Raw genomic sequence first — 68165 nt, forward strand, 5'->3', positions numbered from 1 at the left:
GGTCTCGAGTGTCAAAGTGAGACATGGCGCCAGGGATATTTCTGGAGAACTGGAGGGCAGGTTCAGTACTGGATCTTGAGGCACTAATGTTCTGTCTAATGGCAGTAATTGTGTTATTGAAGAGTGTAGCGACCTGCTCACATATTTGAGTGGACAGCATCTCTGATGGGTTTGGAGATGGTGGATTAATAAGTCGGTCGATAGTGGAGAAAAGCACTTTACTATTGTTAATATTTTCATTAATGAGTTTAGAGAAAAAAGACTGCGTGGCCTGTTTAATTTCTTTGCAGTACTTGTTCGGTCGATCCTTGTAAATTTCATGGTGAACCTGAAGTTTAGTCTTTCTGCCTGGCAACACTCTCTTAAGCTGCCTAACAACCACCCCATTTCTCCCCAATGTTACTTGGCCAATTACCCCACTCTTCCGAGCCGTCCCGGTCTCTGCTCCACCCCCTCTGCTGATCCGGGGAGGGCTGCAGACTACCACATGTCTCCTCCCAAACATGTGGAGTCACCAGCCGCTTCTTTTCACCTGACAGTGAGGAGTTTCACCAGGGGGACGTAGTGCGTGGGAAAATCACGCTATTCCCCCCCTCACCCCAAACAGGCGCCCCAACTGACCAGAGGAGGCGCTAGTGCAGTGACCAGGACACATACCCACATCCGGCTTCTTACCTGCAGACACAGCCAATTGTGTCTGTAGGGACGCCCGACCAAGCTGGAGGTAACACGGGGATTCGAACCAGCGATCCCCGTGTTGGTAGGCAACGGAATAGACCGCTGCGCTACCGGGACATCCCTGATATTTTGTATTTTTGAGTTTTGAAGTTGTTCACAAGATCCTCAGTTTGTGATACCATGAACGGCAACGGCATGTATTATTGTCGATGAAGTGTTTTTTACTATCCGAGTGCTCTTCTGTTGTACAGGAAAAGCAGACACATCAAAAAATATACAACAGGGTACCGTTTTAGTTGTATTCATCGGGCCCTTGCGGTGCCCCGGCCCTTTAAGTGCTTGCTTTTTCCAAACAAGCCCCAACCCCTTCCCCGTTGGTTGTAATGTTTTCTGATATTTTTCAAATGTTTTCTATCCTCCCATTGTAACGCCGTGTGTTTGGACCCAGTTGCAGAGACGAAGCAGAGGCAGTTGTTAAGTACTAAGTCACTTTACTGGACTCCGGAAAGCATACAATAACCAAAAACCACTGCCAAACAGGGCAGGCAAACACTAAACACGGGAAACACTCTCACACAGAGGAGGCAGGCGAGGGCTCAGGAGACGGGCGAGGGTTCAGGAGGCGGGCGAGAGTTCAGGAGGCGGGCGAGGGTTCAGGAGGCGGGCGACGGTTCAGGAGGCGGGCGAGGGTTCAGGAGGCGGGTGAGGGTTAAGGAGGCGGGCAAGGTTTCTGGAGGCGGGCGAGGGTTCAGGAGGCGGGTGAGGGTTCAGGAGGCGGGCAAGGTTTCTGGAGGCGGGCGAGGGTTCAGGAGGCGGGCGAGGGTTCAGGAGGCGGGTGAGGGTTCAGGAGGCGGGCAAGGTTTCTGGAGGCGGGCGAGGGTTCAGGAGGCGGGCGAGGGCTCAGGAGACGGGCGAGGGTTCAGGAGGCGGGCGAGGGTTCAGGAGGCGGGCGAGGGTTCAGGAGGCGGGCGAGGGTTCAGGAGGGTTCAGGAGGCGGGCGAGGGTTCAGGAGGCGGGCGAGGGTTCAGGAGGCGGGCGAGGGTTCAGGAGACAGGCGAGGGTTCAGGAGGGTTCAGGAGACAGGCGAAGGTTCAGGAGGCCGGCGAGGGTTCAGGAGACAGGCGAGGGTTCAGGAGGGTTCAGGAGACAGGCGAAGGTTCAGGAGGCCGGCGAGGGTTCAGGAGGCAGGCGAGGGTTCAGGAGGCAGGCGAGGGTTCAGGAGACAGGCGAGGGTTCAGGAGGCAGGCGAGGGTTCAGGAGACAGGCGAGGGTTCAGGAGACACGGGCATCCGCAGACCGGCGCTAAGCTTTTCCAAGACTCGACGAGGCATGACTGCAAAGCACCCGGTCCAATAGTCCCCAGCACAGGTGCACCTCATCACAGGCCAATCAAGGGCAGGTGCCCCTCGTACTGGCCGACAGGGAGCTGTCACACCTGTTGGCTGCTGATCCTCTGGCCAGTGATCGTGTCACCCATTGGTTGCTGTGCACCGTAACTAGGGGCGTGATGCAGGGCAACGTTGTATTTATTGGCTGTGTGTTTAAGCACATTGGTAGCTGCTGAGTGCGTGACGCATGAAACAGGCTTGTACTGCTGCTATGTATTAGAAGTTTTTTTCCTGCATCTGTGTTGATATTCCGCTTCTCATTAGTTGAGGACTTCCATCCACACCATTGAGGGTTTCGGGAAAAAACCCCGCTATATATATATATATATATATATATATATATACACATACACACACAAAAACTAATGCTAATACCAGATATATAACAACCAGAATATTGCACCAACAAACATCTGTTGTTCTTTGGGGGAGCTTCTGAACGTATTGGAAAGCTTTTGTTTGGGCAAGTATTGCATGAAATGTTTCATGCGCCAAATTCCCAGCCAGAGCCATCTGGACCTGCTGCTTTACATGATGGAAATGTCTAGATTGTTTCTGGAGGCTCTGATTCAGTGAATTCTGAATCAAGGCCATTTTAGAGCAGCTGAAGTGCTGCTCAGTAGCTCAGAAAAGATTGGAATGTATTCACATGTGGCTGTCAGTTTAAAGCAGAATTGTTTTGAAGTATCAGTATCCTCAAGTGTCCAAGTTTTACATGTTCAATTTCATCACAGAATATTTTCATTCCCAGCCTTTGTCATTTGGAAAAGAACTTTTATGAAGAAGGAACGAAAGTAGAATTTTGATGCAGAAACATCCATTCATATAGGGTCCAAGTGCACAGGAAGCCTGCGCCTCTTAACTGTTGAGGAACATGAGGTTGAGGAGGAAGATTTTCTTGAGGGCCCAGGGGCGACCCCCAATCGACGTCAGAGGCGTCTCGAGGAGGACCCAGATTATCAATTACCTTCAAGGTTCTGTTGGGAAACTTTCACTGTTATACTAACTAGTTACCGAAAACATACTCCAAACGATGATTAGTTATCCGTTAAATGGACTAACAGCCCCAGACTAACTTCATTTGAGCTAATATTTGCTACAGCTAATTTTCATAACACAGGCTGTAACCTTTATCGTTTACATAAAGATTCACCCGGACTTACAGAAAATGTACACTTGTGTGCCTTTAGAAACTCGAATGAAAGTTCTAGAAATCCCCAAATTCACAAGTTGACCATGTTAACAGTCAATCTTTACCCTTCTGCTAATTGTCCTGCATTAGATACTGGTCTCCAAAGGTTCAGTCTGAGTTGGTCAAGCAGAGGAAATCTTGGATCAGCACAGAAGAATCGCGGATCAGCACAGAAGACTTGCACCTCACTCTGCGGGTGCGCATACTGGATCCCTCCCAGACCAACATGCTCTCAAACAACGGTACATTTTGGGAATGACATTGCCAAATGGAGAAATCACATTACGCAAGGAATGGAACCCCTAATCTGCACAGCATTAATGCTGAACTCTATCCATCTGAGAATTCTAACTGTCCTTAATCTGGGTGAGCTTTGTCCTTGTGATGAGTTCTTGATTTCAAAGAATTTATTCGTCACATGCTTCACGTACAAGTACCGTGAGCAGTGAAATGAGTTTTGTTAAACTCTGGAAACTGAAACAAGAGAAGTGGAAACAATAAAATAAGAATAAAATACAATAAAATTTAAAAGGTTAAAATTTTAAAAAGTTGAAAAATCTGGTGAGTATACAGAATATACAGTGAGCAGCACGGTGGCTCAGTGGTTAGCTCTGTTGCCTCACAGCAAGAAGGTCCTCGGTTCGAGCCCCAGGCCGTCCCAGATTCTGTATGGAGTTTGCGTGTTCCCCCCATGTCTGCTTGGGTTTCCTCCAGATGCTCCAGTTTCATCTCACCTTGAAAGACATGCATGTTAGGGTTTATACTCCTGTCTGTGCCCCTGACCGAGGCATGGCAAGAAGAGTTGGAGTTGGTCCCCGGGTGCTGCACGTTGGCTGCCCACTGCTCCTAGCTACACGGATGCCCACTTCCTCCAGTGTGTGAGTTGGGATGGGTTAGATGCAAAGGATGAATCTCCCCATTGCGATGAATAAAAATACATCTTAGAAGGTATATCCCGATAGATATCTATATAATATGTGCCGTTACTATACAAATACGAGTGTGCAAATAGTCTATTATTCTTCTGTCAGTTTTTAGGAAATACCCGATGCATGAGCTGAAGTGTCCCCTTCGTCTCCAGGAGGCCGACTTCCTAGTCCTGCTGAAGACCACCTTCCCTCAGCTGGCTGGAGATGATAAACCTTTTGACGTCTTTACAACCGACAGGTCAAGGAGACTACAGCCTCTAAAATTGGAGATGCTGACGCCAGAAAAAATCTTCATGGCTCTCAGATTCACAGGAGCAGGAAAATCAGCCTTGTACATCCGACTGAAGGTAGCTGCCACCAGCAGGAAAAGACACTTAAGCCATTTTCTCATGTGAACTTAGGACAAAGACCGGAGAATCAGGTCTGAGCATTGTCCAATGTTACTCTTTCACACATGTCTAACCCAACAGGGGGGGGGGGGGGTGGCGCCTGGGTAGAGCATGCATATGTTATCTGTATTGTTTATAATCTGTATTGTTCATGTGTGTGACATTCTTGTGTATGTTGTCCTGAAGAGCTGAAATAGACCCCTCTGGCCAGACCCTGATCTGTCGCTGAACCGGGTTGGCAAGTTTCAGGAGTGGCCTGTATGCTGGAATTAGCATAACAGAGATGTGGTCTGAGTTTCCACGGTGGGGGCGAGGAATGCTCTGTATGCATTCTTCTCATTAGTGTAAATTAGGGCCAATTTGTTGTTTTCCCTGGTGGCAAATTTTACATGTTGATCAAATTTAGGAAAAAAGAGAAGGATGCTGAATATGGAGGTGCCAGGGAAGAGGAGAAGAGGAAGGCCAAAGAGGAGGTTTATGGATGTGGTGAGGGAGGACATGCAGGTGGCTGGTGTGACAGAGGAAGATGCAGAGGACAGGAAGAGATGGAAACGGATGATCCGCTGTAGCGCCCCCTAATGGGAGCAGCCGATAAGACCAATGAAGGGAACGAAGTGTCTTTCACTATCAATAGGCGTCACCCCTGCAGTGAAGTTGTCTCTACATACTGTCCTGAGAGTAGAAAGGAATGTAGTTTTTGTGATGTAGAAACTGGGTCCATAAACTGTCCTGTTACTGAGAAAGTCTGGAAAAATTTTGAAGACTATTTATCTGAGAAACTAAATTTTGATATTTACATAGCAGATGTTTATATATTTTGTTTTACTGCCTTCTTAGCAACTGTAAACTTAAACTTGTTCATTTACAAGATGAAATGCCTCAACACGTTTCTCACGGATATGGTAGCTTGTCTTGCCTGTATTAGACATCAGACAATTTAAACAACTGTGAAATGAATGAAAATGTTAACTGAATGTGGGATTTTAACCCCATGACAGTCCAAGATAGACAGTTCAAATAGTCCTCTAAAATGTACTTGAAATACATATCTGGCATTTATTATTACTATTATTATTATCACACAAACAGACATACACATATATATAAAATTACTACACACACATTCATGTATATGTATAAATATATATAATATATATACGTATATATATATATACTATGTAGCGTTTTTCCCCTGGAAACCATCAATGGTGTTGATGAAAGTGCTCAACAAATGAGCGGAATATATATACATATATATATATAGTATGTATATATATGTATATAATTACTATCTTTTAATCCACACACACATATACACACAGAGAATAGGAACAGACTGCAGCAGCCAGTAAGGTCATTAGGGGAAAAAACTCATTGCTGCTCCACTGACCACCCTGCAGGACCTTTACACCTATAGAGCCGGAAAGGGGGGAGGCAGAATCAGCACAGACCCACCACATCCACGACACAACCCTCTACCCTCTGTGTTACGGCCACGGGTGTGTCCGTGTCCGAGGGATGTAACACTCTGGCTCTACAGAGCAATGTGCACCAAAAACACCAGACAAAGAACAGCCCCCCCCACAGGCCATCTCTCCCATGAGCACTTCATAGTATGATGCAATATTGGACACTTATTTTGTGACGCTTTGTAAATAGCTCCCTGTGGTCAAGATGCCTCACCTGCAGGTCTACCATGTGCTGTGTACTACCCCTATAAACCAGATGTGCAATACAATGTACACACACTGCCGTATACTGGTTATACATTATTGTTGTAAGCGGTTATTTTCCTGCCCGGTGCGGGATTCGATACGAGGTGTCCTGCGCCACAAGGCGACGTCACTAACCGCTCGGCTAAAGGGTCAGACCCGTTAACTAGGGGCTAACGTGTCTTATTAGTAGTTTACACTGTTATAATTGTAACAACCTATAGTATGTAATTAATCAATGTAGAATAGATAAACGTGTATTTTATGTTTATTATTATTATATATTAGTATGAAATGTAAACTACTAATAAGACACGTTAGTCCCTCGCTAGCGGTTCTGACCCTTTAGCCGAGCGGTTAGTGGCGTCGTCTTGTGGTGCAGTTCACCCCGTATCGAATCCCGCACCGGGCAAGAAAATAACCGGTTACAGAAATATAATATATGAGCATAAGTTATAAATTATTCAGCCATAACACAAGTCTGTGTAGTTGACATATCTTGTTGTGTATACATATTCAGTCCAGTGTTCCGTTTTTATCCCATGTGTGTCTTCCGCGTTGCCTGTCTGTGGTGACGTGCGTGTGCGTGTGTGCGTGTGCGTGTGTGTGTGTGAGCAGCAGGAGCACAGCTGGCCAACACGTTTTATTCTGGTTTACACACAGAGAAAGCAGGCAGGCAAGACAGTCCCGTCCCCCCCCCCCCGCTATTTGGATCATTCCGAAACGTGTTTTGTGGTGTTTTGTTGCTCGTTTTCTTGACGTTGTCGTGTCGTGTCGTGTCGTGTGATTTGCGGTTGCTTAGCTTTTGGTGTACAGTCGCACTGCGCTGCTGAATCTGTGTTTTATAATTTTGTTGTGTAGTCGGTTCATTCATTGTTCATGCGTTGCAATACCACCACGCCACCAGAGGGCGCAGTAGCCTAATGATTGTTGCTGAGTGTAGTACGGTGCTGAGGGTGATGAAGAAGTGAGATAAAAAGAAAGGAGTTGAAAACGTACGGTGCTCGTCTCTTGCCTCGTTATTATTTTACAGCTATACTAATGTGATAAAGTCTAGTATAGGACAAATTTGTTAATTAAAGAGCAGCTCGGTGGCAAGACGGATCGATTCGAAACCCCGTTTCCGGTCGGACAACATTTACGCACGCACCGAAACCGGAAGTTGTGGGAAGCGCTCCGCCGCACAAAGCCGTCGGGCCGGGTGGAGAATCTGTCCTGAGCGGAGATGAATGGGAACGGGGTGTCGGCAGAAATGTCCAAGCTGGACATCCTGCGGGGCATCGTCAGCGAGCGTCTCAGCACCGCGGCCCAGGAGATCTTCGCGGTTGTGGAAAGAACCGTAAATAACTACGAGGAGGAGGCGTCGCGTCTCAGGCAGGAGCTCGAGCGCCAGCGGAGACACTGCCACGCGCTCCTGCAGCCACGAGTCCAGCTGGACAGCGCAGGTTGGTGACGCGCCGTGGCCTCGCTCCTGCACCACCACCACCACCAGGGCTCTAGTGCGGTGCTGTGCTGTGCTGTGTTGTGTTGTGTTGTGTTGTCTTGTGCTGTCTTGTCTTGTGTTGTGCTGTCTTGTGCTGTGTTGTGTTGTGTTGTGCTGTCTTGTGTTGTGCTGTCTTGTGTTGTGCTGTCTTGTCTTGTGCTGTCTTGTCTTGTGTTGTGCTGTCTTGTGCTGTGTTGTGTTGTGCTGTCTTGTGTTGTGTTGTGTTGTGCTGTCTTGTGTTGTGCTGTCTTGTGTTGTGTTGTGTTGAGCTGTGTTGTGCTGTGCTGTGTTGTGTTGTGTTGTGCTGTGCTGTCTTGTGTTGTGCTGTCTTGTGTTGTGCTGTCTTGTGTTGTCTTGTGTTGTGTTGTCTTGTGTTGTCTTGTGTTGTGCTGTCTTGTGCTGTCTTGTGTTGTGCTGTCTTGTGCTGTCTTGTGTTGTGCTGTCTTGTGCTGTCTTGTGTTGTGCTGTCTTGTGTTGTGTTGTGCTGTCTTGTGTTGTCTTGTGTTGTGCTGTCTTGTGCTGTCTTGTGTTGTGCTGTCTTGTGCTGTCTTGTGTTGTGCTGTCTTGTGTTGTGTTGTGCTGTCTTGTGCTGTCTTGTGTTGTGCTGTCTTGTGCTGTCTTGTGTTGTCTTGTGTTGTGCTGTCTTGTGCTGTCTTGTGTTGTGCTGTCTTGTGTTGTGTTGTGCTGTCTTGTGTTGTCTTGTGTTGTGCTGTCTTGTGTTGTGTTGTGCTGTCTTGTCTTGTGCTGTCTTGTCTTGTGCTGTCTTGTGTTGTGTTGCGCTGTCTTGTGTTGTGTTGTCTTGTGCTGTGCTGTCTTGTGTTGTGTTGTGCTGTGTTGTGCTGTGCTGTGCTGTGTTGTGTTGTGCTGTCTTGTGTTGTGTTGTGTTGTGTTGTGCTGTCTTGTGTTGTGTTGTGTTGTGCTGTCTTGTGTTGTGCTGTGTTGTGCTGTCTTGTGTTGTGTTGTGTTGTCTTGTGCTGTGCTGTCTTGTGTTGTGTTGTGTTGAGCTGTGTTGTGTTGCGTTGTGCTGTGCTGTGTTGTCTTGTGTTGTGTTGTTGTTCTTGCCCTTTTGTGTGTGTTGAAGTGGGCGAGTACTGCTGGCGTCGCGTGTGGCCGCCGCTTCCCCTCTCCTAGCCCCGCCCCTCTCCTAGCCCCGCCCGTCTGTGTTGTGTTGATGTGTTGGCTTGCTTCGCCCCCTTCATTGTAAAGCCACGTTAAGTGGTAGTAAAGCGCTGTGTGAGACTGATGTGTGTTGTTGTTGTTGTTATTATGATTATGATCACTGTGCCCACACCTTGATCGCTGCTGCTGCATCCATTGATCCAGAGACGTGTCCGCTACGCCTTCACACACAACATGACCGCACACACCACAACATGGGGTGGGGTTGGGGGGGTGGGGGGGTTGGGGGTGAACAGGGCCCAACATAGCAGTGACCATGTCCGATGTGAAGCCACGTGTTTCCTTTTGTCCCTGTCCGGTATTAAACCAGCTGGGCTCACTGATCAACACGCCTTCCAGACAAAGGAGGACTCATCAGGGGAACCGGTCGCTGTTCTGTGGGCTTGTGAAAAACACCCGCAGTCACAGGGCTCTGTGGCACACGGCTGAACACAGTAGAGCCCCCGGGGGTGGGGGTGGGGGGCAATCTCTTCTTACCCAGACAGGGCCAGGGGTGGGGTGGGTGCAGGTTTTTGCTCCAGCCAAGCAGTTGCACACCTGTGTCTCCTAACCAGGGTCCTCAGCAGAGACTCTGCTGGCTGATCAGGGGGATCAGCTGTGTAACTGCTTGGTTGGAGCAAAAACCTGCACCCACCCCACCCCACCCCTGGCCCTGTCTGGGTAAGGCTGCCCACCCTGGTCCTGTCTGGGTAAGGCTGCCCACCCCTGGTCCTGTCTGGGTAAGGCTGCCCACCCCTGGCCCTGTCTGGGTAAGGCTGCCCACCCCTGGCCCTGTCTGGGTAAGGCTTCCCACCCCTGGCCCTGTCTGGGTAAGGCTGCCCACCCCTGGCCCTGTCTGGGTAAGGCTGCCCACCCCTGGTCCTGTCTGGGTAAGACTGCCCACCCCTGGCCCTGTCTGGGTAAGGCTGCCCACCCCTGGTCCTGTCTGGGTAAGGCTGCCCACCCCTGGCCCTGTCTGGGTAAGGCTGCCCACCCCTGGCCCTGTCTGGGTAAGGCTTCCCACCCCTGGCCCTGTCTGGGTAAGGCTGCCCACCCCTGGCCCTGTCTGGGTAAGACTGCCCACCCCTGGTCCTGTCTGGGTAAGGCTGCCCACCCCTGGTCCTGTCTGGGTAAGGCTGCCAACCCCTGGTCCTGTCTGGGTAAGGCTGCCCACCCTGGTCCTGTCTGGGTAAGGCTGCCCACCCCTGGCCTGTCTGGGTAAGGCTGCCCACCCCTGGTCCTGTCTGGGTAAGACCGCCCACCCCTGGTCCTGTCTGGGTAAGGCTGCCCACCCCCGGCCCTGTCTGGGTAAGGCTGCCCACCCCTGGTCCTGTCTGGGTAAGGCTGCCCACCCCTGGTCCTGTCTGGGTAAGGCTGCCCACCCTGGTCCTGTCTGGGTAAGACTGCCCACCCCTGGTCCTGTCTGGGTAAGGCTGCCCACCCCTGGTCCTGTCTGGGTAAGACTGCCCACCCCTGGTCCTGTCTGGGTAAGACTGCCCACCCCTGGTCCTGTCTGGGTAAGGCTGCCCACCCCTGGCCCTGTCTGGGTAAGGCTTCCCACCCCTGGTCCTGTCTGGGTAAGGCTGCCCACCCCTGGTCCTGTCTGGGTAAGGCTGCCCACCCCTGGTCCTGTCTGGGTAAGGCTGCCCACCCCTGGTCCTGTCTGGGTAAGACTGCCCACCCCTGGTCCTGTCTGGGTAAGGCTGCCCACCCCTGGTCCTGTCTGGGTAAGGCTGCCCACCCCCGGCCCTGTCTGGGTAAGGCTGCCCACCCCTGGTCCTGTCTGGGTAAGACCGCCCACCCCTGGTCCTGTCTGGGTAAGGCTGCCCACCCCTGCGATAGTGCGTCGGTGGAGCACTGCGGCTTGGTGTGTTGTGTTTAATTACAGCATCCATCCATTACCCAAACCGGGTTTGGTGGAACCGGGTTTGGTGGAAGACGGCCGTACCTCTGCACCAGCCACAGCCATCACGGCATGGTAACACGTGCCTCATCGTGGATAAACCCCCAAAGCCTCGGCCAGAGTGGTTTCCCACCGCACGGAGGACTTAGACAAGTCACCTCGACTTGAGAAGGACTGGCCGCGCCATCTGCACCTTAAATTTCAGCGCGCATCTACTTTACGCTTTACGGTAGCCCGTTTGTCACGCAGCTGTGCAAGAAATGTGAGGAAAACCCGTGGTTACCATGGCAACCTGAGTAAATGAACTTAGTTGTGTGAAGTCAGGTCACATAAAGTCATGTCACATAACTTGACACAAATAAGTCCCTTTACTTACTTCCCCCGAGGTAACGGGTTTCCTAAAAAGCAACAAAACAACATTTTATGTAAACTTCTAGAGTTGACAGTGTAAAAGGAATTCTGTTCACACGTTCAATGCAAGACGGGGGGCGGGTCTACAGGGTGGCAACAGGGGTGGCAGCTGCCACCTCTGGGACACAGTCTTGCCACCCCTTTGCCACCCCAGGAAAAAATCTCTAGATCCACCACTGATGCAAGACCTGTAGAAATCAAGAGAAGTGGCTTCTGTAAATTACACATATTCTGGCCGGGTCTAATTCGCCCAAAACAGTCTGTTTTATACCTTCTGCCAAGGTTTATTGGATAACAAGCTTCACTATATGGAGTAAATTTATCATATCCCGTGTCTTTAAAACGTTTGTAATACCTGCAGACTGGACTATATTGTTGAAGAACAGGTCCCCACATGTTCATGACATGAAATTCAGGCTTTTTTATTGTTTACTGCCCATTCATTTGAATGCATGCTGCCTTTACATGTCTATAATTATACAATTATATCTCATTTTCAGGAAGCTGCTACATTCTTTTTCTTCTTTTTTTTCCCAGTGAACAATTTTATTAACGTTTTTGAAAGAGAAAGACAGGGCAGAAAAAGAAATAATAAAAAAAAATAAAAAAATAAAAATAAAATTACTCCTCAAAATGCAGTCACAATACAATATACAGCATTCAATACACAGTTCCACCTCTAGGGCCTTGTTGGCCGAGCCACAAATGTCGCTCTCTGCTACATTCTTGAACACCAGGTCCCCGTGTGTCCCTGTCAGGAATGTCATGTTTTTTTTACCGGACTTTTTCAGTGGACCGGCCATTTCTGAGGGCAGGCCTTGCTGTTAAGCGACCGGGCTAACTAGCGAGCTCTACCCAGCATGCAGTTCAGTGGTGAAATTTTGTGAATGCACAGTGATTTGTTTTGCAAATTGTGTGTCACAAATTGTGTGCAATAGTGTTTTGCCCTGTTAAGGAGGGTTAGTTGTGGGTTATTAATTGTTGTGTTATAATCCTTGGTAAGAAGGCTACGCAGTTTATAGTGGCACCCTTTCAATTCGCTCCACATAGCTTGCCCCGACCGCAGCACTCTTGACGGTGGATGATATTATACATTTTGCTAACTATTGGAGAGTTTTAGCAAGTGTTTCAACTGTGCAGTGGTATGGTGGTATGTGACAAATGCATATCGTATGGGAAAGTAAAACCGGTATATCAGATGAACCGGTATACCGCCCAGCTCTAGATGTGATGTTCAGGTGTCCACATAGTTTTGGTCATGTAGTGTATTTAAATGCTCTCAAGCTTGTGTAATTTCAGTGCTGGCATTTTATTTCACATTTTACACTGTTTTCATGTTGCTCACCTTCCATTTTCTTTACAAAATATAGTTGAGTCCGGTTCGAATCCCTGTGTTACCTCCGGCCTGGTCGGGCGTCCCTACAGACACAATTGTCCATATCTGCGGGTGGGAAGCCGGATGTGGGTATGTGTCCTGGTCGCTAGACTAGCGCCTCCTCTGGTCGGTTGGGGCACCTGTTCAAGGGGGAGGGGGAACTGGGGGGAATAGCGTGATCCTCCCACGCGCTACGTCCCCCTGGTGAAACTCCTCACTGTCAGGTGAAAAGGAGCGGCTGGTGACTCCACATGTATGGGAGGAGGCATGTGGTAGTCTGCAGCCCTCCCCAGATCAGCAGAGGGGGTGGAGCAGAGACCGGGACGGCTCGGAAGAGTGGGGTGATTGGCCAAGTACAATTGGGGAGAAAAAGGGGGGAAAAGTGTAAAAAAAATATATATATATATATATATATATATATATATATATATATATATATATATACACATATATAGTTGAGTCAAGTTTGGTGACTGATTGACATCAGTTCCCTCAACTTTACATTTCTAAGAATCAAGTGACGCTGCACTTCTTCAAAGTGCTCTCTCAGGATGCAACTTCTCTTAAGGGTTAATTAGTCACTGGAGACAGTAGATTGACTTGAATCTGCGAAAACTAATAATATTCATTTCACCCAGGTATCGACACAGAAAGCCTGCACATGTTCTCACCTATTGAGGACGACGAGGATGTTGAGGAAGAACTCCAAGAGACAACCCCCAGTCAACAGCAGACAAGTCTGAAGGAAACGGACAGTCAAGTATCTCCAAGGTTCTGTTACATTAACTGTTTAACCTGACATTTTAACAGTCGTACAGCGACTTACAAACATAAACTAACACACACAAACATTTAGACTGTGGTGCTAATCCAGAACACTGAAGTCACTGTTGGTCCTTCTTGAAGTGTGGTGGGCCAAACCATACAGCACAGCATGGAGCAAAGGTGTACACATGATATGACCTGTGACCCCCATGACCTGCCAACAGACACAGCCTAACAGCTGGTTTAGCAAGTTTAGTAAATGATGCCGGTTAAGGTAGTTTAGTAAATGATTCCGGTTAAGGTAGTTTAGTAAATGATGCCGGTTAAGGTAGTTTAGTAAATGATGCCGGCTCAGGTAGTTTAGTAAATGATGCCGGTTAAGGTAGTTTAGTAAATGATGCCAATCAAGGTAGTTTAGTAAATGATGCCGGTTAAGGTAGTTTAGTAAATGATGCCAATCAAGGTAGTTTAGTAAATGATGCCGGTTAAGGTAGTTTAGTAAATGATGCCAATCAAGGTAGTTTAGTAAATGATGCCTGTTAAGGTAGTTTAGTAAATGATGCCAATCAAGGTAGTTTAGTAAATGATGCCGGCTCAGGTAGTTTAGTAAATGATGCCAATCAAGGTAGTTTAGTAAATGATGCCGGTTAAGGTAGTTTAGTAAATGATGCCGGTCAAGGTAGTTTAGTAAATGATGCCGGTTAAGGTAGTTTAGTAAATGATGCCAATCAAGGTAGTTTAGTAAATGATGCCGGCTCAGGTAGTTTAGTAAATGATGCCGGTTTAGGTAGTTTAGTAAATGATGCTGGTTTAGGTAGTTTAGTAAATGCTGCTGGTTTAGGTAGTTTAGTAAATGATGCCGGTTTAGGTAGTTTAGTAAATGATGCCGGCTCAGGTAGTTTAGTAAATGATGCCGGTTAAGGTAGTTTAGTAAATGATGCCGGTTTAGGTAGTTTAGTAAATGATGCCGGCTCAGGTAGTTTAGTAAATGATTCCGGTTAAGGTAGTTTAGTAAATGATGCCGGTTTAGGTAGTTTAGTAAATGATGCCGGCTCAGGTAGTTTAGTAAATGATGCCGGCTCAGGTAGTTTAGTAAATGATGCCGGCTCCGGTAGTTTAGTAAATGATGCCGGCTCCGGTAGTTTAGTAAATGATGCCGGTTTAGGTAGTTTAGTAAATGATGCCGGTTTAGGTAGTTTAGTAAATGATGCCGGCTCAGGTAGTTTAGTAAATGATGCCGGCTCAGGTAGTTTAGTAAATGATGCCGGCTCAGGTAGTTTAGTAAATGATGCCAATCAAGGTAGTTTAGTAAATGATGCCAATCAAGGTAGTTTAGTAAATGATGCTGGCTCAGGTAGTTTAGTAAATGTTGCCGGTTAAGGTAGTTTAGTAAATGATGCCGGTTAAGGTAGTTTAGTAAATGATGCCGGCTCAGGTAGTTTAGTAAATGATGCCGGCTCAGGTAGTTTAGTAAATGATGCCGGTTTAGGTAGTTTAGTAAATGATGCCGGCTCAGGTAGTTTAGTAAATGATGCCGGCTCAGGTAGTTTAGTAAATGATGCCGGCTCAGGTAGTTTAGTAAATGATGCCGGTTAAGGTAGTTTAGTAAATGATGCCGGCTCAGGTAGTTTAGTAAATGATGCCGGCTCAGGTAGTTTAGTAAATGATTCCAATCAAGGTAGTTTAGTAAATGATGCCGGTTTAGGTTGTTTAGTAAATGATGCCGATTAAGATAGTTTGGTAAATGATGACAATCAAGGTAGTTTAGTAAATGATGCCGGCTCAGGTAGTTTAGTAAATGTTGCCGGTTAAGGTAGTTTAGTAAATGTTGCCGGTTAAGGTAGTTTAGTAAATGATGCCGGTTAAGGTAGTTTAGTAAATGATTCCGGTTAAGGTAGTTTAGTAAATGATGCCGGTTAAGGTAGTTTAGTAAATGATGCCGGCTCAGGTAGTTTAGTAAATGATGCCGGTTAAGGTAGTTTAGTAAATGATGCCGGCTCAGGTAGTTTAGTAAATGATGCCGGTTAAGGTAGTTTAGTAAATGATGCCGGCTCAGGTAGTTTAGTAAATGATGCCGGTTAAGGTAGTTTAGTAAATGATGCCAGTTAAGGTAGTTTAGTAAATGATGCCGGCTCAGGTAGTTTAGTAAATCATTCCAATCAAGGTAGTTTAGTAAATGATGCCGGTTTAGGTTATTTAGTAAATGATGCCGGTTAAGGTAGTTTAGTAAATGATGCCGGTTAAGGTAGTTTAGTAAATGATGCCGGTTAAGGTAGTTTAGTAAATGATGCCGGTTTAGTAAATGATTCCAATCAAGGTAGTTTAGTAAATGATGCTGGCTCAGGTAGTTTAATAAATGATGCCGGTTAAGGTAGTTTAGTAAATGATGCCGGTTCAGGTAGTTTAGTGAACTACACTGGGTCAGATAGTTAAGCAAATGACACTGGGTTAACTAGTATAGTAAATGTTGTTGGTCTGGGTAGTTTATACTGGCTTAGGTAGTTAAATAAACGAGGATGGGTTAGCTAGTATAGTAAATGTTGTTGGTCTGGGTAGTTTATACTGGCTTAGGTAGTTAAATAAACGAGGATGGGTTAGCTAGTATAGTAAATGTTGTGGGTCTGGGTAGTTTATACTGGCTTAGGTAGTTAAATAAACGAGGATGGTTTAGCTAGTATAGTAAATGATGCTGGTCTGGGTAGTTTTGTAAATGATGCCAACTGTGAGATTGATTGTGGCATGGTGGCCCAGTGGTTAGCATTGTTGCCTCACAGCAAGAAAGTCGTGGGTTCGAACCCCAGGCCGTCCCAGGTCCTTTCTGTGTGGAGTTTGCATGTTCTCCCTGTGTCTGTGTGGGTTTCCTCCGGGTGCTCCGGTTTCCTCCCACCATCAAACAGACATGCGTGTTAGTGTTAATAGTCCTGTCTGTGCCCCTGAGCAAGGCAGTGGAAAGAAGAACTGGAGTTGGTTCCTGGGCGCTGCAGCTGCCCACTGCTGCTACACAGTAGCATGGTTACATGCAGAGAACACATTCATCATAAGAATACAATGTCAAATAAAGGGGTTTTCATTTCATCTCTTTCATTGGTAGATTTTATGATGGCATATTTTGATGTCCTCGATGACAGCCACTGGCAGGTCAATACTTTGGATCAGGACATGGATCAGCACATCAGATTGTTGTATAAATTGGTCTTTTGTGTTAATGCACACACACCCTCATTCAATTCAATTCAATTTATTGTCATTAAAAACAATGTGCAGGCACATGTTAAAAATGAAATGAGGGCTGTGGCTTCAACAAACAGTGCAAGACAGATACAGACAAACACAGCAAACACAATATAAGATATACACACATGAAGACCAAAAGCTAAAAATAAGCTAAAACAAGAGCTGGAGTACAAAATATTTAAAATATCTACAGACATTCAGTGGGTAGCCAGGTAAGTGTGATTAAAAGATCTCTTACATGATAAACTCTGAACTGGCTTCATAATCTGATGTTCCAGGGTTCAGTCTGACAGGATCAAGATGAGGAAATCTTGGGCTGGCGTCGATGAGTCCTACCTCAGTCTGCGGGTGCGCATACTGGATCCCTCCCAGACCAACGTACTCTCCAACAACGGTACATTTTAGGAACCTCATTGCTAAATAGATTCAGAAAGCTCATCCCCAGGCAGATTGTTCCTGTCACAGTTGCTCAGAAGTCCACAAGTTACGAAGGAAAACAATGGTAAACCAAGGCAGCAAAAATAAGACAAACTCACAGAGCAGAACACAAGAGAAACCGATCAGAACACAATAGAAACCCATCAGAACACAAGAGAAACAGATCAGAACACAAGACAAACCGATCAGGACACAAGAGAAACCGATCAGAACACAAGACGAACAGATCAGAACACAAGAGAAACAGATCAGAACACAAGAGAAACCAATCAGAACACAAGAGAAACAGAGCAGAACACAAGAGAAACCGATCAGAACACAAGAGAAACCGATCAGAACACAAGAGAAACCGATCAGAACACAAGAGAAACCGATCAGAACACAAGAGAAACAGATCAGAACACAAGAGAAACAGATCAGAACACAAGAGAAACAGTTCAGAACACAAGAGAAACAGTTCAGAACACAAGAGAAACAGATCAGAACACAAGAGAAACCGATCAGAACACAAGAGAAACCGATCAGAACACAAGAGAAACCGATCAGAACACAAGAGAAACCGATCAGAACACAAGAGAAACAGATCAGAACACAAGAGAAACCGATCAGAACACAAGAGAAACGGCTACATATTAAAATCATGAAGCAGTTTAAGTGTAAAAGTAGTGGAATATTCAAGTCAGTAGTGCTGCATGGTGACAAAGCTGTAAAAACTACAGATAAGGTGGGGTGGCCGGGTAGCGTAGCGGTCTATTCCGTTGCCTACCTACACAGGGATCGCTGGTTCGATTCCCCGTGTTACCTCCGGCTTGGTCGGGCGTCCCTACAGACACAATTGGTCGTGTATGTGGGTGGGAAGCCGGATGTGGGTTTGTGTCCTGGTTGCTGCACTAGTGCCTCCTCTGGTTGGTCGGGGCACCTGCTCAGGGGGGGGAATAGCGTGATCCTCCCACGCGCTACATCCTCCTGGTGAATCTCCTGACTGTCAGGTGAAAAGAAGCGGCTGGTGACTCCGCATGAATGGGAGGAGGCAAGTGGTAGTTTTTAACCTTCCCCGGATCAGCAGAGGGGGGGTGGAGCAGTGACCAGGACGGCTCGCGAAAGTGGGGTAATTGGCCAAGTACAATTGGGGAGGAAACCCCCCCCCCCCCCCATAAAACTGAAGTGTGGAGAGAACACCCCGGCGGGCGTTCTTTGAATTTATTGATGCAGCTGTGACTTTTCCAACACTTGTTACTCTTGTGACTCTTCACACGGTTGGGAATAATTTAAACAGGTCTTTAATATCAAGTTCATTCAGAAAACAAGAAGTGGTTGAACAACAGCAAGATTTATCACTCCAAAAAGATGCAATGATGAAAACATCCATCCATTATCCAAACTGTTGATCCTACTCTCAGGGTCATGGGGATGCTGGAGCCCATCCCAGCAGTCATTGGGCGGAAGGCGGGGAGACACCCTGGACAGGCCGCCAGGCCATCAGAGATTGAAAACAGTACAAATGAAAACTACATTTCCTTTTTAAATAGGAGACTGCACAGCTGATGGAAACTGGTTGATTTGTTGGCTGGTTGATTAGGTGATGAGGAGCACCTGGCAGATACCTAAATGTAGAGTCAGAGTGAGGGTTCGATACAGGAGGCAACACAAAACAACTATACGGACACACCTGTGGCCGTAACACCCCCACCCATAAAAACAAGCCCCTACAGGCTTGTTACAGGCCCCCCCCCCAATTGTATCCGGCCAATTACCCCCCTCTTCTGAGCCGTCCTGGTCGCTGCCCCGCCCCTTCTGCCGATCCGGGGAGGGCTGCACACTACCACGTGCCTCCTCCGATACATGTGGAGTCACCAGCCGCTTCTTTTCACCTGACAGTGAGGAGTTTCACCAGGGGGAGGTAGCATGTGGGAGGATCACGCTATTCCCCCTCCCCCCTGAACAGGCGCCCCGACTGACCAGAGGAGGCGCTAGTGCAGCAACCAGGACACGTACCCACATCCAGCTTCCCACCCACAGACACGGACAAATTGTCAAGTCAGTTTTATTTGTATAGCCCAATATCACAAATTACAAATTTGCCTCAGTGGGCTTTGCAGCAACACAACATCCTGTCCTTAGACCCTCTCATCTGATAAGGAAGAACTCCCTAAAAACCTTTAACAGGCAGAAAAAATAGAAAAAATCCTCAGGGAGAGCAACAGAGGAGGATCTCTCTCTCCCAAGATGGACAACATGCAATGGATTTGTGTTTACACAATTTACACAATACAACATTGAAAGAGGATAAACAGAATTATAATGGACTTATACAATATATGAAGAATATGATGCATAGGATGCCAAGCGGTGTCCAGATGCCAAAGGAACAGTCCAGGACCCAAGCCACACGACCAGCATCATCATGGTAAATTATATGGATTTATAAGATATATAAAAAGAAAATGTGATGAGGGGAATGCCAGGCAGCGTCCAAGGGGCGACCACCATCACCACGGAGACCTGGGAGGAGAACCGACTGCACGTGCACACAAGGGAGACTCGCATGACACCATTCACACACACAAAAAGAGAGAGGAGAAGACGTCATTCAAAGAGAGAGAAGAGAACAGTTTGCAATAGTCATTAGTCATAATCAGTTAAGTCATCAAATTAGTCATAATCTATATGCTATAATCTCGTCGGCAGAACAGTGGTTGGTAAATTCATTGAGACAGAAAACCAACCCGCCATGCAGTACAGGTTGTGAAGCACTCAACTTAAAGGAAACTCATTTTAGGCTAAGGCAAAAAAGATGAGTTTTAATTTTGGATTTAAAGGAGTCAACAGGCTCTGATGGTCTGATGGCAGCAGGAAGGTTATTCCACAAGCACGGCGCCCGATAGGAAAAGGCCCTGCTGCCGCCAGCTGACTTCTTTTTAACTTTGGGTACACACAGGAACCCTGTATTTTGAGAACGAAGAGCTCGAGGTGGCATGTAGGGTTTAAGGAGATCAGACAGGTAGGATGGGGCAAGCCCATTTAGTATTTTATAAGTCAGCAGGAGGACCTCGTATTCTGATCTAACATGGATAGGAAGCCAATGAAGGGAGGCAAGAATTGGTGTAATATGGTCAAATTTCCTAGTTTTAGTTAGGATTCTAGCAGCAGCATTCTGAACCATCTGAAGACTTTTAGTACTAGAATGTGGCAGACCTGAAAACAGAACATTACAGTAATCAAGTCTGGATGAAACAAATGCATGTATTAGAGTCTCTGCATCAGCCTTGGAGAGAAAATACCAAATTTTAGCTATGTATGTAAGTGAAAAAGGGCAGTCTTGGTGATTTCTTTAATGTGCTTATCAAAGGAAAGGCTGGGATCAAACGTCACACCAAGATTTTTGGCTGCCACACTTTGTGAAACCACAGAGTTGTCGATTGTTATCGTTACTTGATCAAATTGGTGTCTGTGTCTAGCAGGGCCAATGACCAGCATCTCAGTTTTATCCGAATTTAAAAGCAGAAAGTTAAGTGACATCCAGTTTTTCACAGCAGCCAAGCAGGCCTCTAAGTTAGTCATTTGAGTATGATCATCAGGCCTTAGAGGCACATAGAGCTGAGTATCATCAGCACAGCCATGGAAATGTATTCCATAACTGCGTATAATTTGGCCAAGAGGTGAAATGTAAAGAGAGAAAAGTAGAGAGCCAAGAAATGAGCCCTGAGGCACACCATATTTAACGTCAAAGAATTTGGATAAAATATTACTATAGCAGACATGGTGTGTTCTTCCAGATAAGTAGGACTTAAGCCAAGAGCGAGCTAAGCCAGAGACACCAAAATTACAATTTAATCTATCTAATAGTATACAGTTATCAGTGGTGTCAAAGGCTGCACTGAGGCCCAGTAGTAGAAGCACAGAAGTGGAATCAGAGTCCATAGCAAGTAAAAGATCGTTCACCACTCTGGTCAGAGCAGTTTCATTGGAGTGACAGGGCCTGAAAGCCGGCTGAAAAGGTTCATATAGATGGTTTTCTTTTATATGGGTCGAAAGTTGTTGATACACAACTCTCTCTAGTACTTGAGAGAAGAATGGAAGATTAAAGACTGGTTGATAGTTATTAAAAGACCCTGGATCAAGGTGCGGTTTTTTAAGTAGAGGTTTAACCACAGCTGTCTTAAAACGGCTGGGAACAATGCCAGTAGTAGTTATTAAAAGACCCTGGATCAAGGTGCGGTTTTTTAAGTAGAGGTTTAACCACAGCTGTCTTAAAACTGCTGGGAACAATGCCAGTAGTAAGAGATAAATTAACGATGTCTAGCATTGTAGGTCCAAGAAAAGGCCAGAGGTTTTTAAAAGGTTTTGCTGGTAAGGAGTCAAGCAGGCAAGCAGTTGGTTTAGAAGCTGACACGAACTTAGTCAAAGTATCAAGAGAGATAGTCCCAAAAGCTGTAATAACTGGGACTGTCAGTGACTCATTATATAGATATGAATTAGGTAAGACAGGATCTGCAGGAGTAGCTGGAGTTGAAGAACTAATTTTGTTTAAGATCTCATCAACCTTATTACAGAAACAAATCTAGAAGTTCATGGGCCGTGAATGGTGAGCAGCTAATAGACGGCGGCTTTTTAGTAAGTTTAGATACAGTGTCAAAGAGAAATCTGGGGTTATGTTTATTAATATTGATTAAGTGAGAGAGATGCGCTGTTTTTGCAGCAGATAAAGCACACTTGTATTTCAATAAACACTCGTGCCACGATAGGTAATATCTTCCAATTTTGATTTTCGCCATTTACGATCCAGTCTCCTGCAGGTCCGCTTAAGAGCAGGTGTCTCATCTTTAAACCAGGGCAGAGGCCTCTTTAGTCGCCTAGCTCTGGTAGTGAGAGGTGCAACCGAATCGAGGAGACTAGAGAGGGCCACATTTAAGTCACGAGTGAGATTTTCAACAGTCAGTTACCACAGTGAAAGGAGCCAAGACTTAAGGCAACTGCTGGCCAAATGCAGCTACAGTGGAGGGACCAATGTGGCGAGTAGCAATTACATCTGTGCTGACATTAACTGGACAGGCCAATGATGCTTCAGATTTGATGAGAACATAATCTGACACAGCAGATGTAGTTGGCAAGACATTCAGATCAAAAACAGCTATCCTTTTAGATAATTGTGTCTGTAAGGACGCCCGACCAAGCTGGAGGTAACACAGGGATTTGAACCAGCGAGCCCCGTGATGGTAGGCAACGGAATAGACCATCACGTGACCCGGACTTCCTAAATTAAAGCAACTTAATTTAATTTTAAACCCCAAATCTATTTTGCAGGAAGAAACCAGCTGTCATTCCTCACAAACTATGGGACTATCTGGGTTTTCCCTCTTCACAGTGTGGAAAGACTGCATTTAATCAGTGGACACCCCTCGTTTTTATAGGGTCAAACATGACCCTAAGACAGTCTTAGTACCCTAGTGGTGTACAGCTGTCGTGGAAATATGAACAAAAACAGTGTTTCACTGTTTCTAATGTTGGGGTCACTCTAAGAAAAGTCATCACATAGAGTCTTTTCTCTGCTGTTAAACACTGTTCTAGGTCATTTTGACCTATAAGACAACAGAAGGGTTAAGTTGAAAATGGTCCAAAACTTTGGACATTTGCTGCTGTTTTTTGGCTCCTGTCTCATCCTTTTTTTCATCTTCACTTTCCTCCATTTTCATGGCTTAAATAATCCGTTGCAACATCTACGTTCAAGTAATGATGGAGTGTTTTGCTGCCCCAACCGGTTGCTCTGCATGACCAGCCATGTTTAGACATGCAGAGATTAAACAATGCTGAGAGGAAGTGACTTTCAATTGAGTATTTTTTGTAGTCTTGTTACATCATAACTCATGACAGCCCTGAAGTGTTTACATGTTTAATTTAGTAGGGAACTTTATCCAATAAACCATGGGTAATCTGGCAGCACAGTGGCCCAGTGGTTAGCGCTGTTGCCTCACAGCAAAAAGGTCCTGGGTTCGAACCCCCGGGGTTGTCCAACCTTGGGGGTCATCCCAGGTCATTCTCTGTGTGGAGTTTGCATGTGTAGCGAATTCGGGGGGCAGCCTGGGAACCACCGCAGCCAGGACTTGAACCCAGGGCTCCCGCACTACAGGCGACTACGTTACCCAGTCGACTAAAGGGTCCGACCCGTTAGCCAAGGGCTAGCGAGTCTACTTATCTGTGCACGTTACACTACCCCCCTCCTTCGGAAGCGTGTCCCCTGTGCTTCAGCATTTCAGTTCCCTCATGCTTCTGGGCGCACGCGCTTCCAATGGCCCACTCCTTCCCTCCCAAAGGAGGGCGGTAGTGTAACGTGCACGGATAAATAGACCCACTAGCCCTTGGCTAACGGGTTGGACCCTTTAGTCAACTGGTTAACATAGTCACCCGTGGTGCAGGAGACCTGGGTTCGCATCCTGGCTGCGGCAGTTCCGAGGCTGTCCCCTGATTCCACTACACATGTCTGTGGTGGATTTTCTCCGGATGCTCTGGTTTCCCCCACCATCAAAAAGACATACATGTTAGGGTTAATACTCCTGTCTGTGCCCCTGAGCAAGGCATGGCAAGACGAGCTTGAGTTGATCCCTGGGTGCTGCACAGCGGCTGCTCACTGCTCCTAGCTACACAGCTAGGATGGGTTAAATACAGAGAAGCATTTCCCCACGGGGATTGATAAAGTCTATCAAAATCAAAATGAAAACATTTATGTCATGAAATATCCCTGTGGCAGAGGCAGTGCCTTCCTCTACAAATGCAATGGAACCCTTAACCCTCACCATGTGTTTTAACGCTTGTATCTCAGAGTCCCAACAGTTGTTTATCTCAAACATTTCTAACATTGGTGCATTCTTCTCTGTACCAGTTTTTAAGAAGTACCCACTCTGTGAGGTGAAGTGTCCCATGGGTCTCCAGGAAGCCGACTTCCTGGTCCTGCTGAAGACCACCTTCCCTCAGCTGGCTGGAGAAGACGGACCTTTAGATATTTTCACAACCGACTGGTCCAGGAGACTACAGCCGCTGTTACTGGAGACGCTGACGCCAGAAAACATCTGCAAGGCTCTGAAGTCCAGAGGAGCAGGACATTCAGCCCTCTACATCCGACTGAAAGTAATTTGGCTTTTCAGAAAACTTTATTTGGCTGTGGTCTGTTATCATAAGAAAATGCCCTGTCCCAACTGCTGCAAGTCCCTATTACTTGGGGCAGCAATCCACTTCTTGTACTTATATTGAAAAACATCTCATCCAACATATTTACATTTTCTCATTTAGAAGACATTTTTATCCAAAGGCTTACAAACACTTTGTATGTAAAATAACCAGTGGGAATAACTTCCCCTTTCTAGGGCACACTACACTTACACGTCAAGATATTAGATATTTATTTCAAATATATTTATCAAATCAATTATCTCAAGGTCTTGTTCACAAGTGAGGGTAGGATGGAGCGGGAGATTGACAGGTGGATTGGTGCAGCATCAGCAGTAATGCGGACGGTGTACCAGACCGTTGTGGGGAAGAGGGAGCTGAACCAGAAGGCAAAGCTCTCAATTTACCAGTCAATCTTCATTCCAACCCTCACCTATGGTCATGAGCTTTGGGTAGTGACCAAAAGGGTGAGATCGTGGATACAAGTGGCTGAAAGGAGTTTCCTCCGTAGGGTGTCTGGGCTCAGCCTTAGAGATAGGGTGAGGAGCTCGGACATCCGGAGGGAGCTCGGAGTAGAGCCACTGCTTCTTCGCGTTGAAAGGAGCCAGTTGAGGTGGTTCGGGCATCTGATTAGGATGCCTCCTGGGCGCCTTCCTTTGGAGGTTTACCGGGCACGGCCAACTGGGAGGAGACCCCGGGGTAGACCCAGAACTCACTGGAGGGACTACATGTCCAATCTGGCCTGGGAACACCTTGGGAGGAGCTGGAGGGCGTTGCTGGGGAGAGGGATGTCTGGAGTGCCCTACTTAGCTTGCTGCCACCGTGACCCGACCCCGGAGAAGTGGCTGATGATGAATGAATGAATGAAATTAATTATCAAATAAAACCAGAAAATCATCTTTTGCAAACATAATGCAGAAATGGGGTGTCTGGGTGGTGTGGCAGTCTATTCTGTTGCCTACCAATACGGGGATCGCCGGTTCGAATCCCCGTGTTACCTCCGGCTTGGTCGGGCATCCCTACAGACACAATTGGCTGTGTCTGCGGGTGGGAAGCTGATTGCTGCACTAGCGGCTGAGATGGCAGTGAAGCTCGACTTGACTTGACTGCAGCATCAGCCTGCCTGTCGCTGCACATGGGAGAGCATGCCGTCTCCACCCAAGTCGGCAGAGTTCAGTGATTGTGGCATGCCACAGCCAAGAACCAGTCAGATAGAGTAGAGCATGGGCATGCTGATCAGTTGGCTGAAGTGTCGTAATGGAGAAGCTGGTTTTCATAGCATCTGAAAATCCCAAACTTAATGGCACAACCTTCGCTCAGTATATAGATGGAAATTTAAAAAAGGGCTTGGACAAAACATAACCTTGGAAATCCTAGTGAATACCAATGATAATGTAATTATACCAGATCAATATGCTATGCTGACTGGCTCCTTTTGCTACTTAGGGTTTATTTAAATGGCAAAGCGTCGTCATTCATTACCAGTCACCACAGTAGCAGTGTACTGTGCTGTCAGGAAATGGCCGGCCCATTTGAACAATAATGTCCACCGCTGCGTTCTGCACAGCAGCAGGTTACTCAAGTTGCAGGCGTTATAGTCCACAATTCACCAGGTTTTGTCTGAACCTTCCAGAAGTGTTTTTTTAAGAGCAATAATATAATGTAAGATTCACTTCAGCCTTTATAACCACTTGTACTGTCATATCGCCCTCTGGTCTGCCCTTTTATTTCTGGTCCATGTTCTTATGTTGTATCTGTATTTTTTTAGTGTATCAATCAAATAAAATTATAAATTTGTTGGTAGGATGCTTTCTTCCCTGTTCTTATAAAGAAATTTTATTTAGGAAACTTCTTTTTAATTTCTTCTAGGCAGGAGAGGAGGATCTTGGTCCTGTAAAGGAAAACAGCAATGTTACCTGTGTCTTCGACTCACCCTGCTCACTCTCAAGGTAATGAAAAGATGGAGGGAAGGTCACGTGTCTCTACATGTGCTGAGTGTTGATAATATGTGTGAGACATGCATATGAGGCAATAACAGTAAAAGCAGTCTAAGTTCTCCCAGTATACCCAGCATCTCTCCTCCACACATATCCAAACCATCTCAATCTTGTCTCTCTTGCTTTGCCTCCAACCCGTCCAACCTGAGCTGTCCCTCTAATATACTCGTTCCTAATCCTGTCCTTCTTCATCACTCCCAATGAAAATCTTATCATCTTCAACTCTGCCACCTCCAGCTCCACCTCCTGTCTTTTCATCAGTGCCACTGTCTCCAAACCATATAACACTATGTTATATGGTTCTATATGGTTCTATATGGTTATATGGTTAGGAAGGTCATCCGGTGTAAAATCTTTGTCAAATCAAATATGCGGCCCATACAGAAAGATGACCATCAATCTCCTTATCCTTAACTTACAGAATGATATACATATTCATTCATTTATTTCTGTGCTCGGGGGGGTCGTGACCAGTCTGCCTTAGATATTGGTGGATACAGTTAGTTAATTTTTCATGTCCCAATATGTGTTCATGTTTGACATCCCACAAAAACAAACTCGTAGTATGTTTAAACTTAGGGGATTAACACTAGAACGACTGGGATTTCACTCCTACCTAAAACAACCATGGGCAGTCAGAACGACCGCTGGTTTTTAAACTCGGTATTGTGTCAAGTTAAATACCCAGTAGAGATATTAATGCGTGACATATGTTAGTGTGTCAGTTATGACACTAACAGACACCAAAATTAACATTTACTATTTTTCAAACAATTTAAAATGTCCGCTGTCCAACGCCTGTAAATACCGCAATGCCTCGGTGGTAGTCATGGTGCGTCTGTAACGGCCTCTGTAACCAGACATGTTGGCAATAATCAAAAATCTAGTTTAGACTATTTGTCTGCGCTGGAGGGCGCTAGTGTGTTTCTAGGACAGAGCAATGAGCTTCACGCAGGAAGTGATGCAACAACACACGTCATAAATACTGACATGACACGCACCATCACCCGCAAATTACGAGCGGTGATGTTGACGGCTCATGGTCGTTTTAGGTAGATCTTATCGTAACTTTTTTTTGTACAATTGATCTAAAACCCATTTTAATGCAAATATATGCAGTTTTAGGAGCATTCAGGGAGCGGTAGGTCTGTATCTTTCCCCCCCCCCACAAAGTTAGTAAACTTTGAAAATCCAAAACCATCAAAAGGACCGCCATGAGCGTTCTAGTGTTGATGATAAAGTTTGACCTTGATCCCATGATGTTGAATGGTCCCTAGCCCTGGCAGTGTTGCACTGTCCCCTTCCATATGCTTGCATTTGCAAACTTTACGGTTTGATTTCATGATGCTTCCTTAGGTTGTCCTTTATGTGATGATCAGTTATGAAGGTGGAGAACAGCCTGCGGAGGTTGGAGGCATTAGAATTCTCCTGCTTGTGGGGCGTCCAGGTAGCGTGGCGGTCTATTCCATTGCCCACCAACACGCGGATCGCCAGTTCGAATCTCCATGTTACCTCCGGCTTGATCGGGCGTCCCTACAGACACAAATGGCCGTGTCTGCGGGACGGAAGCCGGGTGTGGGTATGTGTCCTGGTCGCTGCACTAGCGCCTCCTCTGGTCAGGGCGTCTGTTCAGGGGGGAGGGGAAACTGGGGGAATGCGTGATCCTCCAACGCGCTACGTCCCCCTGGTGAAACTCTTCACTGTCAGGTGAAACGAAGCGGCTGGTGACTCCACATGTACTGGAGGAGACATGTGGTAGTCTGCAGCACTCCCCAGATCAGCAGAGGGGGTGGAGCAGAGACTGGGATGGCTCGGAAGAGGGGGGTAATTGGCAAGGTACAATTGGGGAGAAAAAGTGTGTGTGTGAGGGGGGGGGGGGTTGGTAGGCAACGGAATAGACCGCTATGTTATCTGGACGCCCTGTCAAGTGACATTTATATGGAGTCATACAATTATGAAATCTTTTATATTTCTGCTCTCAGGTCAGAAACCACTGTGTTTCAGAAAGGAGGAAGTGACATCACAGTTCCTCTTACCAGCGACTCAGCGAGTACACAACAGATAGAATCAGAAGATAAGTCAGGTTTGTTTTAATATTCTTCATATACTTTATTAATCTAAGATGGGGGAACAGTGTTTATTCTCTGTCCGGTTGGGGTCAGGGGTCAGTCGGTTAGTGCGGTTGTCCTGGAACAGGTAGGAGGTGAATTATCTTGCTCAAAGGTTCTTAGGCAGGTATGACTGGATAAAGGGATCAGTCCCAGGCCCTCCGGTTGGGCACAGCCTTATGAAGCATCAGGACATCAGAGATGAAGGTTTCCTCAGCAGCTCAGCGAAAGTAATTGTTTCCCAGACAGAAAGAGAGAAAGAACAGAGAAGAGAAAGACCGCAAAAGGAGAAAAAGCCAAACACAACAAAAGACGAGTTGCCAGATGCGCACTTCTTAGTGAAGGCCGTGAACTAAATACAGTGGCTATAAGAAGTCTACACACCCCTGTTAAAACGGCAGGTTTCTGTGATGTAAAAAAATTAAACCAAGACAAATCGTGTCAGAGCGTTTTCCACTTCTAATGTGAGCTTGCAACCGATAAAAATAAAGTGGAAAACATTTTAGGGAAAAAACTTGTGCACAAGTGTGCACGCATAATTGGGGATGTTGCTGTTTTCCGAATGAACCAATCACATTCAAGCTCATGTGAAATAGTAGTCAGTCAACACCTGTCATCAACTGAAGTGACTGTGATGAACCCCAAATGAAGTTCAGCTGTTCCTGTAGCATTTTCCCGACATCTTCTGGGCTGCATTCAGCCGCAAAAGCCATGGTCCACAAAGAGCTTACAAAGCATGAACGGGATCTCGTTGTTGGAGGGTGTCGATCAGGAGAGGGGTAGAAAAGAATTTCCAGGGCATTAGATAGACCATGCAACACAGTGAAGACAACCATCAGCAAGTGGAGAAAATATCGCACAATAGGGACATTACTAAGAACAGGACGTCCCTCCAAAACTGATGAGAAGACAAGGAGAAAACTGGTCAGGGAGGCTGCCAAGAGGCCTACAGCAACATTAAAGGAGGAGCTGCGGGAGGCATCCGAGTAGCGTAGCGGTCTATTCCGCTGCCTACCAACACGTGGATCATCGGTTTGAATCCCCGTGTTACCTCCGGCTTGGTCGGGCGTCCCTACAGACACAATTGGCCGTGTCTGTGGGTGGGAAGCTGGATGTGGGTATGTGTCCTGATCACTACACTAGCGCCTCCTCTGGTTGGTGGGGGCACCTGTTTGGGTGGAGGGGGAACGGGGGGGGGGGAATAGCGTGATCCTCCCACGCGCTACGTCCCCCTGGTGAAACTCCTCACTGTCAGGTGAAAAGAAGTGGCTGGTGACTCCACATGTATGGGAGGAGGTAGGTGGTAGTCTTTAACCCTCCCCGGATCAGCAGAGGGGGTGGAGCAGTGACCGGTACGGCTCATCAGAAGAGTGGGGTAATTGGCCAGATACAATTGGGGAGAAAATCCAAAAAAACTAAAATAAACTTTCACGTTTTGTTGTCAGTTTAACACAGATTTTTCTTGAGCAGCTTATTTCACCCATTTTCTTCATTTTCACCCAGAAATGGTTCCATTCTGCGTCTTATGATCTGGCCAAGATATTTATGAAGAAAGGATTTTAATGCAGAATCGTCCATTTACACTCAGGGTGCACGAACACAGAAAGCCTGCACCTCTTACCTGTCTGTAAAGAGGAGAAGGAAGAGAAAGAGTTCCCTGAGGGCCCGGCACCGACCCCCAGTCAATGTCAGAAGAGTCTGGAGGAGGACCCAGATTATCAAATACCTTCCAGGTTTAAAACTTTCATTGTTTTATCAATTAACTAGATGTTTAGAATAGATGGTGTCTTCAAAGTGATGAAGTTATCTGTTAAACGATCTCATGACCAGACTAACGTAAACCAACATTTACTGGTTAGCTCACAGCCATAACACAGACTGTAACCTTGATGTCATTTATCACCCAGACTTTCAGGATATGTACACTTGTGTGTAGATATCCTATCGATATTTGGAGCCTTTACAGCCCCCAAATAAAGTTTTAGAGTTTATCAAATTTACAAATTAACTACCATAAAATCCATTCTCTACCCTCCTGCTGATTGTCCTCAATTAGATACTGGTCTCCAAAGGTTGAGTCTGAATCGATCACGCCGAGGAGATCTTGGATCAGCGCAGATGAATCCCACCTTACCCTGCGGATGGGCATACTGGATCCCTCATCGAAAAACAGACTCTCAAAAAATGGTAATTTTTAGGAGCTTTATTGTCATATATGTCATATGTCTGATACAACAGAAGGTTTGAAGTTAACACAAAAATCCCGTTTCCTGTACCATCGCCAGTAGTGCACCTTCTTTCTACCCACACCTGGCGATGGTAGTACCTGCGCCCACCAATACAACCAATGGAATGCATTTAATGTAGTAATTGCATAAATGTCATCATCGTCATAAATATGTAAATATTTCACCTTCATATAGCCATACCTTGGAACTGTACAGTGCGTCCCGTTGCCTACCAACACATGGATCGTCAGATCGAATCCCTGTGTTACCTCCGGCGTGGTTGGGCCTCCTACAGACACAATTGGCTGTGTCTGCGGGTGGGAAGCCGGATTTGGGTGTGTGTTCTGGTCGCTGCACTAGCGCCTCCTCTGGTCGGTCGGGGTGCCTGTTCAGGGGGGAGGGGGAACTGGGGGGAATAGCGTGATCCTCCCACGCACTACGTCCCCCTGGCAAGACTCCTCACTGTCAGGTGAAAAGAAGTGGCTGGCGACTCCACATGTATGGGAGGAGGCATGTGATAGTCAGGATCGCCAGAGGGGCTGGAGCAGTGACCGGGACAGCTCGGAAGAGTGGGGTAATTGGCCAAATACAATTGGGGAGGAAAAGGGGGGGGGGCATTAAAAAAAAAAAATGTTTTCAAAGTCAGCCCAAGCCTGACAGGGCGTGACGCAATGGAGCCAAGTAGGGCCAGAATTAATTATACAAGGAATTGTGCTGAGCCTCGTGACACAAATTAGCCTAAGTTTTGTTTTTATCTATTTTATGTTTTTCACATCCCCACTCCCCTCAGAGTACCTACATATACAGGTAATAATAATAATTATGATGGATTACATATATATATAGAACTTGATCTAGACACCCAAAGTGCTTCACATTGAAGGGGGAAACTTACCTCAAACACCGCCAATGTGCAGCACCACCTGGGTCATGCACAGCAGCCATTGTGCGCCAGAACGCTCACCACACATCAGCCTGAGGTTGAGAGGAAGGGATCATGAGTGAATTACATGGGGGGTTGATAAGGTGGCCAGATGGAGAGAGCCAGGTTGGGAATTCTGCCAGGACACTGGGGAACCTCCTACTTTGGGATCTTTAATGACCACAGTGAGTCGGGACCTCAGTTTAACGTCTCACCTGAAGGACGGCATCTCCTACAGCACAGTGTCCCCGTCATTGCACTGAGGCATTGGCTTTTTTTCTTTTTCTTTATTAGGACCAGAGGGAGGACTGCCCCCTACTGGTCCACCAACACCACTTCCAGCAGCAAGTCATTTTCCCAGGAGGTCTCCCATCCAAGTACTAGCCAAGCTCATACCTGCTTAGCTTCCATCATTCGGCAGAGCCAGGGTACACATTGGTATGGCTGCTGGCAAAAGTACTCTGTGAGGAGTCATCGGTCTATCAGCTGTTCTGTTTTTGAATAGTTGCCTAGAAACATTATGCAGGTTGGCAAGCTAGCTAGTGCTCAATAAAGAATCTTACCTGTGGAATTGGCTGTACTCATAGAGGGGGCGCTAAAACAGTTATTACAAATCAAATTATACTTCTGAAGCTGAAAAAATGACACTCCTAACATTGTAACACTTTAAAACTGAGTCTGACTGAATTAAAAACATGTACTGAATGTTTAAAGATATTATGGCTGATGTCATACTTTTAGGCAGTTTACGTAACTGCTGTTTTAATCTAGATGACCTCTAACCTTGTTTTGAATTCTTCTTTGTGTCAGTGTTACAGAAATTTCCAGTGTTCGAGGTGAAGTGTCCCCTTGGTCTCCAGGAGCCCGACTTCCTGATCCTGCTGAAGACCACCTTTCCTCAGCTGGCTGGAGATGACAAACCTTTTGGCATCTTCACAATCAACAAGTTCAGGAAACTAGAACCTTTAAAACTGGAGACACTGACGCCAGAGAATATCTTTAAAGCTCTTGGGCCCAGGGGAGGAGGAAATACAGCCGTGTACATCCGACTGAAGGTAAATAGTCCAACTGAGGCATCCGGATAGCATGGCGGTCTATTCTGTTGCCTACCAACATGGGGATCGCTGGTTTGAATCCCCGTGTTACCTCCGGCTTGGTCGGGCATCCCCACAGACACAATTGGCCGTGTCTGCGGGTGGGAAGCCAGATGTGGGTATGTGTCCTGGTTGTTGCACTAGCGCCTCCTCTAGTCAGTTGAGGCGCCTGTTCAGGGGGGAGGGGAAACTGGGGGGAATAGCGTGATCCTCCCACGTGCTACCTCCCCCTGGTGAAACTCCTCACTGTCAGGTGAAAAGAAGCGGCTGGCGACTCCACGTGTATCAGAGGAGGCATGTGGTGGTCTGCAGCCCTCCCTGGATCAGCACACGGCAAAATCAGAAGTGTTAGATTTTCAGTGTAGAGTTGAGAGTAAAAATATAGTCATTTCAACTCATGTTTAGTGTAATTCAACTACAAGAGAGTTATTCTTCAAAAAGAGTTGGTGTTGATACAGGGAGTCAAAGTCACATTCTGCAAACAACTCTACAGTGTTGCTTTCACAAGACAGCTAGTGTTACTCCAGAAGTCAAAGCCGTTTGTGTTTGTCTGAAAGAGGCGGGAGACTTGCCAGATGCTCTCTCTTCTTGGGACTGGACATGATCAGACGTCACTCAAACTGTGACTAGGAACATACATGTGTAAGTAAATCTAAGCAGATATGTTTATTTAATTAATTTTTCTACCCAGTAGTGTATTTAAGGTTAACTATCCTTGTTGATTAGCTAACATTAGCTAACAAAACTAATGCTTGGCTAACAAAGCAGGATAAACCTAATATACGTATGTGTAGCTAAGTGGGATGAATACAGTGATAATTTTCTTTTTTTTTCTCATTTAAGTTTTTATTAAGTTTTCAAAAAGATATAAACAGAATAGTACAACAACATCAACACAACAAAGAATACAGTAAAATATACTTACAGATAAAAATAATTAAAAATAACAAATAGTTGTCTGGACTCTTCACATAAATATTTTAATTGGGTATTTGTTTAGTCTGTCATTTCCCATATAAATGTTCAATTTTTCCAGTTCTTTTTAAATATATTCTCTTGGACTCTCAAAATGTATGTCCGCATTTCCATAACAAAAATGTCTTGGACAATTTCCCTCCACTGTTGCTGTTTTGGAGAGTTAACATTAAGCCAGTTTGTGGTAACGGCTTTCTTACTTGCTGCAAGTAAAACTTTAGTCAAGTAGAGATCTTCTCCCATCACAACATCATCAGTGTTACCAAGATACATTGCAGGGCAGGTGTTTGGGATTTCATATCACAAAATATTGTTGATACCTACATTTACATTCTCCCAATATAACTTTATTTTTGTCTATTTCCAGAAAATATGCGAGTGGTCAGCCTCCATGCTCCCACACAGCCTCCAGCACTGTTGTTGTGCAGCAAGTTGCTGCTTTTTATTTTGGGTGTTATGAAAAAGCGAGTTAAATTCTTCCAGCAGAATTCCCTCCATATTTGTGAGTTTGTGGATGTACATTGTGTCTCACACTTTTGGTACCATTCTTCCTCTGTTATCTGAATCTTTAACGCTGCTCCCCATTTTGCTTTTACGTAGAGCGTTGAGTCCCCCCTGCTTCCCCCCAAAGCTTGGTATAAAGCAGGGATGACCCTAAGCCCCTTCTGTTTGTATGCATCCACAATCACCTCAATCACATTATTTGAAGTTTCATCTGGTTCCGACCTATCTGTTCTGTAAAGTAGTCTCTTAGCTGCATGTATCTAAAAAAAATCTTTGTTTCCGAGACCATATTTTGCCTTTAAATCTTGGAAGCTCATAAATTCACCATTTTCTAGAACTGTACACATTGCTGTAATGCCTTTTTGTGCCCATTCTTTGAATATTGCATCAGTCACCCCTGGCTTAAACTTTGAGTCATATGCAAACCACCTCAGTGTGCGAACCCCTCCCTTGAATTTATATTTTTTCACTATAAAATTCCATATTTTGAACGTAAATGCTACTATTGGATTCATAACATGTTTCATTGCCTCTATTAAATATTTGTCTCCCACCAAAATCTGGGTCTGGTAACCCTTTCCATTGCTTTCCATCGAGATTCATAGTCAGGTCTACACCAACAGGTCAGAGGTCTAAGTTGGGCTGCATAAAAATATTCCCTAAGATTTGGTAAAGCCATTCGCCCTTTACTTTTAGGCAGTTGGAGTGTCGTAAATTTTATTCTTGGCTTTTTGCTGTTCCAAATGAATCTAGAGATCATCTTATCCCAGGCTATGAATTTGTTTTGGGGAACATTAATTGGGAGAGATTGGAATAAATACAGTAGTGAGGGTAGACCACCTTTCAATGTCCTTTTGGATGTTTTCATCAATTTTGTTATAATTGGTTTCAAACATGTTGGAAAGTGTTTTGGTTATAGTCACACCAAGGTACTTCATTCAGAGTTCCATTTCAGATTATATGCATCTCTGATTTGTTGGGATGGAGAATAATTAAATAAAAGAATTTGTGTTTTTGTTATATTCAATTTATACCCTGAGTATTGTCCATCTATTTCAAGCAGGTTCATTAGGTTTGGGAAAGATACATCGGGTTGTTCGAGAGAAATGATAACATCATCTGCGAAAAGACTAATGATATGTTGTTTCCTCCCTATATTAACACCCTGCAGGTCTTCACTCTTGCCTTGCTGCTTGTGCTAAGGGTTCGGCATATAAAGCAAAGAGAGTAGGAGAAAGACAACAGCCTTGTCTTGAACCTCTCTCCAGTTGAATCCTATTAGACAGGCTTCCGTTTACCTTAATCCTAGCTGTAGGCTCATGATAAATAGTTTTAATACACCGAATTGCATTTGCATTGAAGCCAAACCTCTTCAGTACTTCATATAAAAATACATAAATAACAGCCAGCTATTCACACCCTCCCCCGGTTGGCAGAGGGGGTGGAGCAGAAAAAAAACAAAACTTTTTCTGCATCCAAACTAACCAGAGCTGTACTTGTACCCTTTTTTTAGCTTTGTCTACAATGTGGAGGTTCTTCTAATATTGTCCTGTGTTTGTTACCCTCTAATGAATCCAGTTCGATCTTCACTGATTAGGTCTGCTACACAAGTCTCAAATCTTTTGCAAATGATTGAGGTGAATAACTTGTAGTCTACGTTTAAAAGTGAGATCGGCCTAAAAGTTTTACATCATTCTTTGCCTTCCTTAGGTAAAATGGTAATAATTGCTTCCTTCCAAGACGGGGTAATAATTTTCTCATGAAGAAATTAGAATAAGCAGCACACTGGACCGTCATGGCTACCGACGCTAAGTCAGAATGGGCGCAACACTGTTATTTTCAGAGCGACGACTCGTTAGCTGCATGTTTGCAACTTCGTGCTGTATTAGGATAGGTAAATATATGTTGATGTCTCTGTTGTACAGAAATATCTATTAATATGCATATATGCTTGATATAGGTTTGCACATTTGTAATTTCAAGGTCGGAGGAATGCAATAGAGATGTAAACAGATGAAGCACGTTTTCTGTGAAGGTTTCAGATCAATACATCACAGGTGCACGTGTTCTTAGCTGCATGCTGTAATTGGGTGGGCAAATATGTATTTTTTGTCGTCATTGTGCGGAAATATTGTTCATACATTGCGCGGTATGCATTTTCCAATATTGGACGTTTTTACATAAAAATAGTAACCTATATGTTGGACGTTTTTAGATTGTTCATGGAGGTTCACTCACTTCCGTTACCTCAAACCACTTAACTATAACTGTATGACTGATCACTTAACTGTCCTCAACTGCAAGTTTAATGTAGCAATGTGATGTTGTTGCACTATATTATGAACCGGGATTGTACATTTTGGAAGAATTCTGTATTCTGGAAGCTCAGGCTTTTATTTTGAAGGATGCAGGTTAGCATTTCCGCTATCATGTTGCCTATGTCCGTGAAGTGTTGCTGGTGTCTCCCGGGTGTTTTTATTAAATTGTTTAAGTAAGTATATTGGGGTTCATGTTAAGGTTAGCCACTTTTACATGGAGGGAAATGTTGGGGGGTTATCACCGGAAGTCTAGCGAGCATCTCATTTTACGAACTGCACTTGCCGCCCTTCCATTAGCTTTACTTCCTCTGTGTGTCAGGATTTTTCACCGTACGCTGCGTATTCACTCTGCTCTCTGCACTTTTGCTGTTTTTGTTGAAAATGTGAAGTTAAGTCACTTAAAAACACATGGAAGTCAGTGTAGTAGCATTTTTACGTTACGGAGTTGCAATTTTATTTCCCTTCATGTATAAATCTGATCGGAGAAGCCGTGCGTGGAGGAGTGTGAGCAGGGCTGCCATGTAGCTCGGCAGGCTACAGTGTGCAGCTGAGACTGTGTTTGCTAGCATGGGGCATTTAGTGACTTAAACATGGTGTCACCCAAGCACAATGAAAATGTGATTTGATTTATTAAGTTGTAGACTGCTGGCGCCTCGGTGGCTCACCTGGTTGAAGTGCATGCCATGAAGACTCAGTCCTTACCGTACTGTACCGTACTGGTCCAGGTTCGGGTCCGACCCGGGGCCATTTGCTGCATGTCATCCCCTCTCTCTCTCCCCAACTTTCCCGTCTCTCTCACTACAGTTATGATAAAGGTAAAAACAAAACCATAAGATAACTTAAAAAAGCTTGTAGACTGTTCATGAGGGTACTTTGTTTTCTTTATAGCACATTGTGTTGGTCAAGGTGAGATTTGGTGAAAGTCAGAAGTATGTTCAAGTGGCAGACACCGAAGGAGGCTATGAAGACTACAATACATTTCTTCAGAAAGGTTGGTGTTACTTTTTTCACACGGCCCGATTGTTGCAGTAAACTAATTAGTTGCTACGATGTCAGTTCATGTTATAATGTGATTTTAATATGGTTATATTGCCCCCCATCCAGTTGTGTTATTATGTTGACCAATTGTAGTCATGTCTTGTGAGCAAGTCAGAATGCACAGTTGGTATATTATCTAAAATGTAGAAAAAGAGAAACTGCACACAGCTCAGAATGCTGCCGCTGAAGAAAACAAAGTGTCAATAACAGAAGCATACAAAGGACCACTTTTCTGAATGTAATATTCTGTCAGCCATAGAAACGTTAGGTCTTCCACTACAGACGGAGCTGCGCTTGACAGATGAGTCAGGGACAGAGGTGGATGCAGATGTGTTTGAGGAGCTTGTACAAGCAGGGGACCTTACCATCCATGTGTCCACAGAAGAGTGTACAGGTAAGACTTCGCCTTGTCAGGGACACATGAGGATCATCAACCAGAAGTACTGTGATGCTGACAAGTATAGTGGAGGGGTGAAGGGGTGGTAGTTTCTCTGTCAGTGGGGGCGAACCTGTTGTGCCTTTCTGTGATGGACAGTTTGGCTGACAAGTCATGAAAGTTGTTAGGGGGCCTTGAGCAGTAATATTTTTTCAGCTGTGTGTGTGTTTCTTTTAAGTGTGTTGCAGTTGTGCTTCATCAAGATGTATTGTACGTTTCAGTGGAGTCGCATGTGTCAGACACGTCATCCTCTGTGCCGTCTGATTCCTCTGATGCAACAGGGGTTCTTGAGACGAACCGTGGAGTGAAAAGAAGCCACGCTGATCGGGAATCAGCAAAAGCAGTATATATAGCTACCTCAATTTCTTAAATGGATGAAATTAGTCGTTAATCCTCAAACACACAGATATTGTGCAGATGAGCTGTGGCCTCGCTGCAGGAAAGGCTAACACGATGACTCATCTTCTGACTCTTCTTCATCTTCAGATGGTGAGAGAGGTTCTCCAGTCTAAGCCAGGGGGAGAAAAAGTCTTGAGTGAATATGACAAGATGAAGACATTGATGGATGGTGCACGGCGACAGATGGTAAAGCTACTGGTGGCGGACATGACCGAAGTTCATGGGTAAGCATTTCATGTCCCCCTGGTGCTCATCCTCTCTCTACAGATGATGTGTGTCCATTTTGAAAACAACTGAGGAATAAGGTGCTTGTCACAGAGCCTTGTTCTATATTTAAAAGCTATTTAATTATTGTGGTCTCCTATTGCAGTAATATAATAAAAAGGGGCTTTTATATGGAAACAGATTTGTGTTAGTCTAATAAGACAAAATGTAATTAAATATCTAACAAAAATAAGAATTTGAGAGAGAATAAAACTCATCATCATCATCATCAGTTCTGTAACCCATGGAGGTGGTAGGAGCACAGCTGACGCCTCAACAGGTTGAGCCATCATTGTGTGTCAGTAGGGGGAGTACCTGGTGGTCCCTATCTCCTCTCCAGGTATGGACGGCTGTTGGTTCACAGAGGAACTCATCCGCCCTTTGACAGGTTTTGTTTTTAGTCCTGCTGGGTGTCCACACACCCTCCTCACAACAACCCAAGGGCTGAAGTGGGGGTGCCGGTTTAGCCGCCGCCGAACTGACGGTTGCAGGTTAACGTCGTACACAGGACCAATAAAACTGGAAAAAAAAGTCATCTCTAAAGTAAAACTTATTAAGTTACAAAAGTTCATTAGCCAATGGGGCACACCTCTGAAAAAAACCTGCATGTGAGAGGTGTGTGTGCGAGGGTGTGAATAGCTGGCAGTGTAATCGCAAAACTGACAGGGGCAAAAGTATGACCAGTGAGTGAGTAGCAGAGGGAACTGTACACAGAAGGACATGGTATCAAAAAAGTAAAGGACCAGTATTTTACACGATTACATGAATTATGGGCGCCCGGGTGGCGTAGTGGTCTATTCTGTTGCCTACCAACATGGGGATCTTCGAAGATCCCCATGTTGGTCGGGCGACCCTAGACACAATTGGCCGTGTCTGTGGGTGGGAAGCCAGATGTGGGTATGTGTCCTGGTTGCTGCACTAGCGCCTCCTCTGGTCAGTTGGGGCGCCTGTTCGGGGTGAGGGGGGGAATAGCGTGATTCTCCCACGCACTACGTCCTCCTCACTGTCAGGTGAAAAGAAGCGGCTGGTGACTCCACATGTATCAGAGGAGGCATGTTATAGTCTGCAGCCCTCCCCGGATCAGCAGAGGGGCTGGAGCAGAGACCGGGACGGCTCGGAAGAGTGGGGTAATTGGCCAGATAGAATTTGGGTGAAAAAGGGGGGAAATCCAACAAAAAAAAAGATTACACATTATTTGTTTGCATTAGTAAGGTTTACTTTTGAGATGACCAATTTTTTGTGCTTTAGTGAGTTTTATTCTCTCTCAAATTCTTATTGTAGTTTGACATCTAAGGAGTGTTGTTTAATTATAATGGCACCAAACGGATTCCATACTTTTATAATATTTTACAGCTTGAAAAATAATATGTTTTCTACTTTTAAAGGAGGATCCCACCAACCGATGTGCGAACAAAATATGCTCTTGGCATCATCACTCTATTTCCCAACCTCAGAGATCCTTACTCAAAAAATGGATATGTACGTTTGCACATGAATGGTTATATTACAGTTTATGAAGGGAGGTTATTCTGAAGTTGCCCTGTAATGCTGTGACCCCTCAGTTCTGTTTAGTGTTGTTCTTTTTGGATTGTACAGGAGCACTACTATGATGCAGACAGTGGATCTGGCTATTTGGCCTGGAGGATAAAGACAGTCCAGCGCAGCACTGCAGTTCAGTCCCGGAGATGCTCAACCAGCACTGCCTATCGAGACGGTCCAAAGAGCAAGAGGGATTTTCTCCTAACTGACAAGCAACTGTTTGGCGAGGAATGCTGCGAGGCAGCGTCCTTATTGAAGCATACAACTGATGCATCAGTTGGCAAAGAGAAGACCAGGGCAACATTTCAACACCGTCAGACACTGCTTCAAGTCCAGCAAAACTCGTCAACAGTCCTGGATGTGTTCCCACGTTTCCTCAATACCCCTGGCTTGGTAGGAAAGACATACCATTGTTTGATTAACTTATTTTTAAAAAGAAAAATGATTACTCAAAGTATACACTTTCAGTTACGCAAGCGTGAAAATACTGGAATTTCATTTGTGGATGGTCTTATCTGTCTGTGAGGGGTTGCAAGGACTCAAGGTGTTTCTCCTGTAGATTGACCAAGACTTCACCATGAAGTTTGGGGAGGAGGTTTCTGGCAGACTTTTGGCAAAATGGCCCACTTACTTCAAACCTAGGATCCTGGCAGAGTGCAAGAACCTGATTTCTAATGAGTATGTTGAAGAGCTCTTGTCTGTGCATCAAAACTCAGATGAGTCTGGTAAGCATGGCTCATGAGCTCTTTAAAACATTTCGTTACTAACCTGATCCTGAAAGCTTCAAATCTTGTCTGTGGCATAATCTGGATTTATTTAAGGTTACTTTCAGATGTAAATCTTTCTGGCAATCTTATACTTTCTTCCGCTTTTCCCCTAGGCTGGGACAGTGAGCTGTCAAGCATTCTACTGTTAGTTCACCTACTTCCCCCTACCGCAAAAGGACACAAGAAGAGTCCTAGAATTAGTGCATATCAAGCTGTCAGACATGTTGTGAGATATCTGAGGGTATGCCATGTTTTCATGTGCTTTTATGTAGTTCTTCTGACAATGGCACTTCTTGTAGTGGGGGCACATTTGTTTTTAGTAGTGCAGTCAGCCATTAAAATGTTTCCTCACGGTTCCTCTCTGTTTTTGTTGCAGACTGAAGCCAGTGTTGAGACCTTCCTTGGGAGTTTGGAACCAGGACAGCCCTTCCTCCTGTGTGTCGGTGAACAGAAGAACAACATCCAAAGGTTCTATGTCATTGTTGACCGCAAGGCCATCCCTTGCAAGGCGCAGACATCCCTGGCAGCTTTTGATGAACTCTTCAAGGCACACTTCATCTTCAGTGTTGACTACCATGAATCCCTCAACAGCTTCTATACATTCATCCAAACCACTGTGTTCAACATTGATGTGGGAAGTGCCAAGGAAAGTCCCCGTGTGAAGGAGCTCAGAGCAAGACTGTTGAACACAGACATTTGAGGTGATACACATCCTTGGATGCAAATATGTTGATTTGTTTTCTCACCACAGAAGTTCTGCATTGCTTTGTCAGCGTTTGAGATGTCACCATGGTTTATATCCAGGAAAGACATTAGGTTTGAAATGTGGACAGCCGGGATGTTCTTATTCAGCGTTCAAAAAACACCTTATTTGTTTGCACCAGGACGACACTGTTTCAACAAATACTATCGACAATATGGACACTCAAATGGAAGACAATGAGCCTTCAAATTCTCAGGCGGTCTGTACAGACACTCCAGTAACCATCCAGGTCTCTGTTGACGAGCATCATTTGTTAAACATGTGTGGTTCTGTTGTAGCACGGTTCCAAGCATCAGGTGTTGCTGAGAGCACTGTCCAAGCAGTGGTAGGGTCAGTGGAAGAGCTGGTAGATGATATTCACAGGCAAGCGAGAGACGCAGTTCTCAACCGTACTTCTTCAGAGATTCAAGGCACAGACTTTGAAAAGAAGGTGGAAAGTTGTTTTGAACAACTAGAAAATCTTTTCTCAGTCTTAAGTACAGGAGCCAAACGACAAGCTCTTTGAGGAAAAGTGGGAAACAGTTGAGCCTGTTGAGTATGTTCTTGGGGTGTGATTTGATGTACGTAGAGATCGAACAACCGAAGTTTACAATCAGATCCCTGTACCAGATAAATGTGTGTATGTACCCATCTTGGGAACCATGAAGTCTATCTTCAAGAGCAGTGAATTATGTGAAAGTTTCCTGCAGGCCGATCAACAGGAAGAAGGTATTGTTAAAGATGTATGTGATGGTTCATACTTTAAAAAAATGATTTTTTTTTAACAGATTCAGCTGTATTATGATAATTTTGAGACCGTAAACCCCTTAGGGTCAAAGAAGGAGGTATACGAAGTTGGTTGTATTTACTTTATATTGGGGAACGTACCCTCAAAATGCAATTCTGTGTTGATGGAATGTTCATGTTGTGGCACTCTTTCACTCACAAGACCTGAAAAAGTATGGATGTGACGAAATACTAAAGCCTCCCCTTAATGATGTTAAAAAACTAGAAAATGAAGGAGTAGAAGTGCCTTTCTCTGACTCACCATTGCTAGGGTCTGTTATTCAAGTGTGACATCCTAGGTTTACACGGGCTGTTTGGTTATGTTGAGCCCTTCGCTGCATCATCTTGTAGGTTTTGTTTAACCACTAAGGAAGAGTTTCAGTCTGTCTTCACTGAAGGTCACCCTGGCTTGATTTTTCGTACAGAAGAAATCCATACAGAACATTGTGCAGCGCCACAGGAAAATCCTATGTTGGCATCAACATTTGGTGTCAAGAAGACGTGCTCGCTCCATACATGACTTTTTTTTTCACACCTCGGATAACTACGCAGTTGACATCATGCACGACTTGCTTGAAGGTGTGGTGCAGTATGAACTGAAACTGTCTTTCAACACCTTGTTAATGAGAAACCTCTATCTGTGGAATGGTCACAGAGGGTTCAAAGTTTCAACTATGGTTCTGTTGGGAGAAGAAACGGGCCAAGTGGGTTGAAAATGGGTGAGGGTAGCAAAGATCTTGGGTTGAATGCTATTCAGTCATGGTGTCTTGTGCGAAACACTCCCCTTATTTTTGGTGATGTAGTTGAAAGAAATAACAGTTATTGGAACCTGCTCCTCCTCTTGATTCAGATAGTGAATATAGTTTTTTCACCAGTTGTTACTGACGGTATGACGTATTATCTGATCACCACAACTTGTTCAGATCTTTGTTCCCCGAGAGAAGACTTATGATACATTATCCAAGGTGTATTTGTAAAATAGGCCCACTCCTTCATGTATGGTGCATGAAGTTTGAAGCCAAACATAATTTTTTAAAAAGATCTGTTAAGAATTTCAAAAATATCATAAGAGCGTTGGTAAAACAAGACCGGAGACAGCTAGCCTAGCACTGGGAGAATTTTAACTTTCAGAGGTTTGAGTTTGGTCCAGTGAGGAAGGAAATGATTGATAGCGTGCAGGGTGGTGGGACTTTAAGTGCAGTGTTTAATGTGAACGCATACTCGGATGTGTCGACTACTAATTGGGTGAAGAACTATGGAACTGAGTATCAAGTTGGCATGTTTGTTTGTGTTAGAACAAATATGGAAATTCCTGTTTCTGGAAAGATCAACAGTATCATAAATGGACCTATCGCTCAGTCCCGCCCCTCGAACGCAGACAAGCCAATGGCAGTGTAGTACCAGATGCAGGCGGGAGCTCACTCGGACAGCTAGAGCAGCCTTTCCCAACCCAGTCCTCAAGGAACCCCTATCCTGCAGATTTTCATTGTAACCCTGCATAGGTAGCCCTGCTTGTACTTACTCAACCAATCATCTCACAGCACTTAATTATGCAAGGTGTGCAACATCTGACACATTTCATTGCTGATTGGTTGAATAACTACAGACAGGTACCTATTCAGGGTTGCAAAGAAAATCTGCAGGATAGGGGTTCCTTGAGGACCGGGTTGAGAAACACTGATCTAGAGCTAACGACTCCATTAAGCAGCACCAGAGTTGCATCAGGAGTTGTGGTTTTTGTGATGTTTTATGGATATAAGTTGAACAAAAATGGTCAAACAATGTGCATGGGGTACATGCAACACTGATGCGAGGTATCCTGAGAGGATGGGCAGTGGGGTATATTTTATCCCATTTCCCAAACCAGAACAAGACAGCCAAATGTCTGTGTCGGATTAAGCCGTGTGGCAGACCACACGGTCAACTCAACGTAACGAAGATAAACAAGGATGTCTACATTTGTTCCCGCAGGTACAGGGTAATGCTAGCTAGTTAATAAACTAATGCACGTACATCTCAGCGCCTCTCCAGGATTAACGTTGGTTAATTGAAGGTAAATTAATTTATCTTACCCTGTGGTGCACAAACAATGCTGGTCCTGGATGATGTTATCTGCAGTCGTGATGACCGTGAGATGAGGCTTTTCCCTCTTGCATTGTGTTCTGTGAACTCTCGCCTCCAATTTAAGCTTGTCACCCACCATATCTAGTTGTAGATGTTGTGCATATCCCTCCATGGCATAGTGAAGTCCTTTTTGATGGCTTCTAGACAAAATCGGGTCCTTCTGTCTCCATAAGGTATGGATAGCCTCTTGGGATATAGTTTTGACCCCAAGAGCTGCCATTGTAACTCTAGTCAGCCTGGGTAGCTTGTCCAAGTTAGCAACAGTAACTAAGGGTGGGGGGGGGGGGGCTTAGCGATGGGTCCATTGCAGAGTTGACACTCTTTATTCTGATGAGCGCTTAAGTGCCTACTGTGTCGAGGAGAGAAGTGATTGGTTTTGTGTTATTTCTACTGATGAGTTGACTCACTACAGACCCTATGATAAACAGCTTTCTCATGAGATGGATGAAGAAACACATTGTGCCACATCGCCATATTGTGACCCGTGCTGTTGAGGACCGGCTGTCAGTTGTTAGGACGTCATGTCATTTTAAAGCCAATGCTGTGTTACATGTGGTGTGCTTGGAAATACAGTTTCACTTGAACTACAAACTTTTTTGTACTGATGTTTTTTTTCTTCTTTGTAATAATATTGTAATAGTAATGTACTGTAGGAATATAGTATACTTTAGTAGTAATATTGTACCGTGTGGAAGTAGAATTGGGGATTATAAATTTGACTCCCAACAGTGTTTTTGAAACACAAATCAACTCTGCACGAGTTAAATTTTGCATCCTCTATAGTGTTAATATGGCAGCAACTCTATTTAGTGTTAAAAAAGAACACACAGATGGTGTTTCATTCATTTTTCTTTTTTCATTCTTGAGTAATCTTTTTTTTTTTGAAGTATTGAACCATCACATATATTTTTAAAAATACCTTCTTCCTGTTGATCGGCCTGCTGGGAACTTTAACATAATTCACTGATCTTGAACATAGACTTCAGGGTTCCCAAGATGGGTACATACACACATTTATCTGGTACAGGGATCTGATTGTAAACTCCGGTTGTTCGATCTCTACGTACATCAAATCACACCCCAAGAACATACTCAACAGGCTCAACTGTTTCCCACTTTTCCTCAAAGAGCTTGTCGTTTGGCTCCTGTACTTAAGACTGAGAAAGGATTTTCCAGTTGTTCAAAACAACTTTCCACCTTCTTTTCAAAGTCTGTGCCTTGAATCTCTGAAGAAGTACGGTTGAGAACTGCGTCTCTCGCTTGCCTGTGAATATCATCTACCAGCTCTTCCACTGACCCTACCACTGCTTGGACAGTGCTCTCAGCAACACCTGATGCTTGGAACCGTGCTACAACAGAACCACACATGTTTAACAAATGATGCTCGTCAACAGAGACCTGGGTGGTTACTGGAGTGTCTGTACAGACCGCCTGAGAATTTGAAGGCTCATTGTCTTCCATTTGAGTGTCCATATTGTCGATAGTATTTGTTGAAACAGTGTCGTCCTGGTGCAAACCAATAAGGTGTTTTTTGAACGCTGAATAAGAACATCCCGGCTGTCCACATTTCAAACCTAATGTCTTTCCTGGATATAAACCATGGTGACATCTCAAACGCTGACAAAGCAATGCAGAACTTCTGTGGTGAGAAAACAAATCAACATATTTGCATCCAAGGATGTGTATCACCTCAAATGTCTGTGTTCAACAGTCTTGCTCTGAGCTCCTTCACACGGGGACTTTCCTTGGCACTTCCCACATCAATGTTGAACACAGTGGTTTGGATGAATGTATAGAAGCTGTTGAGGGATTCATGGTAGTCAACACTGAAGATGAAGTGTGCCTTGAAGAGTTCATCAAAAGCTGCCAGGGATGTCTGCGCCTTGCAAGGGATGGCCTTGCGGTCAACAATGACATAGAACCTTTGGATGTTGTTCTTCTGTTCACCGACACACAGGAGGAAGGGCTGTCCTGGTTCCAAACTCCCAAGGAAGGTCTCAACACTGGCTTCAGTCTGCAACAAAAACAGAGAGGAACCGTGAGGAAACATTTTAATGGCTGACTGCACTACTAAAAACAAATGTGCCCCCACTACAAGAAGTGCCATTGTCAGAAGAACTACATAAAAGCACATGAAAACATGGCATACCCTCAGATATCTCACAACATGTCTGACAGCTTGATATGCACTAATTCTAGGACTCTTCTTGTGTCCTTTTGCGGTAGGGGGAAGTAGGTGAACTAACAGTAGAATGCTTGACAGCTCACTGTCCCAGCCTAGGGGAAAAGCGGAAGAAAGTATAAGATTGCCAGAAAGATTTACATCTGAAAGTAACCTTAAATAAATCCAGATTATGCCACAGACAAGATTTGAAGCTTTCAGGATCAGGTTAGTAACGACATGTTTTAAAGAGCTCATGAGCCATGCTTACCAGACTCATCTGAGTTTTGATGCACAGACAAGAGCTCTTCAACATACTCATTAGAAATCAGGTTCTTGCACTCTGCCAGGATCCTAGGTTTGAAGTAAGTGGGCCATTTTGCCAAAAGTCTGCCAGAAACCTCCTCCCCAAACTTCATGGTGAAGTCTTGGTCAATCTACAGAAGAAACACCTTGAGTCCTTGCAACCCCTCACAGACAGATAAGACCATCCACAAATGAAATTCCAGTATTTTCACGCTTGCGTAACTGAAAGTGTATACTTTGAGTAATCATTTTTCTTTTTAAAAATAAGTTAATCAAACAACGGTATGTCTTTCCTACCAAGCCAGGGGTATTGAGGAAACGTGGGAACACATCCAGGACTGTTGACGAGTTTTGCTGGACTTGAAGCAGTGTCTGACGGTGTTGAAATGTTGCCCTGGTCTTCTCTTTGCCAACCGATGCATCAGTTGTATGCTTCAATAAGGACGCTGCCTCGCAGCATTCCTCGCCAAACAGTCGCTTGTCAGTTAGGAGAAAATCCCTCTTGCTCTTTGGACCGTCTCGATAGGCAGTGCTGGTTGAGCATCTCCGGGACTGAACTGCAGTGCTGCGCTGGACTGTCTTTATCCTCCAGGCCAAATAGCCAGATCCACTGTCTGCATCATAGTAGTGCTCCTGTACAATCCAAAAAGAACAACACTAAACAGAACTGAGGGGTCACAGCATTACAGGGCAACTTCAGAATAACCTCCCTTCATAAACTGTAATATAACCATTCATGTGCAAACGTACATATCCATTTTTTGAGTAAGGATCTCTGAGGTTGGGAAATAGAGTGATGATGCCAAGAGCATATTTTGTCCGCACATCGGTTGGTGGGATCCTCCTTTAAAAGTAGAAAACATATTATTTTTCAAGCTGTAAAATATTATAAAAGTATGGAATCCGTTTGGTGCCATTATAATTAAACAACACTCCTTAGATGTCAAACTACAATAAGAATTTGAGAGAGAATAAAACTCACTAAACCAAAAAAAATGGTCATCTCAAAAGTAAACCTTACTAATGCAAACAAATAATGTGTAATCTTTTTTTTTGTTGGATTTCCCCCCTTTTTCTCCCCAATTGTATCCGGCCAATTACCCCACTCTTGTGAGCCGTCCCGGTCTCTGCTCCACCCCCTCTGCTGATCCGGGGAGGGCTGCAGACTACCACATGCCTCCTCCCATACATGTGGAGTCACCAGCCGCTTCTTTTCACCTGACAGTGGGGAGGTTCACCAGGGGGACGTAGTGCGTAGGAGAATCACGCTATTCCCCCCCTCACCCCAAACAGGCGCCCCAACTGACCAGAGGAGGCGCTAGTGCAGTGACCAGGACACATACCCACATCTGGCTACCCACCCACAGACACGGCCAATTGTGTCTAGGGTCGCCCGACCAACATGGGGATCTTCGAAGATCCCCATGTTGGTAGGCAACAGAATAGACCACTACGCCACCCGGGCGCCCATAATTCATGTAATCGTGTAAAATACTGGTCCTTTACTTTTTTGATACCATGTCCTTCTGTATACAGTTCCCTCTGCTACTCACTCACTGGTCATACTTTTGCCCCTGTCAGTTTTGCGATTACACTGCCAGCTATTCACACCCTCGCACACACACCTCTCACATGCAGGTTTTTTTTAGGGGTGTGCCCCATTGGCTAATGAACTTTTGTAAGTTAATAAGTTTTACTTTAGAGATGACTTTTTTTCCAGTTTTATTTGGTCCTGTGTACGACGTTAACCTGCAACCGTCAGTTCGGCGGCGGCTAAACCGGCACCCCCACTTCAGCCCTTGGGTTGTTGTGAGGAGGGTGTGTGGACACCCAGCAGGACTAAAAACAAAACTTGTCAAAGGGCGGATGAGTTCCTCTGTGAACCAACAGCCATCCATACCTGGAGAGGAGATAGGGACCACCAGGTACTCCCCCTACTGACACACAATGATGGCTCAACCTGTTGAGGCATCAGCTGTGCTCCTACCACCTCCATGGGTTACAGAACTGATGATGATGATAACGAGTTTTATTCTCTCTCAAATTCTTATTTTTGTTAGATATTTAATTACATTTTGTCTTATTAGACTAACACAAATCTGTTTCCATATAAAAGCCCCTTTTATTATATTACTGCAATAGGAGACCACAATAATGAAATAGCTTTTAAATATAGAACAAGGCTCTGTGACAAGCACCTTATTCCTCAGTTGTTTTCAAAATGGACACACATCATTTGTAGAGAGAGGATGAGCACCAGGGGGACATGAAATGCTTACCCATGAACTTCGGTCATGTCCGCCACCAGTAGCTTTACCATCTGTCGCCGTGCACCATCCATCAGTGTCTTCATCTTGTCATATTCACACAAGACTTTTTCTCCCCCTGGCTTAGACTGGAGAACCTCTCTCACCATCTAAAGATGAAGAAGAGTCAGAAGATGAGTCATCGTGTTAGCCTTTCCTGCAGCGAGGCCACAGTTCATCTGCACAATATCTGTGTGTTTGAGGATTAATGACTAATTTAATTCATTAAAGAAATTGAGGTAGCTATATATACTGCTTTTGCTGATTCCCGATCAGCGTGGCTTCTTTTCACTCCACGGTTCGTCTCAAGAACCACTGTTGCATCAGAGGAATCAGACGGCACAGAGGATGACGTGTCTGACACATGCGACTCCACTGAAACGTACAATACATCTTGATGAAGCACAACTGCAACACACTTAAAAGAAACACACACACAGCTGAAAAAATATTACTGCTCAAGGCCCCCTAACAACTTTCATGACTTGTCAGCCAAACTGTCCATCACAGAAAGGCACAACAGGTTCGCCCCCACTGACAGAGAAACTACCACCCCTTCACCCCTCCACTATACTTGTCAGCATCACAGTACTTCTGGTTGATGATCCTCATGTGTCCCTGACAAGGCGAAGTCTTACCTGTACACTCTTCTGTGGACACATGGATGGTAAGGTCCCCTGCTTGTACAAGCTCCTCAAACACATCTGCATCCACCTCTGTCCCTGACTCATCTGTCAAGCGCAGCTCCGTCTGTAGTGGAAGACCTAACGTTTCTATGGCTGACAGAATATTACATTCAGAAAAGTGGTCCTTTGTATGCTTCTGTTATTGACACTTTGTTTTCTTCAGCGGCAGCATTCTGAGCTGTGTGCAGTTTCTCTTTTTCTACATTTTAGATAATATACCAACTGTGCATTCTGACTTGCTCACAAGACATGACTACAATTGGTCAACATAATAACACAACCGGATTGGGGGCAATATAACCATATTAAAATCACATTATAACATGAACTGACATCGTAGCAGCTAATTAGTTTACTGCAACAATCGGGCCGTGTGAAAAAAGTAACACCAACCTTTCTGAAGAAATGTATTGTAGTCTTCATAGCCTCCTTCGGTCTCTGCCACTTGAACATACTTCTGACTTTCACCAAATCTCACCTTGACCAACACAATGTGCTATAAAGACTTTCCATGTGTTTTTAAGTAACTTCACGTTTCCCTTTATGTAAAAGTGTCTAACCAATATTAGAAAATGCATACCGCACAATGTATGAACAATATTCCCGTACAATAATGACAAAAAATACATATTTACCCACCCAAATACAGTATACAGTTAAGAACACGTGCACCTGTGATGTATTGCTCTAGCTAGCTTTAAAGTCTTGAAACCTTAACAGAAAACGTGCTTCATCTGTTTACATCTCTACTGCATTCCTGCGACACTGGAATTACAAATGTGCAAACCTATATCACGCATAAATATGCATATTAATAGATATTGCTGTACAACAGAGACATCAATATACGTATATTTACCCATCCTAATACAGTATGGAAAGAGCCAGTTGAGGTGGTTAGGGCCCCTGATCAGGATGCCTCCTGGGCACCTTCCTTTGGAGGTTTACCGGGCATGGCCAACTGGGAGGAGACCCCGGGGTAGACCCAGAACTCGCTGGAGGGACTACATGTCCAGTCTGGCCTGGGAACTCCTTGGGATCCCCCAGGAGGAGCTGGAGGGCGTTGCTGGGGAGAGGGACGTCTGGAGTGCCCTCCTTAGCTTGCTGCCACCGCCACCCGACCCCGGAGAAGCGGCTGGTGATGAATGAGTACAGCATGAAGGTGCAAACATGCAGCTAACGAGTCGTCGCTCTGAAAATAACTGTGTTGTGCTCATTCTGATTTAGCTTCGTTAGCCATGAGCCACGTGAAAATTATAACTGTATTCATCTCACTTAGCTACACATATATTAGGTTTATACTGCTTTGTTAGCTAAGCATGGTGAGCTGGTTGGCTAATGTAACCAACAAGGGCAGTTAACTTTAGCTACCTGCAGAAATACACTACTGGGTAGAATCTTTAATTAAATAGACATATCTGCTTCGATCTACTTAGACATGAATGTTCCTAGTCACAGTTTGAGTGATGTCTGATCATGTCCAGTCCCAAGAAAAGAGAGTGTCTGGCTAGTGTCCCGCCTCTTTCAGACAAACGCGAACAGCTTTAACTTCTGGAGTAACACTAGCTGTCTTGTGAAATCAGCACTGTAGAGTTGTTCGCAGAATGACATTTGACTCCCTGTATCAACACCAACTCTTTTTGAAGAACAACTCTTGTAGTTGAATTACACTGAACATGAGTATTTTTACTCTCAACCCGTAACACTGAAAATCTAACGCTTTCGATTTTGCTGTGTATTTCTGCAGTGGTTGTCCAGCCATCTGGCAACTCTTCACTACCACCCACTGCCTGTCTTAACTCCTCCCTGAACTCCACAGGCCGTCTTCCTTCTTCAACTTCCACCATTGGATCCTTTATTCTGCCGTCACTCTCTTCCTCTTCTTGGTCTCCAAAGTCATCCTCCAGACCACCATCCGATGCTGCCTAGCTATGTTCTCCCCTGTCACCACCTTGCAGTCTCCAATCCCTTTCAGATTGCGCCTCCTACATAAGATATAGTCCACCTGTGTGCACTCTCCTCCACTCTTGTACGTCACCCTGTGTTCCTCCCTCTTCTTGAAATATGTATTCACCACAGCCATTTCCATCCTTTTCACAAAATCCACCACCATCTGTCCTTCCACATTCCTCTCCTTGACACCATCGCTACCCATCACCTCCTCATCACCTCTGTTCCCTTCACCAACATGTCCATTGAAGTTCGCTCCAATCACCACTCTCTCCTCCTTGGGTTCCCTCTCCACCACGTCGTCCAACTCACTCCAGAATTCTTCTTTCTCTTCCATCTCACACCCACCTTGCGGGGCTTATGCGCTGATAACATTCATCAAAATGGAAAACATACCTGCGATTTCCAGCTTCCTACTCATCACTCTGACACTCTCTTCACCTCCAGCACGCTCTTGACATACTCTTCCTTCAGAATTACCCCTACCCCATTACTCCTCCCATTCGCACCATGGTAGAAGAGTTTGAACCCACCTCCGATACTCCTGGCCTTACTCCCCTTCCACCTGGTCTCTTGCACACACAGTACGCCTACCTTTCTTCTCTCCATCATGTCAGCCAGCTCTCTCCCTTTACCAGTCATAGTGCCAACATTCAAAGTTCTGACTCTCACCTCCACACTCCTACCCTTCCTCCTCTCCCGCTGCCTCTGGACATGCCTTCTCCCTCTCCTTCTCCTTCACCCAACAGTAGCACAGTTTTCATTGGCACCCTGCTGGCCAACAGTACCGGTGGTGGTCATTGGTAACCCGGGCCTCGACTGATCTGGTATGGAAGTCTGATTCATGATCCGCATATTTGATTTGGCAGATTTTAACGCTGGATGCCCTTCCTGATGTGACCCTCCCCATTTATCCGGGTGCGGTCGGGGCACTAAGAATGCACTGGCTGCATCCTCGGTGGCTGGGTTTTTGGTTCAAATTGCTATAATAAACATTTGATAACGCCAAATGATAATAACTGACAACTTCAGCTATCTATAATCCTTGAAAAGTACCATCCTTTGCTCTAATGTTATGCTATTCATCATTTGAAAGAGTAGGAGTCACTTTTCTCACACAGAAATTTCATTTAAGATTGTTTTTCCAATTCTTTTCTAGGCAGGAGAGGAAGATCCTCATCATTTACAGCTAAACAGCAACTATAGCTTTGACACCACCCCTGCTTCTGCCACACCCAGTTTACATGCAAGGTAATGAAAAGAGGGAATGGCGTTTCAATCAATGAATCTTACTTTTTATCTTAGAAATTATTCAGATGGGCATCCGAGTGGCATGGTGGTCTATTCCGTTGCCTACCAACACGAGGATCGCCGGTTCAAATCCCCGTGTTGCCTTGGTCAGCCGTCCCTACAGACACAATTGGCCGTGTCTGTGGGCGGGTGGGAAGCCGGATGTGGGTACGTGTCCTGGTCGCTGAACTAGCGCCTCCTCTGGTTGGTCGGGGCGCCTGTTCGGGGGGCAGGGGGAACTGGGGGGAATAGCGTGATCCTCCCACGTGCTACGTCCCCCTGGTGAAACTCCTCAATGTCAGGTGAAAAGAAGCGACTGGCGACTCCACATGTATGGGAGGAGGCATGTGGTAGTCTGCAGCCCTCCCCGGATCAGCAGAGGGGGTGGAGCAGAGACCGGGACGGCTCGGGAGAGTGGGGTGATTGGCCAAGTACAACTGGGGGAAAAGGGGGGGGGTTAGCTGTCCCGATTAAGATTGGAGAATCATCCCCACTAATTGGTTATTACTGTTCAGGTGGGAGGTGGAGTTTGCTGTTGTTAATAAGCTCTTTTTCTTAGGTTGGATTTCAAATAACTTCAGCACAGACCAGCTTCTTAAAGTATTTTGCTAAAAACCATCATTTAGAGGTCTGTAGTTGTGATGAAAATCTGAATCCCGTGTACATTTTTTTTTCAGAAGTTAGCACAAAATAAAAGTTTGGCGAGGAAAAGGAAAAGATCCTGTCTGCAGGGAAGGAGGGTTGACGGAACTTAAAACTTTCAGATAGGCAAATACTTTTCTGAAAAAACTGATGGTGATGGGTGGGTTAAATGAAAGGTCCACTTTTTTGAAAACAGACGTCATTCAAATGTTATCGGACATGATTTAGAGTCATACGAAAACTTCACTGACTACTTTATTGTTGAGAAACTTGGACACTTTATTTAGTCAGATAGGGCAAACCCCAGAAAGTAGAATCAGTTCGTTTTTTGGCTTTATTCCCCCTTTTTCTCCCCAATTGTACTTGGCCAATTACCCCACTCTTCCAAGCCATCCCGGTCTCTGCTCCACCCCTTCTGCCGATCCGGGGAGGGCTGCAGACTACCACATGCCTCCTCCCATACATGTGGAGTCGCCCGTGTTGGTAGGCAACGGAGTAGACCGCCACGCTACCTGGAGACACCTTTGGACACCACGTTTAGTGGGAGAAACGTTACATCAATCATCTAAGTGACTTTGTCTGTGTCAGCTGACTGCAGGTATCCCCAACCTCATAAACAGCACAGTTGTGTCACAACCAAAACCAGCGATCAGTTTCATACGCATGACATTTAGAGTTAAAATGGCCACATGTATTTTCATAGAGGATTGGGCAATAGTTGCGATAGCGGCATTGTAAGATGGCAACAGAGGGAGTTGTTCCTTATCCGATGTGAGGGTCTGAGGACAGGATGTTGTGTTGCTGTAAAGTCCCTTGAGGCAAATTTGTAATTTGTGATATTGGGCTATACAAATAAAAATGGCTTGACTTGACAGATGTGCCCTTAGGCCCCCCCCCCCCCTCGGTTCAGGGATGGTCGTTCCCTCTTCACATAGATGGCCTCTTTGACTCCCTGTTCAAACCAGCGTTCCTCCCTATCAAGGATGAATCAGAATCAGAATACTTGATTCATCCCCGAGGGGAAATTGAGTTCTTTACAGACACTCGCGCTCTAATAACTAAAAACCAACAAGATACAAGATAAGAAAATAGAAGCAGAAACAAATAGAAATAAAAGATAAATAAGAAATAGAAATAAGAACAACATATATCAACAAGCATGGTGCACATAACACCTTATCTATACTGCACTACCGCAGCACACAACAAGCAACACAAACAAAACTTGACAGGGCCAGTCCAATGACCGTTAACTCAAGAGTGTCTGACAGTCTGAGTCTGAGGGAGGAGTTGTAAAGTTTGATGGCCACAGGCAGGAATGACCTCCTGTGGCACTCTGGTGCTTTTCGGCAGAATGAGTCTATTACTAAAGACGTGCACATCCTCATTGTTGAAAGAGTGGCCACTGGCCTGTAGATGGGTGTAAACCACGGAGTCCTCGCCTGACAAGGTAGCTCTTCTCTATTAGCAGCTGTCTTATCACTAAGATGAGTGATGAAACCTTTCTCCCACTAAACTTTGTCCAGATGAACTGACTCAACTTTCTGGAATTTCCTTACCTGGATTATCAAGCATGCATTGAGACAAATAGGGCAATCATTTAAGATTTCAAAAGTCAGGATTTATCTTGCTTAGTTTAAAAACATTAATGTTCATTCTCCACCCTGATGCAAATACAAAGAAGAACAGAATCAGAATCATGACATTCTTTATTTGTCCTCTCAGGTCAGTGACCAACCAGTTTAAGAATGAAGAAAGCCCCAGCAGAGACCTCCAAGACAGAAACGCTGTACAACCACAACAACAACAACAACAGATAAACTACGAAGAAGAAGATGATAACATAGATGGAGTGCCAGATCCAGCCGACAGTGAACAGAATGGTGGAGAAGATCAGAGACAGGATGACAGTGATGAGCCAGGTGACAAAGGAGATGACGACTGGAAACCGAATGAGAGTGATGAGGACTTGAAGGAGAACGATTATGAATTGTGGTCACCCAAAACAACAAGGAAACGTCGTATCAAGCATCGTGGGCAAGTTGTCAAGAGAAGGAAATCAGTAGAAATGTCTCAAGAGGAGTCTGTTAAGAAAAATAACCCTACTCAGGCTTGCAGAGTCTGCGGAACTCTGCATGGGTCAGAAACCATTTTGATCAAACACGCCTGGAGTCACCTGGAAGATCCTGGACATCTTTGCGGGGCGTGTGGAGAACCTGCAGAATCTGCGAAGGCTTTGGAGGATCATCTTCAGAGTCACCAGAAAACTCACAGTTGTCACATTTGTGGGAAGTTGTACCTCAGCATTATTCCATTCAGAAGCCACGTAGCAGCTCACGAAGGGATTAAACCATATAAATGTGGCGTTTGCTGCAAGGAATTTACTCTGAAGTCGTCTTTCAAGTGTCATGAGAGGCTCCACGTGATGAATAAACCCCACAAATGTGATGTTTGCCATAGAGCATTTGTTTTAAAGAGAGAGGTCGAATCTCACCGCAGGATCCACATGGGCAGCAAGTCTTTCAGCTGCAGTGTGTGCGGTAAATCTCTCAGCAACTTGAGGTCATTTTCCCACCACATGCTGCTCCACAGGGGGGAAAGGCGCCATAGCTGTCAGGTTTGTGGGAAGCGTTTCATCCAACTTAGAGGATTGCAGCAGCACGAGAAAATTCACACAAAATAAAACGTACCCCCGCCATGTTTGCTGCAAAGCATTACTTACAAATGAGCGCACACGTGAGAATGCACACTGAGGAGTCTGTATCGTTGCAGCGAATGTGGCAAAGACCTTGTGTACAAGGGGCCGCTAATCATTAGGGGTTGGGACGATTCACAGATCTCACTTTGTGGAAGAAAAGGTACAGACCTGCCGCTCCCTGAATGCTCCTAAAACTTCATATATTCCCATACAAATTAGTTTTAGATCAACTGCACGAAAAGGTTATGATAAGGTCTGTCTAAAACGACCATGGGCAGTCATGACCGCATGTTATTTGTGTGTCACGTCACTATTTATGATGTGTGTTGTTCACGTCATTTCCTTCGCAACGTTCACGTTTTATAGGCCTCGTTACATTTGTTAGATTAGCAATATGTGATTTCCATCTTGTTTTTCTGGTAATTTTTCCAACATGTCTGGGTACAGCCGCCGTTTCAGACGCACCATGACTACCACCGAGGCGTTACAGTATTTACAGGCGTTGGGACAGCGGCCATTTTAAATTGTTTGAAAACTAGTATTGTAATGATCACAGATGCGCTAGCCCGTCGACTAACGGGTCCAACCCGTTAGTCAACGGGTTAGCGCAGTCGCCTGTGGTCCGAGCAACCCAGGTTCGCATCCCGGCTGCAGCGGATTCCCAGCTGCCTCCTGAATTCGCTACGTATTCAAGTTGTTAAAATGCTGTAGTCGTTTCCTAACAGACATACTAACATATGTAATGCATTAATACCTCAACTGGGTATTTATCCTGACAGAATATAGAGTTTAAAAACCGGCGGTCATTTTGACCGCCCATGGTCGTTTTAGCTAGGAGTGAAATCCCGGTCGTTCTAGTGTTAATAACTCACGATTTCATGAAATGGGGAGCGTCTTGAACCATGAAGACCGTATCGAACGAGTCAGAATTAGATCCAGTATCGTCCAAACCTTACTAATCATTCACATGAGGAGCCACACTGGAGACATGCCATACAGCTGCCAACAATGTGGAGTATGTGCCTCTGCCTCAAAGCCCACCATAAGATTCACCAGGCAGGAGAGAGTTCAGCATCAGCAGGCTCCATGTCCTGAAGCAGTGGCTCCAATCATCCATCCATTACCCGAACTGCTTATCCTGCTCTCGGGGTCACAGGGATGCTGGAGCCTATCCCAACAGTCACTGGGCGGCAGGCGGGGGGACACCCTGGACAGGCTGCCAGGCCATCACACACACACACACACACACACACACACACACGTACACGTTCATACCTAGGAGTAATTTAGTACAGCCGATTCACCTGACCTACATGTCTTTGGACTGTGGGAGGAAACCGGAGCACCTGGGAAAACCCTCGCAGACACGGGGGAGAACATACAAACTCCACACAGAGGACGACCCCCAAGGTCGGGCTACCCCGGGGCTCGGACCCGGGACCTTCTTGCTGTGAGGCGACTGCGCTAACCACTGCGCCACCGTGCTGCCCTGGCTCCAATCAATGTCAAGTCAAGTGCCACCGTCTCCAAGCCATACAACATAGCTGGTCTCCACTGCCATCTTGTAAACCTTCCCTTTAACTCTTGCTGGTACCCTTCTGTCACACATCACTCCTGACACTCTTCTCCACCCACTCCACCCTGCCTGCCCTCTCTTCTTCACCTCTCTACTGTACTCCCCGTTACTTTCCAAGTGAAAGTGTGCTTATCAAACCTGCAGTAAAACCCGTTTAGGTCGTCAGCCAGTTGATGGTTCCCTGCAGTGTGGGGGGATGGTCTCCTCTAGTTGGTATAATGTCCTTCAGACCGCTCCAGACTGATGATGGGTCGTTGACAGAAAACCTGTTTTTCAACTTTTCAGAGTAGCACCTTTTTGCCACTCTGATCTCCTTTGTGAGTGTATTTTTGGCTTTGTTATACCAGATCCTGTCTCCTGAGTTTTGCTGTGAACCAGGGTTTATCGCTGTTGAAGGTACAGAAGGTTTTGGTGGACACACACATGTCCTCACAAAAGCTGGTGTAAGATGTCACAGTGTCAGTAAGTTCGTCCAGGTCTGCAGATGCAGCCTCAACAACGCTCCAGTCGAGGCAGGCCTGCAGCTCCAGTTTTGACTCATTGGTCCATTTCCTCACAGTTTTAACCAGAGGCCTTGCTTTTAGTTTCTGCTTGTAGGTTGGATAAGATGGATCAGACAGTGGTCAGAGAGGCCCAGGGCTGCATGGGAGACAGAGTGATAGGTGTCCTTTAATATTGTGTAGCAATATTAAAGAGTTTACATTTTGTCCCACGACAACGTGCCTGTTGATCTGATGTGGCCACTTGAGTATGAGCACGTTTTTCTGCCAGATTTGTGTTGTCTCTCATAAAAACCATGGTCACAACTAATGTGAAAGATATGTTTGAATCATACTTTTGGAACATTTATAATGAACATAGAAATAAAATGGCTAAATTTTAAACTCGGAGTTGAATCTTTGAAAACAAGGCTTTGTTGAGGGTGTTTGTTGCTGTTCTAGTTACAACGTCTTTAAACAGTATTATGCAACAGTGCACCCTGCGATGCATTGGGACACATTCAATGATGTAATCTGAGGTCATCTGGTGTTTCATGTCTTCCAACACCCTCACCCAGGCCACCCCGACTTGATCAAGCCCTGGCTTATGTCCCAGCAGCATTAACACATGCTTGATCCATGGGCATTTGGAGACTCTTTCAGAGGCCTCCATTGTGATCCTGACGACTCTTATTTCTGGTAATACCCGGCATCATTATTATCTCAGAGATCCACCAGCACACACATCTGACAGTGCACCCACAAGATTTTGGCAGATGGAGGACACAGAGGTACTTTCCATCTCTTCCTGTCCTCTGCATCTTCCTCTGTCACACCAGCCACCTGCATCTCCTCCCTCACCACATCCATAAACCTCCTCTTTGGCCTTCCTCTTCTCCTCTTCCCTGGCAGCTCCATATTCAGCATCCTTCTCCCAGTACACCCAGCATCTCTCCTCCACACATGTCCAAACCATCTCCATCTTGTCTCTCTTGCTTTGTCTCCAAACCAACCTGAGCTGTCCCTCTAATATACTCGTTCCTAATCCTGTCCTTCTTCATCACTCCCAGTGAAAATCTTATCATCTTCATCTCTGCCACCTCCAGCTCCACCTCCTGTCTTTTCATCAGTGCCACTGTCTCCAAACCATACAACATAGCTGGTCTCACTACCATCTTGTAAACCTTCCCTTTAACTCTTGCTGGTACCCTTCTGTCACACATCACTCCTGACACTCTTCTCCACCCACTCCACCCTGCCTGCACTCTCTTCTTCACCTCTCTCCTGCACTCCCCGTTACTTTGGACAGTTGACCCCAAGTATTTAAACTCATACACCTCATACACCTCCATTCCTTGGATCCTCACCATTCCACTGTCCTCCCTCTCCTTCACGCATAGGTATTCTGTCTGGCTCCTGCTGACTTTCATTCCTCTTCTCTCCAGTGCATACCTCCACCTCTCCAGGCTCTCCTCCACCTCTCCAGGCTCTTCTCCACCTCTCCAGGCTCTCCTCAACATGCACCTTACTCTCGCTACAGATCACAATGTCATCCGCAAACATCATAGTCCATGGGGACTCCTGCCTGATCTCGTCCGACATCCAGGATGAGATACTTGAAATCCCAGCATCGCTACTGATCCGCAAAATAAAGGCGGATTTGCATGACGAGACCTGATGCATAGTTGTGGGTGGGGCCCACTTCGGCCCACCCGATCAGAAGGCTTAGATTTTTGCTGGATAATTCAATGAATATCAGTCAATGAATACTGTTTTAATTCCATTCTAGTTTCTTGCTTCTTGTTTACCATATGATGATGATAGGTCAGATGTTTTGAGTGGCATTGCGTTTCACACATGCCAGATAGTGAGCAGCCCCTCCTTTTCACTCGGCGTACAGCCCGCCCACTGCACACAGGAACACAAGCCTACTTTCCGCTGGCTAGCTGCTTGTAATGTAAGTTCAAATAAAAATCATGGCTAAACAAAGCAGTTTTGTTAAGTTTGTCACATAAAGACACGAGGAGCAGCAGGAGGAGGAGCAGCTGAAGTTCAGGCATCATTCTCAACTCACTAAGAAGTTAAGCTATGGGGTTCACGGACCTGGTAGAATTCAAGACTGCACAAATGTTGTACAAAGCAAGATATAATCTACTTCCTGGCAACATACAACAACTGTTCTCAGATCTGTTCTCGGTGGGGGGAGGGGGGGTCAATTTAAGAGGAAATTAGAATTTTAAGAAACGGCTCATACCACTCACAAAAGTATGTGTACTTCAAATTGTGGGGTAAGTTTGTGGAATGGTCTAGATCAGTGGTTCTCCACCTTTTTGGGGTCCTGGACCCCCTGTGTATTTTTGATCTACCCTGAGGACCCCTCCACCTGATCTTGGGGGAGGGGGGTTGCAATTTGATAGAAACAGTAGAAACTGCATTTTAAATTGCATTGTAGCATTTATTCACTCTTTGGGGCAAAAATAAGAGCTTTCAGTTGTAACTTAGATATAGTTAACAAAACAGAATTCTTATGCAGTAACTTTCAGATATATGTAACAAAACAGAATATGTATTCAGTAACTTTCAGATATATGTAACAAAACAGAATATGTATTCAGTAACTTTCAGATATATGTAACAAAACAGAATATGTATTCAGTAACTTTTAACAATGCAAACGGGAGCGAGATCTCTTATTAAAATACAATAAATTACACTTGTGAAACAGATGTAATTAGAGAAAAAAGTCCTGCTACCCTTTATAGTTTAGGTAGATAAAGGTCTCAGTCACATTTGAGTAAAATAATCCTATTTCTATAAATGTCATAGGATCTTTTTTTTAAAGATATTTTATTTTCACTGACCCCTTGCAATTACACCACGGACCACTAGGGGTCCGCGGACCCCCGGTTGAGAAACACTGATCTAGATGAAGAACTCATGGAAAGCACAAGTTTAAATCGATTCAAAAAGGGGTACAACATTTTTTTTCAAGGGGTACAAGGATGGTGGATGCTGTTATTGTTTTTTGGAAATAATTGTTTTCTTTCTTTTTGTTTTTGTTGTTTTATTGTTGTTTTTGAATTGTTTTACTGTGAAATAGTTGTCGAGAATGACACACTCTGATGTGTGAGAACTAAGTTTATTATTTAGGTTTATTAACTGAGCATTAATTAGAGAGGGGTTAGAGACTTGTAAGGAGTAACCTCCTCCTGCTCCTTTTCCAGCATATAATGTTTGTTGGATTCATGCTTGGTCATTTTTTCTTTTACTTTGCATGTTCGAAATAAAGACATTTGATTTGATTTGATTTGGTTTGGTTTGGTTTGGTTTGAACTCACCGCCCACACCAAGCCCAGTCGTCTCCTACTGTGATCACCAAAAGTAAGCTAATTTAGTCTCAGATTACGTCACATACCACGTGACGGCAACACGTCCGCCATGTTGGAGGACAACGGCTCTGATCCGTAAGGCGCCGCACCGCGTAGCTCTCAGTCACCGAGCGACGCGGAACATGTCCTGAACAGTCAGAGGGGCGGAATGTGTTCCGAGGTTTGAGTCCAACAGAACAACTGTCCCGATTCGATAGTTTACCACCGCTCGTTTCTGCGCTGACAACCAGAACTTCAGTGTAAACAGCGGTTGCCGAGGTCTCGCTGTCCTCCAACATGGCGGCGCTCTCTTGGCAATGAAAAAGTCACGTGACTGAGAATCACCCGTTTCAGTGTTGTTGTTTGGGTGTAGTTTTTGTTGGGTGTGGTTTTTCTTGGGTGTAATTTTTGTTTGGGTGTAGTTTTGTTGGGTGTGGTTGTTTGGGTGTAGTTTTTGTTTGGGTGTATTTTTTGTTTGGGTGTAATTTTGTTGGGTGTATGTTGTTTGGGTGTAGTTTTTGTTTAGGTGTAGTTTTGTTGGGTGTATGTTGTTGTTTGGGTGTAGTTTTTGTTGGGTGTATTTTTTGTTGGGTGTATTTTTTGTTGGGTGTAGTTGTTTGTCTGTAGTTTTTGTTGGATGTAGTTGTTTGGGTGTAGTTTTTGTTGGGTGTAGTTTTGTTGGGTGTAGTTTTTGTTGGGTGTATGTTGGATTTTATGTTGATGTTGCCGCGTCTGCCGTGTGTGTGTGTGGGGGGGGGTTATGTGGCTGCTATGTTCAAGTGTGTCTTGCTCGTCGTACCGAGGACAAGGTGACCCCCCTCACCCTGGACAAGGTGACCCCCCCCACCTAGAACAAGGTGACCCCCCCCCCCGTCTCGACTGGCCACGGGTCGCCGACACGTTCCATCTGCGCACGGCAGCAGCTCTCGTGTCCACGCACTGTTTAATCCAAACACAGGCTGGCTAAAAGGGTCGTCCTGTATGGAGGCTTTTATTGGACTTTATTAGTTGTAACTGTAAGATGGTGAGGATGACGCATCATTTATGCTGCACTGTTTTATTTTTGAGACGTCTCATTCCTGGTTCAACTCACAAGGTAATCTGGGAGTGGCCACTGGGGGGCGCTCAGCTTGTTTATACGCCTGGTTGAACAGCTGTTTGGGCTGCGGTCGTTGGTCGTGGTGGCCATTGTAGGTCACAACATTTTCTGATACTGTAACGTGCGTGGATAAGAAGACACGCTGGCAGCTGGCTGGCGGGTCTGACCCTTTAGTCTAGCGGTTAGCGATGCCTCCTGCGGTGCGGGCGGTACGGGTTCGCCTCCCGGCCGCGGCACTTCCTGTGGTCGCGTTGTCCCCCGAATTCGCTGCAGTATGCTACAGGTGACGAAAGGCAGCCGAGAGAGAAAATAACTTCTGCACTGCTCGGACGGAAGAACGCCGAGTCCTGTCCGTTTTCTCTTGACTCCAACCACACCAACCAAATAACACAACGCAGAGGGAGCCAGGGAGGAGGCACAAACACAGGGCTGGGGAGCCGGCCTGCAGAACCAAGAGCTGCAGAACCCAGAGAAGACAAGCCACAAATATGGAGCCTACCGGAAGCCACAAGCGTGTTGGCATTTGTGGATCCTGTTCTGCCCTTCCTAGCGCGTGGACGTGGCCGCTAGCTTGGCAGGTCGCTAAACCGGTTCCTTAAGAAACGTCCAGGAGACAGCAGGTGAGTTTGGGATGTTTACTGTAGGAAGCCCTGTGAAGCTGCCATACTGAAATAAAAAAATACTGCATCACTGTAACTGGTTACTTTCTTGCCCGGTGCGGGATTCAATACGGGGAGTACTGCACCACAAGGCGACGTCACTAACCGCTCGGCTAAAGGGTCAGACCCGTTAGCTAGCGGCTAACGTGTGTTAGTAGTAGTTTACACTACAATGTGTAACGTGTTCGACTCTTCTTTTCACATCAACAAACACCGAGTCATTAATTGTTACGCACGACACAAATACACCTCAGCATGTGCTGGGGTTATCGTTGATTAGCACTACAGCTAACTAGCAATTAGCATCAATGCTAACTTAACACTGGAAATGCCATAGACAGCTAACGCGGTTAGCATCGCTATAGCGTTTTACGTTTTCCACACAGAATAACAACCGTTTCAAACAACCGCTACAGCTGAGTGTCACGTGAGGTTGGTATTACTCACAGACGTGTGTCCTTTAGAGCTCCGCAGAGAAAGAAGTGAACGAGATGAGAAAACACACGTTTTTCTTCAAGGCTTTTTCAGGGCAAAGGAAACTACGGCAAGTCAACATGGACCAACAGCGCGGCACGGGCACCGTTCAGCAACCCTCAAAGCAGCAGCGCAGATCCGTTTTTACACGCGGAACGGGTTTTACGCCATGTGGGTCGCTTCCGGTGAGGTTGTGGCTCGCTTCTTGTGAGGTTGTGGATCGCTTCCTGTGAGGTTGTGGCTCGCTTCCTGTGAGGTTGTGGCTCGCTTCCTGTTAGGCTGTGGCTCGCTTCCTGTGAGGTTGTGCATCGCTTCCTGTGAGGTTGTGGATCGCTTCCTGTGAGGTTGTGGCTCGCTTCCTGTGAGGTTGTGGATCGCTTCCTGTGAGATTGTGGATCGCTTCCTGTGAGGTTGTGGATCGCTTCCTGTGAGGTTGTGGCTCGCTTCCTGTCAGGTTGTGGATCGCTTCCTGTCAGTTTGTGGCTCGCTTCCTGTGAGGTTGTGGCTCGCTTCCTGTGAGGTTGTGGATCGCTTCCTGTGAGGTTGTGGCTCGCTTCCTGTTAGGCTGTGGATCGCTTCCTGTGCGGTTGTGGATCGCTCCCTGTGAGTTTGTGGCTCGCTTCCTGTAAGGTTGTGGCTCGCTTCCTGTGAGGTTGTGGATCGCTTCCCGTGAGTTTGTGGATCGCTTCCTGTGAGTTTGTGGCTCGCTTCCCGTGAGTTTGTGGATCGCTTCATGTGAGGTTGTGGATCGCTTCCTGTGAGGTTGTGGATCGCTTCCTGTGAGTTTGGGGCTCGCTTCCTGTGAGTTTGTGGCTCGCTTCCCGTGAGGTTGTGGATCGCTTCATGTGAGGTTGTGGATCGCTTCCTGTGAGGTTGTGGCTCGTTTCCTGTGAGGTTGTGGATCGCTTCCTGTGAGTTTGGGGCTCGCTTCCTGTGAGTTTGTGGCTCGCTTCCTGTGAGTTTGTGGATCGCTTCATGTGAGGTTGTGGATCGCTTCCTGTGAGGTTGTGGATCGCTTCCTGTGAGTTTGTGGCTCGCTTCCTGTGAGTTTGTGGCTCGCTTCCCGTGAGGTTGTGGATCGCTTCATGTGAGGTTGTGGATCGCTTCCTGTGAGTTTGGGGCTCGCTTCCTGTGAGTTTGTGGCTCGTTTCCTGTGAGGTTGTGGCTCGCTTCCCGTGAGGTTGTGGATCGCTTCCCGTGAGGTTGTGGATCACTTCCTGTGAGTTTGTGGCTCGTTTCCTGTGAGGTTGTGGCTCGCTTCCTGTGAGGCTGTGGGTCATGTGGCATTTGTGACTTTCCTCCTATTTATTCGTGGAGTTTTGTCCCATTTGTACTGCGCGGATCTGTACAAATCCACAAATGTGCGGTGCAGTTATTAGCCACACCACCAGGCGGCATTTCCCCACATGAGCTGACGGAAGTAGCCACATATTTGTGGATTGTCTTCTGTGGGTTACAAATAATAAAGTCCAGTAAAAAATTCCATAGCCCCACCGCCAAAATTCAGTCATGTTAGAGACATGCTATGATTCCCAAATGCCAACTTTAATGCTCTGAGTTGTCCATGGGGTGGGGGTGGGGGATGGGGGGCACCGTGTCGGGCTATGCGATGCTGTCACTGCTCGTCTTGGGGTCCGTAACACCACCTCTGATGATGCGGCTTGTATAAGTGAGCCGTGGTGCATTCAGGGAGCGGTAGTGGCGATGGCTTATTCTCGTTAACGCTGAGTATGATGGATCTAGGACGGGCCGGACCACCTGGTTTTCTCTGTGCCCACCCACGCCCGGATTTCTGCCTGCGCTACGTGACAAGACAGAACCCGGGTCGCCTGCACCGGGCAACTGCGCAAACCAGTCGACTAAAGGGTCCGACCCGTTAGCGAGTCCAGTCATCCGTGGTCGTTACACTACCCCCCTCCCCCCTTTCAGGAGGCGCGCCTCAGCGTACCACCTCCCTCACGCCTCTGGGAGCACGCACTTCCGCTGGCCTCACGGTCTCACCAACCCACTTCTGACACCAATGTAGACAATCCGGGTCTCCCAACGGGTCGGACCCTTTGGTTGACTGGTTAGCGCAGTCGCCCGTGGTGCGGGTTATCCGGGTTCGGTTCCCGGCTGCGGCAGATTACCGGCTGCCTCCTGTTGCCGGTTCGAATCCCCATGTTACCTCCGGCTTGGTCGGGCGTCCCTACAGACACAGTTGGCCGTGTCTGCGGGTGTGACTATGCGTCCTGGTCGCTGCACTAGCGCCTCCTCTGGTCGGGGGAAGGAGGAACTGGAAGGAATAGCGTGATCCTACCACACGTGCTACGTCCCCCTGGTGAAACTCCTCACTGCCAGGTGAAAAGAAGCGGCTGGTGACTCCACATGTATGGGAGGAGGCATGTGGTAGTCTGCAGCCCTCCCCGGATCGGCAGAGGGGGAGGAGCAGAGACCGGGACGGCTCAGAGGGGGCGGAGCAGAGACCGGGACGGCTCAGAGGGGGAGGAGCAGAGACCGGGACGGCTCAGAGGGGGAGGAGCAGAGACCGGGACGGCTCAGAGGGGGTGCAACAGAGACTGGGACGGCTCAGAGGGGGAGGAGCAGAGACCGGGACGGCTCAGAGGGAGTGCAGCAGAGACCGGGACGGCTCAGAGGGGGAGGAGCAGAGACCGGGACGGCTCAGAGGGGGAGGAGCAGAGACCGGGACGGCTCAGGGGGGGAGGAGCAGAGACCGGGACGGCTCAGAGGGGGAGGAGCAGAGACCGGGACGGCTAAGAGGGGGAGGAGCAGAGACCGGAACGGCTCAGAGGGGGAGGAGCAGAGACCGGGACGGCTCAGAGGGGGAGGAGCAGAGACCGGGACGGCTCAGAGGGGGTGCAGCAGAGACCGGGACGGCTCAGAGGGGGAGGAGCAGAGACCGGGACGGCTCAGAGGGGGTGCAGCAGAGACAGGGACGGCTCGGAAGAGTGGGATGATTGGCCAAGTATAATTGGGGAGAAAAGGGGGAGGGGGGGGTTAAAAAAAGAATACAAACTGCATTGTTATGACCTGGTGTTGACGTGTTTGGGAGGTTCTGACCCGGATGACTGTTGCAGCTTCTCAGGAGGTTCTGAAGACTACACATTCTAACTGGACGTCTACTCTAATTCTGCTTCTGTTGCTTGTTGCTTTTCTTCCCAGATTTACGTCTTTTTCTGACGAGTGTTTAATTTGTTTCAGGAGAGGAAGAAGGGCTCTCTCTCTCTCCACACAGGAGGGGTTTGAGATCCTGACGGGGTGGGTGGGAGGAGGAGGAGCAGGAGCAGGGGGAGGAGGAGAAGGAAGAGGAGGGAAACTGTTCCGTCCTCCTCCAGTTGAGAGGCGGTCTTTTCCTCCCCGGACCGGACGGGACGGAGGCCAGGAGGAGCAGAAAGCTGCGTCAGAATGAAGGAGTAGGTCTGTCCGGTGGCTCGTCTGGGAGGTCTGCCGGGAGGAGAGATGAGCGGAGTCGGGGAGGCGCTTTGTGAAGGCTGGCTCCGGAAGTCGCCTCCGGAGAAAAAGCTGAGAAGATATGTGAGTAAACACCCGTTCCTCACCTGTCAGGACGTGGACCCGGGTCCCTTCGGGCCTGGCGGGCCGAGATGCCAATATGATCAATCGTTATGATCGAGTATCGTGACGTGACTCGTCGATTTGTCCTCAGATCTTCGTGTCTTCACCTTTTGCCAATAATGTTTTTATTTTATCTCCTTTGGCCGTCACTTTATTTTTGCCTGTGCTCTCTGATGTGATGATGTACAGTAGACTGCGCGATGACGTCACCGTGTTCCGATGACGTCACCGCGTTCCGATGACGTCACCGCGTTCCGATGACGTCACCGTGTTCTGGTGTAACGTGTGGTTCCCTGTGGACCAGAGAAGGAGACTCGGTTGTTCTGACGGGATTGTAGAAAAGTTAAACCCGGCGTTTACATGCTGAGGACATGTCCACAGAGTGAATCCTGCAGGTTTTACTCATGTCCCGTTCATGTCCTCATCCATGTCCCGTTCATG

At 46.0% G+C, this 68165-nt stretch overlaps 2 protein-coding genes, 1 long non-coding RNA gene and 1 pseudogene across 3 annotated transcripts in view; all 4 read left to right on the forward strand.

Annotated features, from left to right (window-relative positions):
* LOC130130934 (uncharacterized) overlaps positions 1-4768 on the forward strand; it is a 13674-nt gene extending 8906 nt beyond the window's left edge. Inside the window, exons 3-6 of the mRNA XM_056300800.1 lie at positions 2896-3040; positions 3349-3500; positions 4290-4534; positions 4763-4768. Of these exons, the coding sequence (XP_056156775.1) occupies positions 2896-3040; positions 3349-3500; positions 4290-4534; positions 4763-4768 (548 nt within the window). The remainder of the gene's footprint in view (positions 1-2895; positions 3041-3348; positions 3501-4289; positions 4535-4762) is intronic.
* Positions 4769-29935: 25167 nt separating this feature from the next.
* On the forward strand, positions 29936-58433 carry LOC130130935 (zinc finger protein 700-like). The gene is made up of 6 exons (XM_056300801.1): positions 29936-30054; positions 30378-30508; positions 32282-32526; positions 53026-53117; positions 55524-56338; positions 58420-58433. The coding sequence occupies exons 2-6, from the start codon at positions 30463-30465 to the stop codon at positions 58431-58433; spliced, it is 1212 nt and encodes a 403-aa protein (XP_056156776.1). The 5' UTR covers positions 29936-30054; positions 30378-30462.
* LOC130130550 (uncharacterized) lies at positions 37754-38390 on the forward strand. The gene is made up of 3 exons (XR_008812169.1): positions 37754-37794; positions 38058-38179; positions 38323-38390. It is a non-coding gene; the product is annotated as an uncharacterized LOC130130550 (long non-coding RNA).
* Positions 58434-67499: 9066 nt separating the features above from the next.
* The window catches only part of LOC130130937 (GRB2-associated-binding protein 1-like), a 25803-nt pseudogene continuing 25137 nt past the window's right edge, over positions 67500-68165 (forward strand).

This window comes from Lampris incognitus, chromosome 20 (assembly GCF_029633865.1).
Source record: "Lampris incognitus isolate fLamInc1 chromosome 20, fLamInc1.hap2, whole genome shotgun sequence".
NCBI classification, from domain to species: domain Eukaryota; kingdom Metazoa; phylum Chordata; class Actinopteri; order Lampriformes; family Lampridae; genus Lampris; species Lampris incognitus.

Coding starts and splice junctions, on each gene's coding strand:
- LOC130130935 (XM_056300801.1), top strand. CDS start 30,463: ATGGGCATACTGGATCCCTCATCGAAAAACAGACTCTCAAAAAATG. Junction 32,527..53,025: donor CCGTGTACATCCGACTGAAG/GTAAATAGTCCA, acceptor ATTCTTTTCTAG/GCAGGAGAGGAAGATCCTCA. Junction 53,118..55,523: donor ACACCCAGTTTACATGCAAG/GTAATGAAAAGA, acceptor TTGTCCTCTCAG/GTCAGTGACCAACCAGTTTA.